This window comes from Hippoglossus stenolepis, chromosome 8, assembly GCF_022539355.2.
Source record: "Hippoglossus stenolepis isolate QCI-W04-F060 chromosome 8, HSTE1.2, whole genome shotgun sequence".
In the NCBI taxonomy this organism is placed as follows: Eukaryota; Metazoa; Chordata; class Actinopteri; order Pleuronectiformes; family Pleuronectidae; genus Hippoglossus; species Hippoglossus stenolepis.
In genome coordinates this window covers 3,329,339-3,401,427 of record NC_061490.1, presented here as the reverse complement: position 1 = coordinate 3,401,427, position 72,089 = coordinate 3,329,339, and the positions used below count along the sequence as shown (strand labels likewise).

The following is a 72,089-nucleotide window of genomic DNA, read 5'->3' as shown; positions in this document are numbered from 1 at the left end:
ACGTACGTATTGCACAACTGCCACTGACCCCTGTCCACCATGTTCATGCTCAGAATACCCACAGCTAATTTGAAGCCTGTTGAAAGGTATGGTGCAGATCAAGTGCAATTGGGGCCACAGGACAAAAAGTAAATGAGGAGGAAAAAGACATAGATTTGCTCTGGGTGGCACGAAATCAAACATCAAACTTGCCAAGTTAGATGAAAAGATGAATGCCATTGATGTGGGTCTTTTCACATTTTCACCTGAAAAGATTGATACCACCACTGTAGGCAAACGAGGGACCAAAAAATACCAGAGGGGAGGGGTTTCCAAACACACTGGAGATCATGGAGATGCCATAGGTTTGAATACACTTGTTTATGGCACAAAGTTAAATTAAAGCTTACTAACTTACTGATAAATTCTATCTAATTTACCTAAACCATACAGACACCAAAGTGTAATAATGACACGTTCTCCTGCAGAGCAAATCTGGCACATAGCCTCCTGTAAATCCACAACTTCTCATCAGACCATGGATGCATGAAGAGGAGAGGACCCTGCATTCCAAGATGGCGCCCCATTCTTTCTAATCAAAGCTGGTCTCAAATATAACAAAATTGTTCTTTTAGCTTCCTCAGGCGGCTGAATTTTTGGTCCAGTGAGCCTGTGCATACAAGTCCTTTCCTGGCTGTGCGAGAACACTTTCTGATGATATATCTATCTCTATATTTATCCTCTTGAAGCTGTGTCTTCTTTAAAGCTTGTGCATAAGAAAAACATCTGTTGGAGCCATTGAGAATAGGTGCTCAATAACGACCAATACTATGTTGACTTGTTGTCTTTATGTCAGTATCAATAGGTTGACAATATTTGGCATCATTCAAAAATGTCTGTTACATTGTAAAAGCTTGCTGTTGTTAATAGGACCCACCAACAATATTCATGGTAATCACATCTGTTGCTTTTCTTTTTGGCCACTTTTGTATAATGATCCCATTTAAGTTTGTTGTTGTTGTTGCATTTTTAGGCAGCGATGCTTTGTGGTGTGGTTTATCCTAATAGGCTTCATGATGCAGTGAATCCATTGACTCTGAAGATGCCTTTTTGCAAAGTGAGAGCAGACTTTACAATGTTAATTAATATGTTACTGTACCATACATACCACACACATCTACCAGTGACAATCACCTTTGCCCACAGTTGGCCAGCATTGGTACAATACTGCTTATGAGGGCGTCAATAGTGGCCCAGTAGTTATTGTCATTCTCAGACATAAAAAAGCGATGCTGCTTCAGGGGTATTTTCTCCCACGTTTGTGTGCTAACTTTCTTTTCTTACTGCTTATTATTGTTACCGCAATAACTTTCATACACTCCATTAGCATCCTTGCAAGCCCCAACTCTAGCCACAACAAGCTAGCCAAGATCCAGATGCTCCCACAGAGAAGCATTTAATGTGAAAAACGTTGCATATTGTAGCTGTTATGCTGGTGTAATAGGACGTAGACTGACAGTTGACGCCAATATTGCATCCCTTAGTGGTTTGGCGTGTGTCCATGAGTCCCTGTGCTTCGTGTTCCACACAGGAGGCCCGCTCTTCAAGCCAAATGTCATTCCAAAAAGGCTTGGGGGAGTGGGCTTAATGGGGCCCCCAGGAGCAGAACCATAATGGGGGATCCTGATGGGCCCCGATCTCTGTGGAAAGATCAGTTCCCCTGCTTAATGAGGCTCCGGGCCCCTCCACACCGCTGGCCTACCTCTCATCACCGTTTCTCACGTCCGCCAGATCAGATTCACTTCCTTCTCACCGTAAATCTGGGGAGCAGCGGCCCTGATCGACGTTAATTACCTGCACTCCTCGAGGAAGTTCACTCCCTCAGATGACTGGAGGGGCCGTTATTGTGAGCCAAGCTTGTGCGTGTGCATGCGTGTGTGAAACGGGAAATTGAGTTACGATAACAGGAGATGAGCAAATTGAATTCTCACACCATACATCCATGCAGTGGGACAGGCCACCCCTCCCTCCCTCCTCCTCACCACCTGCCCCCTCGCTACCCCCCTCCCTCCTGCTGCTCCAGAGTCCCCTGCTCTCTGTTTATAAGTGCCTGAGCCCCCAGAATTTAAAATAATAAGATCAGGTTTCCAGGCAGGTAAGTGCATCCAGACTTGTTATCTGTGATATCACCGGTGCTTTAGCCTTCATCCTCTTGCTCCCTCCTTCTCGCCGTGATCCCCTCTCTTTCTCCCTCTCCCTCTATCCATCCCTCGCTCTTTCTAGAGTATCTCCTGCTCTTCTAAAACTGTACAGTGAAACACAATACTTTGCATTATATACTTTGTGAAAAGCGGTTTCTGCAGCATCTTGTCATCGTTTGGGTGACCGGCTGCTGTTTGAAGTGCTCTCGGGTTCAGGGCCCGGCGTATAACAGTGACGGCTCCTCTGCAGAACAGCGTATTATTTACCCAGATGGGGTTAATTGCTGGATAAAAGAATGGTTCTTTTCAGTTGACCATTGTAAAGCTTTGCCCACCCCTCCACCAAGCCTTCCTCCACACGCACACACACACACGCACACACCCACACACACACACACCCACACACACTGCCAGGCTGCAGAAATGCAAGTGCACATTCAGAAAGCACACACACAGGGCATATACGTGGCCTCAGACACTCACATATGTACAAGGACAACACACACACTTACCCCTACATCGATTTGCACAGACAAACACACACCCATATTTGTAAATGCATTTAAACAAACACACAAACTGTTCATGACTTGTTCCTTAATCTTCAGTTGCAGCTTTAGCTTAACACAAAAACATGGATTTCTAGTGTGTGTGTGTGTGTGTGTGTGTGTGTGTGTGTGTGTGTGTGTGTGTGTGTGTGTGTGTGTGTGTGTGTGTGTGTGTGTGTGTGTGTTTGTGTGTGTGTGTGTTTGTGTGTGCCTGCGTGCCTACGTGCCTGCGTGCGTGTGTGGTTGGAGTAAGAGCAATGAGATCGTGGTGGGGGAGGCTTTCCCCATCAGATCAGTACCATAGGAGGTGGCATCATTCCACAAAAATGCAAGCCTCTGATCATACTGTAATGTTTCCTTCGTAATCAGATGACATATGATGGCATGCTATAAGTATGAGAAGGGAAAAAATGTGTAAAGTGTGTAAGAAGAAACAGTTAATGCAGGGGGGTGGGGGGGCAAGTGAGAGAATGTGAGAAAGAAAGAGGAGGAGAGGTTAAATAGCTCCCACACTTCAGGGCAGGATGGCAGGTTGGACAGGGCTTGACAAGTTCCAGAACAGTAGCCTCTCCTGATCCCCATTAGCAGCAGCCTGACAGTATTTCTCCTTTGAAGAACAGAAAGTCAACACTCCATTTGTGGAGATAAGGTGCAGGTGAAAGAGTGAGCATGGGGCCAGAAAAAACGCTTTGGCTAAGAAAAAAAGGAAAAGTTAAATCATTTGAGCTGCTGTGCAGCTTCATTGAAACAATGTGTATGTTACCTCCACCTTTCTTCTAAAACTCCTTATCTCCTTAGTCTTTAATGCTGCACGTTCCACATAGGTTAGTTGCGGCCGACCCATTGTTGCAAACATCACTTGGAGGGAAACAGATGCGGTGACATCACACACACTTGAACAAAGTTTGGCGGTGAAGGCCATCAGAGTTCCCACTCTGTCTCAGTGACCTGCATGCCTCTTAAAAAGCTCACACTCTCTAACCAAGACCCCCCCTCCTTATGGAAACCCTGATGTCTCATCTTAGCCCTGCTCTTCAAACAGTCCTGCATTGATTAACTCAGGGGGCTTTCTCTACCATCCACCTATTAATTATATGGCCTTCATTAACACTAGGCTGATGAATGGTCTCTGCTGGAAAGGAGAGTTAAGAGGAGGTGTTAACACAGCACCTGCCTGCACTCATGTGGCCACTTATTAACCAACAATGACCTTCCACATCATAAACCCACTGGCCGGCTATTTGCTGTCTAATAAACGGAGCCCCTCTACCTCAATCCCGCCTTCCCCACTCGGCCCCCTTTACTTTAGCCCTTCAGAGTTTATTGTTCTGGAGGAAAAAAATAGATGCCTATAAACTTCGGACACCTGGAATCAACTAAAATACAGATCCGTGGGACCAAAAAGGAGTTAAGTAGTGTAGGTGGTTAATGGATTGATGAAGAGCCTCTCCACAAGCCCTCTGAAGAGAAGATAGAAGCAGCTATATGTAAGTGTCAAAGCTTTTCTCTCTTCACAGTGAAACTAATGGTAGCGGCTGGACTGCACTTTGATGCTAATCATTATAGCAGGTCAATATACACCCTGGGTACACAGGGTCGACATAGAAACAATTCTTAGAAATGGAATACATAATAGTAAATAATTTTAAGCCATTCTATGTGAATGCGTAATTCTTGGTTGAAAAGATCTTAAAAAACAGAGGTAAAAAGCAAAAGCAGGGAAAACATTTTGTCCTAGTGAACGCTGCTACCTGGTAAGATAAGCTAAAGCTACTTTACCCACCTTTTAATCAAAAGGTCAGTTTTTTTAAACTAGCTGATTAGTTGACCTGAATGAGATAGTTGGCAAAGACAAACAAGCATGCTATATTGGATTTATGATTAATATTCATCCTAAAAAGGTACAAATGAATTTCTTATGGCAGATAATGAACAAGCAAGGCTAAGAAGGAAAGGACTCACGGAGCTTGGCACAAGACCTTCTGCGGCGCAAAGGTAGTTAGCCTCTATCAATGCCTTCTTACATTTTACCCCTTCATTTATTTAACATTAGATACGGATGGAGCCCTACTGTATGTCTGTACTCTTCGTTCATTTTGTCCATAGTTGTGCACATCTTCTAAACGTTATTTATACGGATGAGAAAATCAAAAGGAGCAGTACCACCGGAGATCGTGGGGGGTAGTGTAGCTAAAAGTTCAATGGAGACAACCGCAGGACGCAAGGAATACGTTTCAACAATGAAAGAACTTTTTGAAGGGGAACTTTGCAAGTTGGGAATTTGGACCAATTACCAGTGCGGCTGCTTTTGCCTCTTTTTTAAGCGGTATATGATCTCAACCTCCTCCATGAATAACCAATAGGTGAGCCTTCAGCTGGCTCACTAACTTCAGCTGCATTCAGGGACCAACTACATTTCAGAGTTGGCATCAGGTTTACTACTTCTGAAGTGCTATGTGCAGTCATGGACTAACAGTTGATGATGAAAAACTATAAAATATAGACGGGTTGCTTGTTAAACCATAATGTTTTCTATTTTCTAATATTTCAAATGACCATGTAACAAGTCGGAGAGGATTGGATGAATTCACTGAATAAATGGTATATTCTCATCCACCCAATTTTTCCTGCACTGATCTCACACAAGTGACAGAGTTTCAGAGTTTCTTTCAAACTGGTTTTACTTTCTTGAGATGCTAGAGACAACAGCAATCAGTCCGTGCAAGTGTTGAGGAAAAGATGCTAGGTTTGACTGTAAGATTGTGGCTGTGACTTTGACATAAAAGTGCTTTGGGTGCTCATTCCGACAATGGACAACCATCACATTTATGTAACAGGGTGAAGCCGGTACAAGATCATAGCAAATATATATGAGTTTAGGGAATGAATCAAGAAATTTGTTGGGATTAAACTGAGGCATGTGATGCCAAGACAAAGAGAAAAGGGATATATTTCTGTCAGTGTCAGAGTGAGTGCTTTCAGCTATTTGCCCATAGTTAGAGTGCTCTATAGTGGCCGTGTGGATGGAGACCTCTCAACAGAGGGCTATAGTTTGGTAGATCTCAGACAGAAATAATGGTCCGGGGCCGAGCCACCGCTCAGTCCCTCCGCTCACCAGCGGGAGAAATGGGAGAGCACAGCCTGGTAATGGGCCCTAATGTGAGGACGTATTTATTTCATCCACTGGCCCAAGTAATTGGCTGTCTTTCAGTGTGGCCGGGGTTAAAACGCAGAGTGATGGATGGCAGTTTTGACAGAGGTTAGCTGGCTTCCGCTTTCACTGCTATTCTTCTCTCTGAGAGATGGATCCTGTCACTGGCTTTGGTGGAGTGATCCACTTCGGACCCCTTCATCCTGGACCAAAAATCTCAAGGCCAATTCTAGCAAAATCACTAACTGGACATTAAATAAAACAGGTATTAAGGGAAACAAAAGAGCTATTAGCTTTGAACAGAACCCACATTGCCCTGAACTGGAACATAAGTCTCTCAGTTTGGGTTATAATGTCACATTGAAATTCGTTTACGCGGAACCAAAGTCACTATGGGAGTATGAGATAAATGGGCATGTCAAATCTTTTAGCGGCTAATCCTAATGAATACAATGATGAGAAATGAATTTAGAGGAAAAGCACAAACTGAACCAATTATAAAAGCCACTGCTATGCTGGCATGAGAATATTTTCCTGTCTATTAGTAGGAATGTATTGTACAATAAACTCAACTAATTCCCCAGCCTATAAGGAAAAACGTTGTGGTCTCTGCATACGGTTCTGCTCAAGTTTCAGTTGTTTATAACTGTTACAGACTGAAGAGCGGATTCTTTTGGATTTGGTTGAGAGACCATTCGATGAAATGCTTTTAATTGAACATTTCATCCATTCCAAGTAATGTGTGGATTTAATTCTACAAACAGAGTCAAAAATGTTACATTCAAGATCAGTTTCCTTTGTCTTGAGGACAACTCTGCAGGTGAGTCTCAGAGCCATAAAAACCTACAGAGGAGGTTCCTGAAAAATAAGGAAAAAATACAGTGTAATGCCAAGAAAACAAATGAATGGGAGATGAGCAGGTATGTCCACAGCCCAGCCCCAACATCTACCTATTCTTAGGTCTTGGCAAACTCTCTGACCTGGCAGGTGGATCCAGCCATGATCACAGGAGGGGTGGGGCCGGCACGTCAAATTACAACCGGGAGACGGGTTCTTTCACAGCTGCCAGGCCCCGTAACTCTTCCAGCTAAATAAAAGCAGTTTAATGCATTCCATAAATTGAATCAAACAAGCCCCCTCTCATTGCTCCATCTGATTCATCGCGCATCATCATGCCATGTACAGCGTGTCATGCCAGGACAGCTGGAAAATCAGGAACTGAAATCCAGAAACAGTGAAGAGGACTTTCAGGGATCCAGACATAGACAAGCGTGCATGTTTTGTTTTGAGCTCTGAGGAGACTCGAAGAATTATGTTCTCTGTTATCCTTCAGTTGATCCCTTGATTATAGTCATACAGGTTATGCTGAAATTCTTAAGCAAGCTGGGAAAGGGGCTTTGAGCATGCAAACATACTGCTTTATGGGAATGAATCAACCATGTGACAGCTTTTAAATTCCTCAGAGTCTCCCAAACAAATGTTACTCCTGATGCTCGGGAAGGAAGTCCTTGCCGCATCCAAAAGTAAATCAAATGCATATTTATGTCTCTATTTTGTGTCTTGCACTCTTTTCCCCTTCTCCCTCCCCTTCCTTCTGTGAAGCAGAGATCTTTCCCTGCTTCAGCGGACTAGACCGTGGGGATATTAGTCGAGACAGGCAATAGTGTTGATTACTCATTGGCCATTAGATTGCTTTCACTGCAGTGGCTAAGCCTCCTGCATCATGAGATCGCTTGGCTGAGTGCAAGATTAGAGAGCGTGCTTTGCTCAAATCCCCCTGCTCACCCCCACCCACTGACCCGCCAGCCCCTCACCCCTCCAAGCCACCCTTCCCTTTCCCCACCCTGAAAAAAATAGTTCATCTGGCTCCCCTCAGGTCAGCGAGGCACTGCAGCAGCAAGACAGGTTGACTAGCTGTGCAGTCCTTATTACCTCATTTCCTGTGACCACAGTTTTACCCCCTTTTCTTTTCCTAGTGCAGCAACATGTTTTATGATGGTTATACATAGTAAATGGTCCCTATGACTTAATTGTTTTTAGGGTCAATTTGGAGTGCCAAATTCAAGTGAACCCAATTGTTTTGTTGGCCTCCTGGAACATGTTTGGCAAGTGAGGAGGGAGCAGGTTCTGTTTATGATTTTAGTGAGTTCTGTCATACACGCCATTACACACATACAAAACACAGGGAAAACTCCCTATATGCATAAAACACATGGATAAACATACTGCCACACATACTTGTGCTTATGACACCCATGTGAACAGAATGAGGGATGGTAAGAACTCAACATTATATAAAAGTAACGTGACCTGAGTTTTATCCCTCTTTTTTAAATGTTGGCTTCTTTAGCTTAGATGAGATTCACAAAAAACACCAGAAGAAATCACATGCAGCACTTTGTGTCCATAGGTTCTCTCAGAGTCGCTTGGCAAAATAAACCCCAGAACTTACTATGCGGGTTTATGGGTCTGAGCCTCCTCTTCAAAATGAGCTTGGACTTGAAAGGTGGCGAAGCAAAGGAAGGGAGAGGCATAGCAGTGCAGCTTAAAGCTCATTACCCTCTCTCCCCGGCACCTTGCTGAGTTGAAAAGGCTTGGCTGCCTCTCGTAGACACATCCACCGGCTGCTAATCAGGTCAACAGCGGAATTAACCAATCTTTTAGATTTGGTCACTGATGCTTGCAGGTTGTAAAAATACTTGCTTTTGAGTGTCATTGTGGTTTACTGTGATATAGTTCTTGTCTGTCATTTAGAACAAAGAGGAATACTTTGAGAGAGTTGAAAGACAAGGCTGAACTTCTGGGCAGACAAGAGCACATGAAAGCTCAAATTATGAATCTGATGGTGAGCTTGGTCGTGGTGGAAAGTGAATGAATGGCTTTAATCGAGTACAGCAGCACCAGTGCTTTCATTTGAAACTACTTAGATTTTGGAGGCATGTATTGTACTTTTATACACTACATGTGTTTGACTGCACACGTTATTATTTAACATGGGAACATGAAATTATCCAACAATGTAATGATTTACTTATGCTTATTTAAAACATGAGTGACAAAATTGATCCATCTCAATCAGCTCCAACATTAATTGTTGACTAAATGCTACTGCATCAGTAATAGGCCTAAAATAAAATACTTTATAATGTACCACTTTCAAGTAAGCCACTCTGCACAGTGCGTAGTTGTCAAAAGTAACATTTGATGCAAATACTGTATTTAAAGCTGCTCTACTATGCAGTTTTATATCTACACTTATTAACTTTAATGTGGTCATTATAAGTAACAAATCCACTGAGATCTGTGATCCACCTCTGTAGTTTCTGAGCTCTACTGAGTAGTTTAGCATTGTTCAGCTCATTGATTTCATTCTATGGCACAACTGCAGTGTGTTGGTCCTGCTGCAAAAACGTTGTCAACCTTTTTACCTATTTAAGCAGTCTGACAACAGGCTAACATGTTCACACACAACTATCTTATAGGTGATTACATGTATGGAACATTTTTGCACTGGTATTTTCTATTTCTCCCTCAGTTAATGGTGAGCATGAGTAATGAGTATTTACAAAATGGAATTGTGCATTTCCCATTGGCCTCTATAGTACGCAGTTCACTGTGTGGCGGACAGACACACACACATTGGGGCAGCTGGTGTGCACAAGCAACCCTCCCTGACACAGACAGCCATACAGCACATTGTCCTTGCTGAGAGGTACATCAATCTCTCTCATGCAGCACAGCACTAAAGCCAGGCAATAAAACTGCTAAAACACAGAGTGACATGTGTGTGTTTTCCCCAGAGGAATTTTTACTGAGCTCTCCTTCTAAAACACCACATCCCTGCCTTCAGCCTCTTTTCCTCGCCACCTCCTTAACACACACTTTTCCCCCCTCGGCACACTTGACACACACACCTACGGACACACGTCACCTGTCAGAAGGTAATGTGCTGCGTTCCATTGGCTGTTTTATCTGCTCGTTCTGCATTATGACAAACTGGCACCAGAAAATATTGAAGTTGAAATATGAGGTCACAGAGCGCTCACAGTTTCCACATAAAAAGGTTATTGATCTCTCTTAAGGGACAGATGTAAATCTGAATGGGGTGAACCTCTGCAGCCCCCCTCCGCCCCACCCCAACACAGCCACTGTGCTGTTTCACCCCTGGGGGGACAGATCATGGAGAAGCATGGGAGGGAGAGGGGTGGGACGAGGGGTGTTGCACCAGTGGCAGAGACCTGGGGTGAGCGCCGCTGAACTGTGGGAATGTGGGACATGCCCCCTGACATCTCTGTGTGGATTACACATCCCGAGCCATCACTCCCAGCTGGCCTGTCTCTACATCACCATCCACCTGGACCTATTAGGGTCTGGCCTGGCTTGGCCTGGTCTGGTCTGGGACCTTCACCACCAGAGGAGGGAGTGGGCTGCCTGAAAATGAAGTTACAAGAAAATGTTAACATGAGCCTCCAGAAAGATGAGGTGATAGAGAATGTATAGGACCAGAGAGTGAAGAGGCTACGCAGTAGAGGTGAGAGGGGTCTCAGGGGAAAACAGGATAATCTCCCTAAAGCTGTTTTCACATATGAACTCCGGATTATGTCATTGACATTGTCATGAGTTGCCTTTACACACGTGCAGCACACAAGGAGATTGAGAGATACGTTCACACCTACTGGCGCCTGGGTCCAGGCTGCAAGAAGCATGATAGAAATTATACAAACTTGTTATTTTGTAATGAACTGATTCAGACACATGCAGTTCCACCGTGTAGAAATCCTCATGGTTGCAATGTGTGTGTGAGAAAACACCTTACAAATATAAACCATTAAAAGCTCAAAAGGCAACATTTTTTCTTCCTTTTATAAATATAGATATCCATCCATCCATCCATTGACTCCTGCTTATCTGGGGTCGGGTCAGAGTGGCAGCAGGTCAAGCAAAGAAGCTCAAACATCCCTCTCCCCAGTAACTTTTTATAGCTAATCCTGTGATTTCCAGGTCAAATGAGGTATATAATTTCTCCATTTTGTATCCTTGGTAAAACTTGAACATGCCTAAATAGAAGGTAGAAGATGGAAGGTGTCAAAATGGCCTCGTAATCAGATGCCGGAACCATCTTTCCTGGTTCCTTTCAGAGAAGGAGAAGTAGCAGCTCTACTCCAACTTATTTGAATTTGCATTTTCTCTTTCCATTATGTGCCTCTCAGACAAGGAACCTTAAGACACATATTGCATGTGATTGCAACATTTTTCAGCTGTTCTACATCCCTTACATTTTAATATGCAAAGTAATCACATGCATGTTTATTGCATGTTTAGTGCTGACAAAAAAATTCTTGGTGAATATCTCTCTGAGGGCGTTTTCATACCTTAACGTCCAGACCAAGGCCCAAACCAAGCTTCATGTCTTTGTTTCATTGTTTACATTTGTTTCACGTTGAAATTTAGTGAGCGCACTCAAGACTTTTGTATGACATATCTTAGTCCTGGCATCATATCTACGTGGGCTGTGTCTACCTATACTTGACATGGATTGACAATGCTGATTTTTAGATGGTAAGATTTTGTAACTGTCCAGGTTTGCAAGTTATAATACTAACATTTTCTAGTCTGCAAAAAAGTATGACCAGATCATGATTCTACATGAGAAGTTGGGTTCTTACAACTCGTCAAAAGGGGAATCAGAATGTCTTCATCATGCCACTAGCATGGCAACATCCTGGCAAAATGTGCCGTCTCTGAAGGGGGGCAAACAGGTGAAAATAAAGCCCCCGTGTATTATATGACATTGGATTATCTTCTAACTCTACTAATTTAGAATAAGAATAACAAAAGCTAGTCTGGACTCACCATAACTTTGTTTGGAAGGCATAAGGACTTGGAAATCATCAAGGTACAACAAGTAAGAAATAAGTATCATGTGGAATATTTATTTTTATGAAGAACAGAGAGAAGGGGAGATATCTGAGCTAAGAGATGAAAGGTTTTTGCTTTGATTCCAGAGAATATACTTCACCCAGCGAGTTCATTCCTCAAATTCCAATGCGAAGCAGGAGCGAGTCGCACCAGCGGCTCGTTTGGCATGATTGACATTATTTGCTACCATTAGCCACTAGTATGCAGTTGCCCTCTGACCCTGCAGCAACCATGTTGTTTGAAACTACTTTAAGCCGTACGGTTTAATGTGCATGGGAAAGAAAAGGTTGAGGAACGCACCTGTCTTGGGCCTCTTAGATCAATCAACAATTAGAGGTGAGATACTGGTGGCCGTATCTCCAGGGTCATTGAGCATAAACTCTCCGAGCAGCCCAGCCTGACTTAATCGAGCCCCTCCTCAGCCCGTTACCCCAGCCAAAACGATGACGGTGGAGGTTATAAATTCAGGTGTACGGGGTGTGTTTCTTTAACCACAGCGGTTCGACGTTAAGGAAAGCAGAAACTCTTTTCTCTGAGAGACAGACAGACGCTTCATCCCACTTTCCTGCCTTTGCCTCATCAGATTGACGTAAGTGTGATTCAGGCAGTGCAGAGCAGGCTTACGTTATGAGCTAGCTGCATGAGCAGTTTGATTGACAATATGATCTTGGGAGTTGAAAACTCTTATCATCAACTATGCAAGGGCTGTGGCAGTGCTGAGACATTTATGTTCAATAAAATACGCTACGGTGAGGTGATAACAGTCAGATGAAGGATACCCCAGTGACTGTGACAGATTTGTTCATTTCAGAAAAGTTTGAGTTTTTTTAAATTTATTTAATGCATTATATAAGTTTTAACTACTTGTACAGCGTTTCTTCCAACAGTAACACACTGTGTTGTGTGACCCCATCTACTTCCTGCTTCCCTGCTATAACAAAATGCCATAACAGAAACCTGTGCACAGTGTGGCCAGTGTATGCCCATGTAAAAGGGGCCGGTGGAGTGAAAAAATTAAGAACACCTGAGGTATATTAAGTTTGCAACAGGCTGAACTGTGACCCTCCTGTATTGAGCAGCTGGTGTGAAACAAGGGTTAACAATATCTCGATTCCCCTGCACCCCTCCCTCAAAAAAGCCCCATCTTCACCACGCCTCCCGAAAGAGAAAAAAGAAATCCTGCAGAGGTGGTGAGGGGCTACGGCCCACATGAGGCGAGGAAAGGGGAACTAGGAGGGGGGCAAAGAGGACCAAGGGAGGTTCTTGGTTAAAATAAAACAATAGCTGCATGTTCCGTGTTGCAGTGTAATCAGTGCACGCATAATTAGAAGTTCTCGCAATATAAGTGTATGTAAGTGTTTTAACTCCGGGAGAAACCATTCAGGTGAATGCTTCTCAGAAGACTTTTTCTGACATGTGATATCGATTTTCTCTTGTCTGTCAGTAAAGTGAGTCATTGTTTAACTTCCTCTCCAACACCCAAAACCCTCGACTCTCTCCACGGGATGAGGAATGTTTGGATGTTGAAGGATGAGAGTTCTACTGTTGGTAATAATCCTCCTCGCTGTGTTGGGCTGCACAAACACTCTGGATTTACACATGCATCATCACAGTGATGACAGCTCGAAGCCGCATTGCAAATAAGCATGATTTTGGTCAAAAACTATTTACGAGTATATTTTTGAATGGCGAGTGTGACCAGAGCAGCTGTGGAGATTTCTTTTTTAAGGTAAATATGGTACTTTTATGTTCTATAATCATATTTCACAGCTTTAATGTTTGTGATTAAACTAACATGGTGGTTTTAGCACTTTCACATGTGTAAAGTTAGTGAATACTTGTGTATAGTTTACAGTACTGAAGTACAGTTTTGCATGTACATATATAATCCTAATGCTTTGTTTGTGTATGTATTGTACATGCAGCATCAGATCTCTAAATTTAAAAGATATGTAAGGCAGTGGTTATTATCTTTAATACTTGTAGTGTCCCACTGTATCAGAGAGTAATGAAATAGCACCTTTGTGAAATTCTCAAATACGCTGTTAAAAATAATTAAGCTGATAAGTGAATAAGTGAATTTTTATCGGTTTCAGCTAAATCTGATGTCAGTTATCTGCAATATTGTAAACAAATATACAGTTAATTTTAAAACCCAAAAAATACTACAATGTATTCAAGATTTCAGATATTTTGCAGTTGACACATGGAAACATTTTGTTCGCAACCTTTTGTTGTGTAAAATGTTTTTAGCGGTGTCTTATATTTCACGCATGAGGGACTGAGGTGGGGCATCCTCTGAATGTGCACAAACACAGAACACAAAAAAACACAACAATTCGGAGTTGCGGCAAGCTTTACCAAAACACGACAGGCAACACTCCAGAGCTCAGAAAAGGGGACTGCAGTCACCTCAGTGTTATCAAACAAACACCAAACAGTTATTGCGGTGAGGAATTGTAAGCCTGAGGTTGTTGTTTACTCAACAGGTTACTTCCTGGAATAATCAGTGTACGTGCTGCAGCTTTATGCAAAATTGTCTTGCGGTAGCCTGTTAATTGTTTAAGCCTTTTTTTCTCCACTGGGATATGTGTGTGTGTGTGTGTGTGTGTGTGTGTGTGTGTGTGTGTGTGTGTGTGTGTGTGTGTGTGTGTGTGTGTGTGTGTGTGTGTGTGCGTGTGTGTGTGTGTGTGTGTGTGTGTGTGTGTCTTTTATGTGTACTGTAAGAGGGTTAATAAAATAGCACTTCCTTACTTCAGGGAACATTCCCAGTCAAAGGAAGTGTTAATAAAACCACTTAAAACCTGCAGAGCATTTCCCAATTTATACCAGGAAAATGCTCAGCATTCAGGAGACCTTCCACAACAGTTCAACACTTTGTGCTACAAAATATTTGAGGTTAATGATTCTCCTATGTTAAGCGATCTAGGTGTTGTGTACAGTAGTGGGTAGTGAACATGCACATGTGTCCTCCTGACTCAGACCTGTTTGTCTCCTCTCGCTGCTGTGCCAGATGCTGCACTGGTGTGTTCGTCCATATGGAACCACTCGGCTAAGCAAACAGAGAGGAGGCTGGATCACCACAGTGGGAAGGGAGCCGTCCCTCGGTGTAATAATAATGGAAAGTAGGTTAACCATACGTCAACTATCCCTCATTTACAGCAGACTCCCTCCCTCCTTCTCTCCTCTCTCTCTGCTCTTTACCTGCTGATAATACAAAACAGGTTCACAACAAGTGCAGTGACCAGCAAGGGTTGGACTTGTTTGGCTCTTGTGACATTATTGATTAATTGTGGTTGCTAATACTGATATATAACAGCTATTATCCATTTTATATTACAGTTTTGCTGGACAATTCGACATAGAAATTTGGTAAATACACAAAGAGTGGTGTATAGAAGATGAGTTGTGCAATGTAAGTTTAAAAGCTGCCCATGGACAGCCAGTAAAATATTGAACCATATTCCCAGAAATATATATTATAAACTGCATATATTCATTCTGTGATTTCTCAATCAATCAAGTCTATGTTGATTTGGTTAACACACTATAAGAGTTGAAGTAATACAATAGGACAACACACTTAGTTAGTGTCTAGAAAGATAGTGCATCTGTCACTGACAGATGATATTCAGGGCGGCTTTGGCTCGGGGGGTAGAGCGGTCGTCCTCCAACTAGAAAGTTGGCGGTTCCATCACATTCCACATGCCTTGGGCAAGATACTCAACCCCAAATTGCCCCTGAATTGAAATAGAAAAAGTGCTGCCAATAGATGCACTGTATGTGTGAATGGGTGAATGGCAAAATAAACTGTACTGTAAAGTGGTTTGAGTGGTCACCAAGACCAGAAGGGCAATATAAATACAGACATTTTGCCAACAAGTCCTTATATCAAAACATCCAGGGGGTTTTGTCATTAGACGACCAATGGGACCATTGGAAAATCAATTCAAATCACAGATATCTGATCCAAGCGATGGATTGAGAAAATGATCATTTGCTGCCAGTGGTACTGTGAGGCAGCACGTAGGCTCAGCCAAGTTTTGAGCTAAATGCTAATGTCGCTGTGCTAACATGCTGAGGATTCAATATCTTGGGACCATGAAACCACATTTCGTGCCAAACCTGTGCACCATGAATGTCTGAGCAAATTTTATGGTGACATTTCAATAGTTGTTGACATATCTCAGTGTGGACCACCCAGTAAAACCTTGTCAGTAGTGTGGTTTAAACCCAACAACACTGAAATGAAGAGACTGGATGCTTTGGCATGGACTTGTGTCAAACTCTTAGTATGACAATTACCATCCACCCCAATTAGTTAATGTAACAAGATCACAGAGCTTTCATCTGTACCTAGGAGGATGGTGATTATATTGGATGTTTTAAGCATTTTACCTTATTTTGCTCAGTAATATATTTAAAGGGTTGCATAAGCCAATGTAAATCTTTCCCTCAACCAACAGGGGAACCTTTACTTCTTCTACTGATATTAAAACCTAAAAATCCCCATAATCTGAGCTTTGATATTTTCACTTTACAAAAACACACACCCCACACAGGCACGCGCACACACACACACACATGCATGCATACATGAACACACACACCACTGACGGTACTGTAATGTCTCAAATGTCCAACTTACAAATGATGATACAATAAAACACCCTCAATTCCCCCATGGCAGCAGCTCTTTGATCAGAGGATTGGCTTCTTTCAGCCCCTGATGACACATGTGTGTGTGTGTGTGTGTGTGTGTGTGTGTGTGTGTGTGTGTGTGTGTGTGTGTGTGTGTGTGTGTGTGTGTGTGTGTCTGGGGGGTGTGGGCTCTCACTCAGTCTGCTCTGGGTTCCCCTGGGGTGAAAACGAGATGTCTTCATATCAAGACACACACACCACTGCACTCCTCGCCAATGGTCCCCCTCCGCCTATATTACAAAATATGATTTGTAGCCCCTAAATACAGACATGAGCTGGTTTAATAAGACAAGGAGCTTATAAAAAGGGACATGTGATTAAGAGCAGATCCCTGATCCTCGAGGGTCGATGAGGAGCATATAATGTGGTTTGGGGGCCGGGGGTTGAGGTGATGGGACAGTTGTACAGAGGTTCCTGAACAGACGGCCATGAGATCTAATGGGCTGTCGGACACAATCCAGCCTGATCTGGAGCCCTGCAGTCATCCTCCTCTGTGGGAGAAGATATCACAAAGCAGACAAGGAATTCTCTCTTCTCATATTAGTCATACAATTAGGGTGGTTGTATTTATCTCCTTGTGTAATGAGCGGAGACGTAGAATAATGCACAGGGTCGGGGATTTCAACAACACCTCTGAGAAATAACTGAATCCTCTCTGCACGGCCCCACCTGACTGAGCTGCTTAGAAAGCAAGGCTGCATTACTCCACAACAATTACAAACACTTAGTGGGATGTGACCCAGGCTGAACTTGAACTAATTGTGGTATTTTAGGCAAAGGGTAGGGTCTCTGGGATGCTCTGTAAGGCTAGAAACACACACGCATCGACAGTATTTCTCCCCATGCAGTGTACCTACAGGGAACAGAGTCAAGCTCTGGCTTCAGTCATGTGACAGAAAGTCTGGCGCTCACAGACTGTCCAACCTGTGCTGTATGTTAACAAAGTGCATGGAGGGTAAGACCTAAACTGAGATTGCTGACAGCATCAGGGACAGTTTGCCAAAGGTTACATCACATTATTTCTGTAGTATTACAACGATTGGTTGAAAATTTCCTGAAGAAAGACATAAGATCTAGAATTGTGTTGCCAAAAATGTAAACTGTATGATGAATGACTATATGTGTCTTAATATTTAGTGTAAATACCAACAGTCCTCCAGCTTTAACAACTATATAGGTTGTTTTCCCTTCAGGTGTACCAGACCTTTGTCATTGTGGTAACAATAGTAGAAATATGGTTATGTTGTTGAACACATCATTAGGTTGGTTTGGGTCAGGAAGATGTCGAGGTTTGGGTCAACATAAGCATTTCCTTAAAGCTAGGGTTGATAATCCTGGAAAATACGTCCCACCTCCCATCAGCCCTCTTGTCAAAGTTACGACCCCAAAACACATGAATGAGCACTGCCTGGCCACAGCCGACTTTTCCATGACACGCTCACTAACTACTGGCTATCGTCTCTATAGCACCGTATGCCTCCCTGGCTGGAGACTCTGGTCTTGCGTAGTGAGAGCACAAGCAGGGTGCATGCAGGCAGGCAGGTCGGTTAGTGACAGACACAGTGACAGGTACATTTGGTCTGAATAAAATGATTGGTCATGTTTATTACAGTCCTGCCAGGGCCACAGTCACTGGTTTCTTTTCTTTTTCAGCAATTTTATTTATCGATGGCTATTGTGAAGAGGACTGCAACTAATAAGAACAAATTTAAACAACTTACTAACCCTACCTTTTAGGTTAGAGGATATACGTGATTATGGCAATGGAATGCTCATAGATAAAGAAGAATGTGGACTAGTTGCCCCAGTAAATGAAAACATTAATTGTGGAGGTATAGCCAAAATCAATGGTGACTATGTTGAGTGGGCTAGCATGGTGAGGGATATGAAGCTGATAGACCTGGAAGGCCAAGTCATTACAAAACATTTATACAATACAGGAAGAAAATAATGCCCTTGCAAAGGACTTATATCACACTGTGTAAATAAATGTAAATGGATCATTCCTTATCACATCTGGCATGGCTGTGGAGAATGGAATATTTATGGAACCTGTTGGGCCTTTGCCCTCCAGTGAGGAGCTTTTAGAGAAAGGTTATTTTACATCTGTCTTCTATTTTGAATGTGAAAATACAAGTAGCTATTTTTTCAGGAAAACTTAATAATATGATGAATTGGTAATTACAAATCAAATTGTTTAAGTATTGATAATTTACTAAAAGATTTACAACCATGGACACGGTGAATTTTGGATCATCATAAGATCTTATTTGGAAAAATAGGTTGTATTAAAGTAAAGTAAAGTAAATTGTATTGTTACTAATCTGTACCCCCCACCACCCCTCACCCCCGATTGGTTTGTTTTGGTATTGGACATGTTGTTGTACATTACTGTTGTATATTTGGCTGTCAGTCAGTATGTGTGTAGTTTGTCAGTGTTTTGTCCCTCTCATATCTGTACACAAAAATCTATAAATAAAAAAGAATACAGGATCAAGAGGAACATAATTTCACCCTGATTTACATATTTTGTTATGATTGTATTGATTTATGATTACAAATCAATTTTCTTACTTTTCACTATCAGTCCTTTAATCGTTTTAATAACATTTTTCTTACTCACTCAATCACTGAGAGATGATGGAATATGTTTGACAGCATGAGAAGCTCAACTTGCCAGATGAATACAATAAAATATAACCGAAGCTGTGCAGGCATCCATCGTAATTCACAGGCTGACTGCTAAAATAAAAGACAGAAGTAACACTGATGCTGATGCATGTATACAAGATTAGTCTTATATCCCAGCAATATGGCTTGTCACACTTTTAAGTATGAATAAATGTTTTCTACTTTGACTTCTTTGAGTGTTTCTCTTTATTTTGTCCCATGTGGTATAAGTGGGTATTGAGCAAATCAGAACCATATGTGATCAGCAGTGACAAAGAAAACCACAACAAACTGGATGCTCTGCCCTGGTTCAACTGACTGTCCCTGCGGCTCACTGACGAAACTGGGGGAAGCCATTAGCATCAGTCAGACTTTAACAGGGACGTCAGTGCAGCTCTGAGGGCCACTGCTGTCCAGGCTCGGATCTGAAGTCGACTGAGGCGTGTAGATAGCAAGCAAGGTCTCATCATCACCACCCTTCCTGCAGCCTCTCTGTGTGTCTCTCTCACTGTGCGGTCCACCATCTGGGAGAGATGGAACAGGAGGACAGGCTCCCAATCCAACCAACTCTATCAGAGGCTCTATGCATTTCCCCCCAGTCAGTCTGCGCAAAAAGACAGAGAGAGAGAGAGAGAGACAGCCTGTCCTCGCTTCGACTAGTGTCTGCTTACTGCTATCCTCCCCAGGTCCTGCATTGCCTCATCCTATATGAGCTCAAAATGGGCTGGGACCCATGTGTCAAGGGTCGCACTGTGGGGACTAGGCTTGGCCTGAAAGCCTGGGAAACGTGTAGATATTTGGCCACATACATTGTAGCTGCCAAGAGCAAGGCCGAATGCATGCATGCTCAAGAGCAAACACGGAAATAGACATACACACACATTTCAAACACATGGCTAAGAAAGTGGGTGTAAAACTGTGAAGGGGAAAAAAAGACGAAGGAGGGCCCCTTTGTAGGTAAACAGGTTTGGAGCATTGTGGCTGTGCGGACGGGAAAATCCCCCTGCAGGCTCCCATCCCCCTGTTGTCTTTCCACCACACACACCTCACAAATCATAGCAGCTTCTCACCAAAGTCCACATTCCTCAAGATTCAACTTCATGAGAAACATATGGCTGACATGAATCACATTATTCCTGATTAAGTGAGTATTGGGGTAAAGCATCCATAATAAACATTTTGCGTATTAGACGTGAATTCCTTAGATTGCTATGTGTGCCCCGCCACAGGTAATGTACAGTAATGGGGGTTAAAGTTTCTTCATGGCGTCACTACAGTCACCCGAAGATGGCGAGAGAAATGCAAACACAACTCCAATGTGGTACAGTTTTTCTTCTTGTGTTCAGGTGATTTGTTCCCAGAGTAAGTTACAGGATCAAAGAGCAGAGGAAAGAGAGCTTCTGTCACTCACAATAAACGGAGAGCTTTTATGAAAATAACACAAATGATAGAACCCGAGGAGTAAGAGAGAGTCCTGAACCATACATACAGTGTCCGAGACAGTGATGCTGAAAGGAGGGAAAGAAGAAGGAGAAAGGTTCAATAAGAAATAATCCTTTACAAGGTGATGTGCGATGGAAACATAGAAAAGCACCTGTTGTGAAGCATTCATGTTTCTATTAGTGTTGTGACGTTCGTGAGCAAATCTTTTTTATCAGTGTTACCAAATTTCATCCCAAAAAAATCCATGCCAGTGACGCTTTCATGAACAGTGGCCCTGTACACACCTGGTATCAAAATGTGGCCCCACATGCGTCACGTGATCGGATCTCTGATCGGATCTCACCTCCCCGCTCGTAACAAACAAACATGTGCATCATTTCTTTTCATGAAGACCAAGTTATGTTGTTTTTACGCAGTCTGAGTACCCAAGTGTGTTCGATGTCAATGTGTGTGTGTGTGTGTGTGAGTGTGTGTGTGTGTCTTTGTGTGTGTGTGCACGAGTGAGCGAAAGAGAGGAAGAAAGACTTGTCAGGGGAGACTGAATGGAAGTATCGATCATTGTGTGGTGATCAGTGTTGATATTGTGGTGGTGGTTACAAACATATTTATGGTGGATCAGAGGACGTCAGCTGAGTAGAAGGTCCTTCATATGTGGCCCAGGATGGATTTGCGTTCACACTGCTAAAATAATGAGGACACATGTGGCCCAGACCCCCTCTGAATATGGTTTCTATATCCCATCTGAGCGCGTTCACACCTGTACTTAGAGCTGTCCGATCGGATCACAAAGACCACATGTTTATAGCAGGTGTGTTCAGGGCCAGTGAGAACATTCCCCTCTTCAAGAAGGACAGGGGGGAGGGGGCTCTTCTCACCCTTTATGCACTACATTGATTTTATTAGCATACATTTTCATGCAGAGGGTAAATTTAAAGCATAGTAAATTCACTGACAAAGCAGAGGGATATGGAGTCCACTTGTGTATTGTTTACAATGCAGAATATTAACATTAGGTCTGGCAATACCAGTAACTTAGTGCTGCTTAACCGTACATGAATCTGATCCAAACCTATTATATCGTCATTATCCTAGTGATTATTTTGCAGATAAACTGAGTGACCCCCATCCCCTTGAAAAAAAAAAAGAGTAATGAGCCTGTTCAGAAAGAAACGGAACCATAATATTGGGCTCCCTTCAAGGAGCCATTATTCCCAACCGTAGTTTCCATATACTAATTACGTCAACAAAAACATCTTTACATTCAAAGCACTATTTCTATCTACTATCTTTTTTTTCCGTAGCTCACAATATGATATGAAAGTGTCTTTCACACACTTGCTTTCATTAAATGACCTGGTTTAGAAATGACCTACAAAACTTTCATAGTGTGTTATGTTGTGTTTCCATCGTAGTCTATATCAGGGTTTAATCCTGGTCCTAGGATGAAGAGTGCCTGTCCACATACTTGGAAAGTATATGTTCTTTCCAGTATAGTATCTTGGATTCAGGGCAGATAGTTGATAAAGGTCACACCTTAACAATGAGCGATCAGTCTTCACTCATTGGGAGATTAGACACAAAATGATCATGAACAGTGGCTGTAAAAAGTTTCTCGTTCTGTTCATCACAGACAAAATAACACAGTAAGGACAAAGTGTTCCAGACACTTTTTATGTTTTTTTATAATAACCTGTTAACCTATTATGGGACCAAATTTTCCACCACAAAATGCACATGAAACATTAATACAAATTCCTTCATGCTGTGTATTAATGATGAAAAGAACAGAACTCTAAGATCATATTGTGCATCAGAATTGTACGGGCGTCATGTGCCAGTGTTCACAGCCAACATATTCTTTCTGTTATTCCAAGCAAATAAATGGAAGCCCCCTTCGGGATACAATCCATGAAAAACACGTCATCTGAAGAACATTGTTACATTGTCACATTTTCTTTTAAGGTGTCACCAGAAATAGTTTCTATTTAAATAGCAACAAGTTTACACCATTGACTGTGATTATTTGTTTTGTCTGCCTGTCTGTAGGCTTACACAAAAACTGCTGGAGAGGTTATCAGGAAACTTGTTGGAAGGATGTAGTATGGGTCAGGATGGAACCCTTTGGATCCAGGAATTTTCTTAGGGTGTTTTGCAATGTTTTTGTTGATTTTTTCAGAGAGTAATTCATGGATCTTGATGAAAAAAAATCTGGCATGTTTAGGGGACTACTATTTTTGAGTGTGTGGAAATTGGTGTAGATCAAGTGGATTTAAAATTCATTCCACAGGACTGTTGGGCCTTGGTGGAGGTATCCACTCTTTCATTCTAGTTGCAAATGTATTGTAATCTTTCACTGCTCCTGCTGCTACAAGTAATAATATTCTGTATTACAACACAGCCCTCAACACTTAGTGTTCACTCCACAGTAACGTCTTCTTTTGTTAAATAAAGGTGATTGTATGCTTTGACCTTTGTCAAATATGAATCACAGATTTAATAGTGTTACAGGGCGAGGGGACGTGGCTGAAGGCTTCATTACATAAAGAAGAGAGTGGTGTGTAAGTGATGGCGTGCCACTTGGTCACTGAACGCACTCCACCCTCCAATTCACACCATACCACAATCAGCTGAAGACACAGATGAAAGGAGCGAGACAGTGACAACACAGCGGAGAGAGAAAAAAAAATGTATAGAAAGAAAAACCAGACAGGAGAAGGAAAAAAACTGCAGCAAGTGGAGGATAATTAGAGGGCAGGATCCTGTCATGCCATACGATTACTCAATTCCTGTGATATCCCTGAGAAGCTCCAGCCAGCCTGCTCTATAATCTAACGCTCGGCCAAAAGGCGCAGCAGAGGAAGAAGAGGTCTAGGAGACAGACTGATTCAGCAAGAGGAGGGCTGTGAGTTCACAAAGTCACCAGTCAGTCATGAGCGTTTCAGGAGGTTCGACATACGCCCTGTGTTCAGCACCTCCGAAATAAAACAATTACTGCCTCCATCTTCAAAAAGAGAATTAAGCCGACATATCACTGAATGATACAAACCAAACACGCATTCAAAACATGAGTCATATTGCCTGAGGGAGTCTGGGAGTATGAAACTTCATTAAGAGCCCTGTAAACCCAGGGCATCTATGTTACACCTTTGATTATTAATTACTCAAAAAGACACCATCTATTACTGGAGGCACGTCATCCTGCTGCTGGCGGAGAAGCCAGCCAGTGATTCAGAACAGTGAAGCACAGGAAACCACTCTGGTAAATTACACAGAGGGCAGGAAGAGTGTGAAGCATGTACTATGGAGGGAAACACTGAACAGCCTGCAGGAGTCTGGGTGAAGCTGGAGTGGATATTCATTTTCATTGCAAAGAAAAACACAAATGGAGTGTTTGTCTCACAATGTTCAGGAGATAGAGCGGGTCGTCCACTAACCTGAAGGATGGTGGTTCAATCCCCAACCCCATTCCGTATGTCGAAGTGTCCATGGGCTTTGCCGGCAGTGTATGATTGGTGTATGATAGAGAAAGTGCTGCACATAGATGCACAGTATGTGTGTGTGAGTTGTCATCAAGACTTGAAAAGCACTATATGAATACAGACTTTTTACCATTTACCATTAAAGTGGATCAATCTGTAGGTGAGGGACACGAATTTGGGGCCGGAAGCCTTCTGGTTTCTGTTTCTAGTTTGACCAATCATGTTTTAGCAGGCTTTGGTTGATCGTAGGTAAACTGTCCATGTGGAGAGCAAAAGAGGCGCAACATATTGACCAAAATGCACAATGGTTATCTGCTATTTCATTTATCTGCATTCGTATGGAGATAAATGAAATAGCAGATGGCACAGATTAGCCAAAATGTTGTCTGGACATTCAACACGTACAAAATGTATCGTTGTTTGTGTTCTCCACGGAGAAAAGTTGTTATAAAAGAAACTAGTCGGACTGAAAACATCTGGCAAATGCACGATGGAGTCTTGGCCTGGAAATCCACTGTCTATACCAGAAGCCCCATAATATTGGCCGTTGCCTCCAACTGAATATTTATCCGTTTTAGCAAGGTGCATCTATATATCCTGCCAAGTACATTTTTTATTCTAAATTTTGCAGCTAAAATTCTTATTTTCCACTTTATAGTCATAAGATTAGCCACACAACATTTCACACTACATTATTGTGACAAATCATTTTTGGTAACAATGTCTCTGTGTGCACAAAAGAGTGGCAACTATGGTACATCATGAGATGTCCCCGTAATGGCGGTGCTCATTGCCTATAGTTTGAGCCTTTGCTCACCAGAATCTTTTCTGCTGGTGTTTATTGACCCATACAACTTCTATTTAGCGCCACTTCCACACTAGAGAGGAAAGTTACAACTTAATCAGCACCCAGACTCTAATAAATGTAAATGCAGGCCAGATTTATAGTAATTATTTAAAAACTGTAAAAACTAATTGGGTGTTCAATGTCAAAATTAAATCAAATATTTCAGGATGTCCATGTCATGAAAACAGACACCATACTGTATATTTTTCTTACAAAGGATATGTCAGCAACCTGATTTATCAGTAAAGCTCTTGTGTAGTCTTGTATGAGAGAACAAATAGAAAAAAACTGTTGACATCAAACAGCACCTCAGCTGCTGACAGCATCTTATATAAATCTGCTGCTTTGGTCCAAAACTTTTTGTCCTCAGTCGATTAATTTGCACTTTCCCTGAGTAGCTGCATCCGCTCCGTCTGCACAGAGATTTATGCCTGAGAGAAGGGAAGACAGAAAGAGAAACACTCTCTGATTTCAACCTTCTCTTTTTTCTTTCTTCCTTTCTTCTTCCTCTTCTTAGACCGACCGACCTCTTCTACAGCCTCCGACCGCCTCCCATAACAGCACTGATCTAAGAAAACATACAAACATGACACTGAGCCTATGATAAACACCAGGTCTGTATTTGGGAGGAGAGGAAATCAACTCCAGTTCAGGATGTGACCACTACCTCTGCCCAGATCAATCATACTCCAGCAGACCTGCATGTGGGGGGCAACCATATCAGCACCAGTGGGGGTGGCCGGCACATAAGAACGCACATACAAACAAAACCCCAAGTATACAAGTCTCTGTGCAGCACAATGCACTCATGGACACAGTACACACAAAGTTAACAAGTCTCCCAGGCAGCCAGGTAAAGAATGAGCCCGCTGCAACTGGATTCCAAGGCTGCGGTGCTGGGTTTACACTTTCAACTCCCCCTTCCTTATCTCCCAGATTAGCCCGATAAGGGAATTATGAAGCCAGACGGACATCTAAAGCTTCCTGGGGGGTCAACGCCGTGATGAGAGACAGCCCGGGAGGGGAGACCGCCGCCTCTGAAACGCTTAACCCTCCCACAACATACATGCACACACACATGTGCGCTCATATGCACAGACCCCCACCCTGGGGCCCTATACTTATTCCTTTTGCTCCATCATCCCTTCTCTCCTTTATCAGGAAGAGAAGGAGCGGGAAACAAAAGAGGTGGGAAGTAGAGGAAGGGGGCAAGTACAGATAGCCTTGCTTCTGTGACTTCCTTCCTGTGCATTCCTGGTTTTGTGACCCTCTTTCAAGGACAAAGAGCTGAAACACACTTCGCTCCTTCTTTGCAAAAATTTAGGGGAAAGGGGTAAAAAATAAGCTTTGACAGTAAATAATGGTGTTCAGGAAATCACCTGGTCACAGGAGCGAGTCAGCACCGTGCAGCTACATACATCTTGACATATTTGCAACACTGAGTGTAAAATATCGTTGTTGTACAACAGTGAGGAAGAAGAGTAACAGCCTAAGAGCATGACAAAAAAATGGTAACATTTTTCTTTTTACAACATGAGTGTTTAACAAAACAACTCTCCAATGCCTTTCATCAGCCAATATGTCAGACGCTAGGATGTCAGAGGTTCCACCAAGGACAGTTCTTCAAGGTGGCTCTGCTTTCCAGCTGCATTACCATTCAGTGATATAGAAAACCTTGAGAAAGAAAAAAAGTTCGAAACTGCATGTGCAAACACTGTAAACGGGTTAAAATATCAGGTTCTGTTCTATGTATGTGTATGTACGTATGTTCTCTATGCATGTGATATACTACATATAATTAGCAATTAAAGTTGAAGTACTAAAAGTGATTAAAGTGTAAGTTGCAGTTGGTGCATTGTTGTACTGAAAGTAGTTAAACTCATTTGACCATAATGTCAGAATCTAACCAGTTAAACGTTACCAAAATGCAATTTTTTTATGAAAGCACTTAAATCAGTTTAAGTGTCGGATGAAAAGTAGGAAAGACTTGAACTGTAAAGAATGAAAGGTGATTAAATTTAATGTTCACAAGTCTGTAGGCTGTAAATACTTGAAGTTTGGAAGACAGCTTCAATGCAGAGTGAATTGCGATTGGTTACTTCATAAGCCATTACAAGTTATTTGTAATGGCTTAAATTTAAATGTATCAAAGAGTCATTGTCTTGAAAGTAGACATTTTAACTAAAGTTAGGGTTGGTATTCCTGGAGAAGCTACCAAGGGGAGCAAGCAGGCTACACTTGGAAAATATGCAACTGATACATCTGACCCCTCTGGGCGAAGCTAAGCATCCAACACACGGCCGAAGCCGACACCATTTTTTATTGTTGTTTTTTTTCAAAATACTTTATTTATTGATGCTATTAGGAGATGAGGAGAAGAAGAGGTGAAGAAGATTTCAACAAATAAGATGAAAACTGTTTCAGAACCAGATAACCCTAACCCCCGTCTACTTTTTCCTTATGAAGCCTCAAATTCATCCTGACCAACCTAACCCTAACCCTAACCCTAACCCTTATCATGGTATTGTGTGTTACTGTAGAGAATTTGGTGCATGTAAAGAAGTGTTTTCTCTACCACACAACACTAAAACTCATCTCCTGCAGGCTTTACTGTTGGCAGTAGGACTGAGTAGGAACCTCACCCATCACACATCCTCCCTTTTGGCGAACACCTACTTGATGCCAGACCGTAAGACTTTTAAAGAGGCTTTAAAGGGACAACATGTACGTTCCCACCCATACCCTTACTAACCCTAACCATGTTTCCCCCTGCACCTCACAACCAGCAAGTCTCGGCGTCCGGCCATCCCATGATTCATCCTCCGGCTCTGTCATCTGTGACGGTGACGCACCCTGTTTTGCCCGGGGCAAAATTAAACCACTCACAGAGATTGCAGCTGCACCTACACCTCCATCATCCGAGCCCCGGCTCTGGTGTCATCTTTACCTATTGACTGGGCAAAGGTAACCATGTGGACCCCTTAACTCCAAACTTCTTTGCACTTGTGCCCTCACCCCTATAGGCCAGACCAGCCAACCTCTCATGCCATGTTAATTTAATCCAAAAACACTTCCTATAGCAGCCTGTTAATGTCAAAGTAGATTTCCTCTGCGTTCTCTGTGACCCAGAAAAGAGCACCACCCTGCCACTTTGCCAGGAACCTTCCTCGGTTTAGTGTTTCCCAACAAACGGCAAATATGCTTCAAAACCAATAAACCTACCTCTGATATTTATTAGGCTGTTATTCAAGTATTCCCTCCCCGCTCAGCCAAATGCAGACACGCACGCATGCACGTAACTGTATGCACACATTTATACACACACGTAGACAGTCACACACCTTTCGTCAGCCGCAGACATATTAGAAATTCTAATGAGCAGCAGAAGATTAAAGAGCTGTGTTGTCTTGGGTGTTACAGTACACGTCTCGCTTTACCGCGAGGACCAGAGGTCAAGAAGAGGAACACGGAGGGAGGAAATTGAAAACATTTCTTGATTAAAGGCCTCTGGAATATCTAACCTTTGACTGCACACTGCTCTGACAGGCATGTGCTGCCTGGCCCGGGTCTTCTCAGCTTGGTTGGGACTTCCAATAGCACCTGGAAAGAAAAGAGGACTTACATCGACATCTGGGGACAAACTGGTAAAAGCAGCAGCCAGCTTGGCAGCAGTGGTTATTGCTTGGCCCATGTAACAGTGGAGAATGACATTGGCATCTAATGGCTGCTGTGTTTCTTTATGGAAATAACAGGCGCACATTGAACATTACCTTCTCCTCCACACTTTCCAGTTGACACTCAGGTGTTTTTAATCAGAATACAGTCAAGTATTTTTAAAGTCTGATTAATATGAAGAGTAGCACATCATAATTGCGTTGCATAAATTATAACAAAATGCGAACACATTATCTTTTTAATGCTAGATCTCAGGCTTGCTTTTAGCTGACCAAGGAGTGAAAAACAAACAATTTCCACAAACTTTATGGTGCACATCTCTTTCCTCTCATTCAGTACAGCCACTGTTTCCTGATGTCCTCTGACCCCACAACCCATAAACCCCCCCACCCACCCACCCAGTTTGCTTATCAACCCTCGGTCAGCTCTGTCATCAATCTCTCAGTTAAAATCTCCTTGTTTCTGCCAGTTGTTTCCTCGACTGCCAGCTTGTTTGCTGAGACCCTGCAATAGCTCCCCCCTTTCCTGCCAGGTTGGTCGGAGGCCAATAAAACTGTCGTGGTCAGTCATAAGAAACCCTGAGAGAGTGGGAGAAAGGGGAGTTGGGGGGGTTGAACGAAGATGGGGAGGGGTAGCCTGGTCACAGCTCAAAACAGGCTCAGCTGGACCTGACTGGCTCGGCTGAGGGGAGGGTTTCGCTTTTTGGACCTCCAAAAAACTTGGAGGATAATAAATGGCATTTAAAGGAGACAGTAAAACACAACTATTGCATAAAGTCATCAGTTAAAGTTAATTACAGAATATATTGGGGTTCAATTGAATGGGTCTCTGGGGTGTGATCAGGAGGAGAAGCTGCAGGCCAGTCGTAGAGAGTCGTCCGATGAGCAGCAGTGACTCACGCACATTCCTTAAACTGGGACCTGGTCTGTGTAAAAAGGACTTCAGTTAGTGGGGATGATTCATCCTGGGCCGCCATGAAAGCACAATTCGAGAGCGAACGTTGGTCACTACCGTACTCGAGTCTGGAAACAGCCAGCGATCCATTTAGAGTCATGCTGTTAAACATTTAAAGCTGCTATAGGCAAGATTTGTAGGCGAATTACAAAAGTGATATTCTACACTTATTCCTCAACACAGGTTCAACGTGTTAGGGTCTTTCTTCAGTACGTTTTCCAGTAAGTACATTTTTCCAATTGCCACTATAGAGAGACAATGAAATACTGTAGCTATATGTTTCAATGCAATACAGACTCAGTCAAATCCCTTGGCTTATACTGAAGAAAACTGTTTGTCACAAGTATCAGTTTCCTTTACATTTTTTTTGGTACCTTTTGTAACACATGGAGCAAACGGGCAAAGAATTCTGCTCCAAAACTCACAAGTCTTTACTTACAAACAGTTAGGTAAAGGATTTTGTACTAAAATAGAGATTTTGGTGCCTGAGCTCCGTACTGAAATAGTTGCCCTGCTAACAAGCAACATAAACATGCATGTGCCTAGTAAACATTACACTAACTCGGGTGGCAACTCACTCTTTACACGGTCCTGGCAACATTTAACGTTAACTAACAGTTAGCTAGTAGCTACCTCAAACTCGATTCGACACAACAGCAAAATGCCTAAAGCTAAATGGTTGAAAGTGTGGCTGTATCTAACGAAAAGGATTTCGGCACTGGGACATGCAGCAAATGATTGGAAACACTCAAGTAAATATAAGGCTACACAACCATTAGCCAATCTTAGCTTAGCACAAGGACTGGAAAAAGGGGGAAACAGCCAACTTTGCTAACAACAAAGGAAGCGATATGCACCCACCATAAAAGACTTTAAATGTGCAAATGAAAAATTGCAGTTTCAGATTCAATTAACCAGCAGAATTATCTGTCAAAAAGTTTAGGAAAATATCTCACATTTCATGGAACTATAACATTTGTTTCGGTAAGTTTAGGTGAAGAGTGTATGTTTAGTAATAAGGATAATGCTATTTGCAGGTATGTGAGGGCATGAAAACTGCTGCCTGAAACTCAGAGGGGCTAGATGCCGATCATTACTGACCTTTACTACGTAATGGGCTTTCTACCTCTGGCATTGAACTTTAGCAACGGAACGTGAATCAGGTTAAGTAGAATTGTCCATTACAGTAGAGACTTAATCCAAGGGGACATTTTTATTGTTCTTAACTGGACTTTTGAGTCCTGAGACAAAAACATACTTTACATCCTGTAAAATTGTTTGTGTCAATTTGGCATGAATGAAACCAATTTATAACATTTTCTAATGCTGCTTATTATTATTATGAGTGAAAATCTAAATGAAGGAGTAAATGACTTTTTCCTTATTGCAGGTGGTCAAAAGCATGTTTCCTTTCCTTCCTTTCCTTGATGGAAAACTGCTGTATGGATTGTCAGTCCGTTTATCACAGTAGATCATAAGCATCTTGTTAGCCCATGATGAACTGTGGATAACCAAACTTTTATTGACTGACTCACCCAACAAACACCTATAGGAACCATTGTAACAATGGTGTGGAGGTTTGCATGCAGGCCTGTGAAAGTGCTCATGTTATTGTTTGTGTGTGTGTGTGTGTGTGTGTGTGTGTGTGTGTGTGTGTGTGTGTGTGTGTGTGTGTGTGTGTGTGTGTGTGTGTGTGTGTGTGTGTGTGTGTGTGTGTGTGTGTGTGTGTGTGTGTGTGTGTGTGTGTGTGTGTGTGTGTGTGTGTGTGTGTGTGCGCGCATTTAGAGGGTTCTGTTACGTTTCAGACAGAGGCCTTTGTTACTGCTTGTGAGTGTTGGGGTGCAGCCGTGCATGCAATCAGTCTGTGTTCCTTTATAATTTTCAATAACTCCGTTTTTTGCTCTTAAAACTCAGCGCCAACTCACCAACACAATCACACATTCTCCCACACACACACACACACACACACAGATACAGAGAAACACATCTACCAAAAAAACCTCCAAGCCAAATGATTTAAGCCAGTTCCTTATTCAACCAGCAGACGACATGTGTTTCTCATGTTGCTCTGACAGTCCCTTTACATGAGATTTTCATGTTTTATATCAGAGTAAAAGGGACAGAAAGTCTAATCTGTGTGTATCATGTTATAAAGTACAAATCGCATTGAGGGAAAATGCCAGAAAGAGAAGAATGAAAGGTTTGGGGGGATGTGGGGGCAGGAGCGGTGGTGTATAAATCTTCATGGGGTTTGCAGGGAAGGAAACTCTAATGCTGAGGAACAAGAAGCACATGTAGCGAGCAAGCTACCAGGAAATTGGTATAGTCTTGTATGATTTTATAGGGATCTTGGGCATGCCCTTCACATTAATTAGGATGTGGAGTGCGGAGGTATTTTTTACAGGAAACTAAGTATAGAACCCCTGCTGTCTGCCTCGGGGCTCCGGCTCCTGAGTCAAAAAAAAAACCTTAGAAGACTCTGTAACCAAAGTAAAGCAGGATAATGCAGGTCATATGCACACAAACACGCTGACACACACCAAGTGGCATGAAGGCACGCATAAGCAGACACACTGTATTCACATCTGAAGGAGAGGTTACATGTTGAGGACAAACAAATGAGAAAAAGAGCTTGCGGAGGTCTGAGTGCAGGTACTTAGTTTATGTGGACTTTTAGCTTGATAATGTTTTTGCCGCTTTTCATTTTAGGAGTGATGTTTGGCAACAACTCCTCCTTTGTAACAAAAGAAAACCTTAAATTAGATGAAGGCTCCATCCATACTACTACATTTTCATTTGAAATCTCTGCTGGCCCTGTTTTGGTTTGAAAACTAAAGGGCAGCGTTTTAGTCTGGACGGGTAGAAACTGAGATGTTTGGATACGATGACACTTAAAAGCGCTTGCTTGTTAGGTCTTTTCAGGCACAACGTAGTATTCGCTGATTCATCTGGCTCCTATCATATGACCCTCCTCTTAAAGAAGAACTACCAGCATCAGCCTCAGCTACCAGTGTAGAAGACAACATGGATGATCAATCACATGCGTTGTGCACCCTGTTGTATTTGCTAACAACTGTTGTGCTGTTAAATTCTGCATTTTAAAATGATACAACTGTTTACAGTCGTAGGAGATAAACAATCATTCGAGTAATCTGCAAAAATTCCATGAACATGATCCCCACAAGCTAAACATGGTTTGTAAAGCCGAAAAACTTGCATTCTTACCTCAGAGAAGCGTTTCCCGCTTTAGTCCTCATTTCTTCTTTTAACCCCATGTGTCCGTGAGTGTGTGTGTGTATGTATGTGTGTGTGTGTGTGTGTGTGTGTGTGTGTGTGTGTGTGTGTGTGTGTGTGTGTGTGTGTGTGTGTGTGTGTTTGTATGTGTGTGTGTGTGTTTGTATGTGTGGGTGAATGTTAACTGCTCATTTGCAAACTCCTCTCCTTTCTGCCCACCCAGGTAGTTCTTCAAAAGTACACGGCGGTAACTTCATCCTCTGTCTACTTAAATATGGCACTGCTGAAATGCCTGTGTTCAGTCCCCAAACTTAATGGAGACCAAAACAAACCCCAAAAAGTTAAAGAACAATGCCACAAAGCGAAGTCAACATCACACACCAGTAGGAATACATGTGTGAATTTCTGTGTGTACCCTAGTGAAAAATCTTTTAATTCAGTGTTTAATTTCTGTAACTATAGCCTTTACTATTACATTTTTTTTCATGAAATCAACCCCTCTTTTGGCTACTATTTATGTCCAATGGCCAATTAATGAATTTTCATTTCTTAATTAGTTTTTGGCAGTATAGTAGCTTTCATTGTTAGCGGTGGAGCCGGCCATTCCATGTAGGTAATCCAGCGTTACTGTTTGTAATTTTATCTTGCTGGTATCAGCCTGAACTGTTCAGCTCTGTTCACTCTCTTTGCAATATAACATTTCCTTCTGCTGGAAAAAGTGTTCAAATGACAAAACATAGATTTATTGTGAAGCAGCAATAAAAAAAAATAATACATTGTTGTTGTGAATAATGTTATTTGGGACACCTCCAATTTATAGCAAGGAAACAAACTTGTTGGTCCTTTGTTGTATGAGACAAAAAACATGTGTCGTGTGCAGCATAAATTGTCAATTACAAAAATCATTTGTCTTCATTAAAACAATGTGAGTTTGCTTGAGTGCACTGTAATTAAATAACCCAGCGACTATTTGCTGTTTTTTTAAACCACAAACAAAAAAACATAAAAACAAGTACAAATATTATAGTGGGATTATTTGTAACTGAAATCAACTTTTGACAAGTATTGTCTTAAATAAAGCGTCATATTTCTTGATTTTAATGCAGCAACCTGTAGTAACGTTTCATATTTCAAGAAACAGACCATATTTTTTCAAGATTTCTGAAAAAAAAAGTAGATTCCAACTGTAAATATAGCAAAAATATTTTGTATATTTTAAGAATAAAAAGCTTGACATTTCTGTTTAAATTGAGTTGCAGTAGCTCCCAACTGCAGAGAACATGGAACAATATATTTTAGTATTAAATATTCATTGACATATATTCTTTGTCATTAGGGTGCCCTCCTCAAACTACAAAATACTGTCACTGTTTTAGCTTTATGTAAACAGTCTATGGTGCAGAAAGGAAAGATTACAACTTTTCAAAAATAAAAGCTGTAATTCTGCTTACTTATAAAGCAACAGCTACAAAACAAACATTCCACATTTACTTTGAAGACAAACTGCCAAACAGGAAGTGACTCTGTGAATGTTGATGCCATGAAGAAGATCAGCCCCCATCATGTGTCTGTGTCAGTCCAAAATGGTGCAATTAAAAAATCTAACCATCATAATGGTCTGGCTGCGATTTTGACCCGGGGTTGGATCCAGTTGCCGTCTACTGCTGTAGTTTATTAGAGGACGTAGAAGAACTCGGTCCACAGACTGAGGGAACACTGCCCCACTGACTGCTACTGGGTGCTGGTCGCCTGATTATTACCTTTGTATAAATATTGAATATATTGTGTGTCCTAATCCCACTGCACTACCTCAAGCAATTTACATTGGATATGTCAAGTTTGAAGCTGATAAGATAAATGGTTTGTAAGATATATTTTCTTCACAAAGAAAGAAAGACAGACGTTTGTGGAATTAGTAGGTATGTACAGGTGGTAAGAGGTCAAAATGCTTATTCTCCTGAATTTCAGCTCATTTTTAAACCTTTTTTTTTTTTGTGAAGCAATAACAAAAATCCCTTTTGGGATGAAATGATCAAACCTACATAATTGTGCAATCAGTGACAAGTCTGCGTTTTTATTTTATTCCTGAACCTTTGTGGCCCCGCACAGAGAAACCTGAGGGACGATCTGCCGTTGCTGAGGAGGAAGAGTCATCGGAGTGTGTAGCACAGTGTCAGGACAAGCTGTGTCTAAACGTCTCTATGTATGTTTACACAATCTAATGCACAAGTTCAAAGGTGAAGGGGAAAAGGGCTTTTAATGTTTCCGGGTTTATTTATTCAGCCTAGTGTCTGGCTAAGAACTAACTCCCACCCGCCCCATCCCTCACCAACCCTCCCCACCCTGCCTCAGTTCAGGCCCTCCTACAGAGGTTCCCACCTCAAATGACATCGCAAAGCCTGCACTGTGATTGGTGAAGAGCACAATGTGGTCTATGTGAAGGGGGGGGCGCTGTAACCTCTATCCACATGTTTTCCGAGGCGAGTTAAGTACACACAGTAGTATATAAGGGCAATAAATCAGCAAACAGTCGACCACAACAGTCCCGCTCATTTCTGTGGAGGGGGCGGGAGGGGCTCTGTTATCGATTTCAAATAGCTCATGTAATTTTCTTTACAAGCGCAGATCTCGACTGTTTTAATGATAAGTTAAGAGAACAGAAGTGAAATCTAAATTATGTGTGGAAACTTGTGGCATCTGTGTTGCATATGTAATAAAAAATAAATCTGTGTTGCTCTCATTCTGAGCAGATGTTCAAAAAATGTGAATGTGCGCACGCACAAACACACACACACACTATAAAATTTGCTTTAGGTAGGCAGGCACAATATGCCAAACTTTAACTGTTGTTCCTGTGAGCACAGTCAATCATAAAGAGTTGAGCCATTTTATGTGGCCAACTTGCTGTTAGTGGATAGTGTTGGCACTTCGGCCAGAGACTCGTAAAATTGACATGTCTGTAAATTCATGCATTTATTGACACAGATGAATGGATGCAAAGTCTGTCTCTGCTATTTCATTCTGTTCTTTTCTCTACATTCTCAACCAGTGTGAGGGTTTTCCCCCGGTCTAAAGGAAGTGATTTTCTTTCTATCTTTCTTTCTTTCTTTCTTTCCTTCTTTCTTTCCTTCTTTCTTTCTTTCTTTCTTTCTTTCTTTCTTTCTTTCTTTCTTTCTTTCAAGAGGTAACTTTAAAAAAAAGCAGAATTTCATAGGCCAGACTAAACAGAAAACAGAAAAGTTTACAGTTCACAGATGCACTCATGTTCAGTTTGGGTCCAGGAACTCAAGCCAGAGAGTCATGGCTGACTGTATATTATGGCTATCAGGGGGGCTCTCGTCTTCAGACAAGGACAAACCATTACATTATGCAGTGGAGAGAATATTTTTGAAGGGACAAAAAACACAGTGCTGCTCCATTCTGTGTGGAGTCTCCACGTTTGTGTAGGTTTGTGATCCGGTTTCTTCCCACAGTCCAGACACACGCTGCTTAGGTGCAGTCAGTAGGTGTAAGTCTGTGAGTCAATGAGTGTTCCATTGACTCGTTTTCATTCATCCCGTCTGTTGGCTGGAGTAGTAATAAGCTGGGCAAGGAAATAGATAGATTGAAAATAAGATATAAATCATTTAGTCATAGAACATTGTGTATCTGCTGTATATTCACGTTCCAAAAATATCTAACAAAAAGCCTGTTGAGTAAATGTTGTGTTTGGGGTTCTTTGTGTTTCTGTCTTGAACTGCTCAAAAACAAACTAAACCTTGAATCGTATAATTTTTTCCTAATTTTATGGTAATTGTTTACAGCAGCAATGATTTGAAGGTCATGACATGTTTCAAAAGTCAATAAAGGAAACAGCGTGCATTACATCTGTTCGGAGTCTGAGAAACCTCAGTTGTAAAACATGGTTAAACAGGATGGGTTTTCATATGTTCTATATCAGTGACTGGTGTAGAAAGTATTTTTATGTTGCACTTACCCTCCCTAAAACTCACAAAAGTCTATAGAGTTCTGCTATTGGAGTTATAGCAGATGTCTGTCTATCTATCTATCTATCTATCTATCTATCTATCTATCTATCTATCTATCTATCTATCTATCACCCATTAACATCTGTTTTTTGGGGTTTTTTGCAATGGGAGTGGATACAATCAGCATTCCACTCCCAGGTTTTTATCTGCAGCGCTGACACTGCATCTTCTCCGGCTAGACGTGATGACGCATGTTGAACTTCAGGCGTTGGCGTGTTTTACATCTTGAGACCAACATACAACAACAATTTTTTGTTCATATCAGGCAAGATGAAACATTGCCACCATTTCCGAGACATTGGTTTTCATGCCGTAGGTTTTTGGCACGTTTGAGACATCAAGCATGACTCACCAGGAAGAAAAAAACAGAAAGGCAAACTCCTCTACTGGCTACTCGTGTTTAAAAAAGCTGCATATACCCATGTTGGTACTAATCGTGGTGTAAAAGAGGAATTTCCAAAGAAAGTGTCGTCACTTTTGTTTGGTTTACTCAGCTGTCCAGGAACACAGCAAAGACCTTCAGCTTTCTGATCCGCCAGTGATCCATCGGTGATCCCACACAGCTACAGGATGCACTGTACATCTGTACATTATGGGTTAAATGTGCCATGAATTATGGATCGGGTTTTTACTCCAGTAGAATCTTTTCATGTCCCAAATTTCTGGGCATTGAGGGAAGGAACAGCCTTTGTTGATGAGTTATGGTTATTTAGTCATGTTGCTTCGTTAGATGCATCAAAATTTTTTTAACTAATTTCAACAAAAGCAAACCGGCTGCAGGCTTGACAGCAAAGTACCTCTGCTTTCCCAGTCTCATTTTTTCAATTTCACCCTCACCCTCCCTGTGCTAACGAGATGTGCCAGTCACCGGACACCCTGCTGGCTGCAGAGAGCATTGCCTCTGTGGGACAGATGAGGAGCAGGCTTTTGCCGATCAGCCTGGCTGGAAATCAGGAATGCCCTCCTTCTCCACCTCCTCATCCTCTGCCACCTCCTCCTCCTCCTTCCTTTCCTAATGGCTCATACCAAACTCACCAGGAGATCTGTGACCGCACCATCCTCAAACCATGAGAAGGCTGCCACCAGCTTCCCCAGGGGAGGAGGATTATGAGCACAAATGCTTTGCATCTGTGTCCTTTCTATCTGTGCATGCCAGAGTCCTATTTCTACACAAGCTACATGTAATGGGAGGCGGACTCATGTCCCCGGAGGATAAAGTTTCAAGCACGGAGCATCAATAAGAAAAGACACTCAGTGAGTTTATTAATGTCTCTTATCACTGCAGAAGATTTCTTTCATAAGCTATTGATTACAGCCTGTGGGGAGCCAGCGGTGCAATTTAAATGTAGTCATGGACAAGTGAATGTCATGAAACTGTTTCCATCGATACTCGTGCTTGTTAAGAGATTTTATTAAACAAAAATGCTGAAAAGATGTTTCACTACTGTTCTGGTATTTTTATTATTTTATTTTTATGAGAACATAATTTTTTTCCCTCTCTTTCCGTTTTATTTCTCTGCCTGAGTTTACATTCTCTTTACTGCCCCTTCTCCGGAGTTCAGCTGGAAGTGCTCTGTTTTCTCCACAAGAATTTTACGACACTCTAACAGAGTGTTGAGACACAAAACACTTAAGCGGCGCTGGAAAAGACGGCGGGACAGGACGGACAAACACGGACACAAAGCCTTGGAGGAATGAGGAGGGAGATGGAGACCGACAGGACGAGAGATGGAGAGAGAAAGATAGAAAGCGTCCAACATATTTCAGCGTGATGACCAGGCATTTCTTTTCCTTATTTAAAGCAATTTCCAAATCTCACAGGAAGTGTATGTTTGGCTTCCAGAGGACATATGGTGTTGAATGTACCTGCTCTGCCCACTTCTGCTCTGATTTGACGGTGATGAGCTGCATCTCACATGCTTTACGGTTCACAGCAGCCCTGCAGCATCTGTTCAATGTCTGTCCGAGGGTGGATATGCATTTATAGAGCCAATAAGTGCACAAGTGACAGGGGTGGGTGGAATAGTTTGCCCCAGATTAATCAGATTCAGTGCAATAACCCTGCAATCCTAGAAGTCTGAGACGAAACCCTAGGATCTTAATTTAGACTTGCGTTTCTAACCCCTCTGAAGTAGACAAAGAGGTAATTTGCAAAAGCATCTGGATCCGGTGGCGAAGCGGGCCAAGCGGTATAAGAGTACATTCCCATCCGCAGCCCCACTCCCAAAACCCCCTCCACCCAGCCCCCTTTCCCCTCCAACCACCACCCTCGTCTGTTTATCATAGGATCTCCAACACACAATCAAACATGAAAGGATGAGTGCTCGCAAGAGCCTTTTTAGATTTTGTGGAAATGTGACATCTCTGGAAACATTTAGCCTGTCATAGCTGCTGCTGCTCTTCAAAGAGTGCCGAGAGGAATAGATTAATGTTGCTTCTGTAACGAACCTTCTTCCTGTCTGTCCTCTTTTCCTACTGAACACACTGGCTCCCTATATCTACTGTAACCATACGCAGAGATTACTGACGGTATGGTAATAGGGCAGCAAATTATTTTAAGATGTGAATGTGTATCAACGTTGCAGTGGCCATGATTTCTGACTAATAAGACATTTGTGCCCAAGTTTAAAATCTCAAAAATCTTTCTTTATCTCATTATGCAATCTAGATTTAAACTAATTTATATGTCTTTGAGTTATACTGACGAAATAGGAAGGCGTGTGAATGCAAAGGAAGGTACTGTGCATCATACTGTATGTTTTCAACATCAACACAGGTTAATACAGATGAGCTATTCTAAGTGTATGCTCAGACAGGACATGAGGAGAGTTTTAAACGGAACACAATTCTGTATGAAGTCAGTGGAAAGACATGAGAGGGCATAGATAGACTTGTCTCAGCACAAACTGAGGCGAAAACATCTTGGAACAGTGTCTGAGATCAAAGGCAATGCGAATAATGCTAGTTAGCTACTGTAGCTAAGTGACTCTACAGTCAATATATTGGCTGCAGTCTGCAGGTGAGGTTGAAACGTACTTTGCAGACTGTCTGAAGACAGCTTTAGATCATATTATGGGATAAGATTCAAGAAATTGCAAAAATACTGAGTGATAATCTGCCCAATTAATAAACTGGGCTTCGTGAGTAACATATATGGAGTGTGTGAGTTTAAGAGTAATGACAACAAGTTGAACTTGTGACTTAAACCAAAACCTTCATTCTAAGATGTGTGATGCTGAAGTGTTTTGAGCAAGGCACTGACTCCCTACAAGATCAAGAGCCGGTGTTGCAGCTGTCCCTATTTGACCTGTCTGGATATAAGGTAAACGTATGAGACTTCCCTTGGAATGATCAATAAAATGAAGATATCACATTATTATGCAGATGACACATTCTTGTTTTATACCCTTTTGGGCAAACTGGTGTATGGGCTGAGTACTTTACACTTCATTTCAAATCATAGATTGCGTCTGTAACATTGCTCCTCTTTCATATGGTTTGATTCCACTGTGAATGCTGGTGAATGTGTGTCTGTGGAGCTGTGTTGCATCAAACACTTTAAGCTGGCGTGGATAGCCACAACTGTTGGGGCACTTTCACCTCATTAGGGAGAGATACTGTCCCACCTGGAGTCTCTCCCCCATACCCAATCAATGGCAATAAATAAAAGAGCTTAGAGGTTCCAAGCCTTTCCAGTTTGAACCTCAGCTTTGTTCATGCCTCATTCATCTGAGGCCAGGGCTGGACTTGTAGGCACAGAGTCCACAGAGGTCCAGCAGAGGACTGGAGATGGCAGGGTTCAGAAGGTCTCAGGTGCTTTGTCACTTTTGAGAGAGGACCATAGAAATCTGCTCAACAGACCTTTCAGTTTTGAGCAACAATTTCTTATTAACATAGAACATAAGTGTATTCACATAATAAGTGTATAAACACAGGAATCTATGTGATGATGTGTATAGTGCAATAAAGGCTCTCAACTTAATTTGTATGAATACACATATTTTCCTTAAAATGGGTTGACTATAAATGATTTAAGTTGATTCAAGTCAAAATTCAGTCGGAAATAAAAAACTTATGTTAAATTAATGCTCCTTTATGTAAGTTGGATATTTGCTATTGTTACTAAAGTCAGCAGTAGCAGCTGTTTAGTTACAGGTCCTGAGGAAACGTTATGAGTTCAACATTAAATCATCCCTTTACCCACCAAGAGCTGCCTTAATGGTGGAAAGCAAAACCAGTGAACTTAACCACTTTTTTTTTTTATCTCTTTGTCGTTGAACAGGGTTTCTTACCCTTTAGGCAGTGATACTTCTTCAACCTCTAATTTTAGACTGAGGGCAGACTGGACTCAGGAGAAACTCACTATCACCTCTTGGTTTGGGCTAGCTGGTTAGCATGCTAACTTCAGTAGAAATCATTAGGTCTGTTTGACTTGGACTTGGACTCACTGTGTCTGACAACGTGATCAGCCAGCGGCTGCAGGGCTGGAGTAAAAGAACACAGACATCAAGTCGGACACTTTTACTTCTCGTAGCGTCAGTCGGATGAAAACAATGACCGATCTCACAGTGTTTGCTTTTTTCGTTGAAGATTAAATGGACGTTTAGGAAATGCTTTTGTTTTTGAAAAAAGAATACAATGAACAACGAAGTTGACATAGAACTTTCTTTCAGCTGAAAATTAAAACTGTAGCGTATAGTGACCATGTCAGAAGGAGATGAAAATGTATCACATCATGTTTGGAGATAAATAGTGAGAGCTTTTTGTTTTTTTCTTAACCAGCACATTAGAAATACAAAATAAGGCACACATGAAATAACATAACAGAGACAAAGAGAAACCAACAGATATGCACTACCAGTGGTTATATATTAAGTGAATATTATATATTCACATAAACATATATGTTTATATAATTACATATAATATATATAGTTTTTATATATAAAATCGCTCTCATGATCTTTTAAGGTCACATGACCTGGTGACGTTTTGCAGCGCTGGATGAAGTTAGACAAAAAATTTAACCAGCAATTGTGTTAGGACCAGCATGCATCACATTAAGTCAGCGCTGCACAAGTCAAACGCACCAATTGACTGTAAATAGAGATGGATGAGTCTGCAAAGTAGCGATAGTGAGGTACCGCCAATACACACTCGATCAATTACTAGTTAGTCTCAGCTGTCAGTCATGATCCTGTTGTTTTAACATTAAATAACGAATTCAAACCAAACTTACCAGAAAAAATTAGCACATGAACATACATCAGTGCTATAAGAACTATCTAAAATTATTCAACTTGCAATTTAGTTTGATCCAGCTCTCATCCATTGATATGGAGAAGGTGAGATTTATAACCAGGTGGCGATGGAGACAATTTGGCTTCATTTTTGGGGAACAGTCATGTCATCCATCTTTATGTACAGTCTATGGTAGAAATCTCTGGACCACAACACATGGTTGTCCTTGTAACGTCTAACCTTCTTCTCATTCTGTTCATAATTTTTGTTTATTTTTCGAAAGTTTTAAAATACATACATATGGCACCTTTAACTTGAAATCTCCCAAAAATATATAGATTTGTATGAAGATAATAATAATTAGAGAAAGGTAAATTTCACTGAATAGCCCTATTGTGTTTTTCTTTTCTTCCGCTGTCTTATGGTCGGATAGAGGTCAGATGAAAAGTGTCTCTAGAGCTCATCAGACAGCATTAACAAACTATAGGAGGCAAAGTGTTTTACTAGTACAGACAGACTATAAGACAGACGAGAAAAGAAAGACCGAAATAGAGAGACAGAGCGGGTCAGACAGGGGGAGAGGAATGCTGTTTACTTATTGCACTCATCCATAAGAGGGCTCCATCTCAACAGTCAGTTGGCCGGACGCTGCCTTGAGTTCAGCACTGCATCCAGCCAACAGCAGCCCCCCTCTTCTCCTCCCCCAAACCCCCCGACCCTAAACTGCCACCACTTTACCAACACAAAAAGATGCAGCACGGCACTTTCCTTTTCACCCTAGCATGCAACACCCCCCCCCACACACACACACACACCAACCCATCCACACACCCTTCTGACAAACACACACACACACACACACACACACACACACACACACACACACACACACACACACACACACACACACACACACACCCCTGGCCTCCCCCTTTCCCACCTTTGTATCAGTTGAAAGGCATATGGTTACAGCCATCCGATTCCCCCTGGCTGAAAGTGCCTTTCACTTTACCGCAGTTCACAAAGAGGTCAGACTACGGCAAACAGGAATATTGTGTGAGAGCTCACTTTTTTTTGTGCCTGAGCTAAGAGATGTTAGAATAGCAGCGGTAGAGAGAGTCCCTGATAAAGTTACATCTGGTCAAACAAACCTCACTCCATTCCTCATGCCAGAGCGGGACAATTTATGTTGCAGTGAATAAAGAGCAGCATTTGGGAGAATTGACAGAAACTAACCTCAGACATGGTCAGCGAAAAACATCATTCATTCAAGCCCACATCCATGTACCAACTTTTCAAAAGCAGGTTTCCTGACGAAGTTCAAACAGCTGCAGAAGAAACTTTACTGTTTGGATTCGAAATGGTCAGTGAAGTCGAGCTGCAACGAGTTCAGGAAGAAGACAAGGGGTGGGCTGTCTGAGGTGAACGCCACAATGAGAAAATCAATCAACGGCAGGCAGGTAGGGTTGATAGGAGCGAGGTGTCAGAAATATCACAGAGGCCGGTGTGTGTAACACGATGAGGCAGTGTCTCGGTCACAAGCCCCTGGGTCCCTGGGCTATCTAGTCTCTCTCCCTGTCTTTGTGCTACTCTGGTAAATGATTAATAATGAGTGTTCCTCTGTTGACCTTGTTTGTTAAGAGACTTGTACCTGACAACTTTCCACAGTTTGTGCACCAAAGGAAAGACATTTCTGACACGGACAAGGACCTACTCCAATTTCTGAACGTCTCCCTGCGCCACTTAAACGACTCATAAAATAAGTTGAGCCCTTTGAAGCTTTGCGAACGCTACCCCAGTGTCCCTATTGTTAACCTAATAACTGTAGCTGTGAGTTTCGGGGTAAATTTTCAGTCTGTGGCCCTGTAATTAGACTGACTATTCAGGCACCAATTTATGACCATTATTTTTCTTGGCATAAGAGCTAGTGAGCTGAAGATTTGATTTCCAAACGGGAACTCTGGGGAACCACACCAAAACAGCCTCTGGAAAGAAACCGCGCAGCCAAACAGTCTTCAGCACTTCAAACACTTCACTGCGAGCTAAAAGAGATTAATTCTGAAAAGCTAACTGCTGTTTGCTTTGCCCTTTATGATGGTTCCTTTTAGTAGGATAACATTTGGTGAGAAAGTGTCAGACTTGGTTTAACTCGAGGCCGGCTGCTTCCCAATGGACCAGGGAGTCTTCGAGGAGGTCTTCCCCTAGAAACCTCCCTCCAAACCCGCCACCCAACCCCACCCCTGAGGAACGGAGTGACGACCGGCCTGGAAGTGTGCCCTGTTCCACGGGGCCATCAAACATTTATTCATCTCATAAGATGCTGCCAACAGCCTCACTTGCAGCCTTGGGCACAGCAGAGAGCTGGGTGAAGCGAAGGCAGGTCAGGCCCTAAGTTATGACAGTCATAAAAAACAAAGATAATGCAGTGAATTTATATGTATTTCTGTTTTGGTGTGTGGAAACGCTAGCAAGTGTGTGTGTTTGCATATTAGGGAATGCTGTGGTGAGGGGATTTTATCCCTGAACGCAAGACTGCCTCGCACCATAAATCCATCCCTCATTGGGATGACAAAATGAAAATGGCCCCATCATAAAACATCTGTAATGGCTCCATCTACCACCAACACATAATGGGGCAATTACCAAGACGGGGGCTGGGACGGCATAAAGCCTTTAGCTCTCTTTGGTACACCACACAATGCTTTGGTGTATGCGTTTGTGTCTCACATGTATGCAGTATGTCTGTGTGCATGCATATGTTTGTGACTCCTCTCAGCTTAGGACGTCACATATGTGAAGACCTTGAGAGAGTGAACAATATGACAAAGAACTCTCATCATTACCTGTTCATTGACCCTGTTCCCAGAGAAACCATTCTGTCAATTCCACAGATTGACAGACCGGCACATCTAATCTGAAATTGCATTATTGATGCCTGATCTTTTGCACGGCCCCGGCCTGGGTGCTGCGTCTTCCACACCTCGTAATCAAGCATAATTGAGGTTAACTGTACGGCACGGCTGAAACGCTAGACAGGTAGGCCGCAGCCTCTCATGATTAATGTAGTGTGTTAGTGTTCTGGGCTCTGACCTTTTGAGATAGGCCAGGCACCATTTTTAAGTGAAAGCTCTGCCTCTGCCGAGTTGTGGAGTTGTCCATCAAGTCCTCCTGCACCCCGCCACCCTCCTCCTTCCACCTACCACCACCCCCACTCCTCCAAAGTCAGATCCTTGTCTTGCTGCCTCATTGCCCCTGACCCATGTTTGTTTGCCTACATGTCTCGTTTTACAATGCAGAACCAAAACCTCTTGCTTTTACCACCCAGGTCTTTTTTTTATTCGGGTGTGTCTTGTGTAGAGAAGAGAAAAAGTTAATGGACATTGATTGAGCATGGATGAGGAGAGAAGGAATTGTGGGCTGAAGTTCTGGGTTTTTCCTAAATTTTTTGCGGTGAAACATATTCCAGTCTACTCTTGAGCAGCTTTGCAGTCTAATTCCTGTCTTTTCCTTTGACATTACGAGTCAAAGCATGAATTTAAGACCTAATTTGTCCTTCAGCGGGTCAACTGTCCAGACCAGTGAATGCCATTGTCCGGCCACAATTGGTCAACGACCCTCCCTCTCCTCTCCACAAGCCGCGGCGGATGTGAATTGGCAGCGAGGTCATGTCCTTGCCTTGCTCCCAAACATGAGCATTGTCAGAGTTAACTGAGTAAATTTACTTTTGACTCGAGCTCATTCAGACCCTCGCACAAACACACAGATACACTCGAAAAAAACAAAAAACGATGGACTGCAGGAATACAAAAAAGACATTCTTCCTTTGTGCAGAGGTTTGCAGGAGAATTTGAAGGTGTGCTTGTTAATCAGGGATGGCGAGGACCCGGGTCACCGTCTGTAACATAGACCAGGGGCAGTAAATGGATGAGGAGGGGGTGAAAGGGCACCCTCAGACATTCCTTTAGAAAATAAACAGAAGAAAAACGGGCTTCTATGGACAGGTATTCCTGAGCGGATATATGAAGTTGACTTTAGTTTATTGCTTTTTTCCCGAGTTTCTAAATGAATTTGTTTCTAAGATACAAAAACCGTGAATGATTCTCTGGGGCAAAACATTTGGAGGCGTGTTTGCTACCTCTGTCGGAATAAGCCAATCATCCTCACGTTTCAAAAGTGCACTTGGGAGTGAGTTTAATGCAATTAGCAGGTTATCTGTGGTGAAGTGGAGGTGTCTGCTGTCCTCCTGTTACCGTATGGTCTGACAGGAGGGAGGGATGGCTCTCTGTCGGGCCACAGAGGAAGAAGCAGAGGAATCGACAGGCAGATGCCCCCTCAGAGGAAAACACCCTGCTCTTTTGTTACACTACCTCTGCTCTGTCTGAGGTTTATTATCCGTCTGTGCATCGACACCAGCACCAAGTGAAACCCCCGTTTTTAGAAATTGTGCTTCTCGCTTGGCAAGTGATTTAAATAGGTTCTCCTTTTTGTGCTTTCCTTGACAGACTTCAAGCAAATGAATTCCGGGGGCGAGAGAAAAAGGTAGTGACCTCTGGCATTAAGGCACAAGCAAGTGTATTTAATGTTTGGGGCCGCCTCTGCCTTTGTGTCGAAGCCAGTGGTTCAATGAAAGGCAGCAGTAGGGGTCACTTCAGGCATCTGCTGCTCTCCTGCACCGATCATCTGTCCATCTGTGTGTGCTGCTGCCCTTCTGTCCACTGATAACACACTCACAGACACACAAATGCATACAGCAACACACACTCTCTGTATAACGTTGCATGCAAATGCACTCATTGCACGCTTTATATTCTGGACAAGTGTTTTTACTCTGTGTCTGCTTCAGCGTTGAGAAGCACCACCTTGCCCTGGCCCGTGTTCTTGGCTGCAGAAAGGTGTCAAGCTTTATTGTGGAGGGAATCACAATATCTGCAATGCATAACGGTGGGAACTCAAAGAAACCAGAGAAGGTGGGAACCCCTCTAGAGGCAAAACAAAATCTGTGAGTCGAGAAAGGCTCATTGACAAATGGATAATAAGTTCTTGCTGGATTTTATCAGTATAGGCTCGCAGTTTAAAAGGCAGACCTTGGCAGTGACCAGGCTCCCCCTTTTTCTTTTCCCCTCTCTACATTTAAATTGCATCCATTCAACAGCTCAATGCACGAGATCTAAGTCCTCAAGATACATTTTCTAATGCTCTGTAACAAATTTCTGCTTTCTCAGAAGTCTCTGCTGTCTGAAAGATCAGTGTAATTTATGCCTTTCCTGTCACTGATGAGGACACAGCCGATAACAGAGAGGTTAAGTATGAGGAACATTTATGTCTCCATGCGAGTCAGGAGTTTTTTTTGTTTTTTTTTTTATCTTGGAGACGCTCCCGGGCTTTCCACTCACAGAATCACGTTGTAGATCTTCACTTTTTCAGCCTTTTTCGAATCTCTAAAGAGGAGCCTCCACACACAGATGTGGGGTGTCAAGACTATTTGTGTTATACATTCTCCACATTTCTGATGAAAAGGACCCGTCTCTTTGCCATTTTCAGTTTGCTTAGACTAATATATTAGGACCAAGTTTCAAATAAACACAACTCGGTTTTTTCTCTCTCTCCTGGTCTCTCTGCCTCGGTGTGGAGTGGAGGGACAATAAGGTGGTTGTGATGAAGAAGTTTATTGGAACATTTAACTTAAGAATGAGGGATTGGAGCGGGTAAACAAAGCATTCCTTTCCCTTTCATCACCGTTTAACTGTTCCCTTAACAGTCAGTCTCACCTCTAGGCCTGTGCCTACCAGACCGGGGGAACTTGTCAAATAAATATAAATCAAAAAGTAAAGCTTTATCTCACGAGGTACCGTTCGTTCGCTCTTCTAATCCGTAATCAGCTGCAAAGCCCTCATCTCTGGCACTGAATAGAGACTTAGGGTGGTGTCACAGTATCTCCCAAGGTGCACTTGTGAGCAGGATATAGCGCGGCTCGTATAGTAGCACCCCGGCGATGGTGTTCCAGACGTATAGCCTGGAGGGCCATTTGGTTATACTCAAGGGAATGGTTGTTGTGTCAGTCATTTGCAGCGACTGCTAAAGAGTGCACTTAGCATCCTCTGTTTCCCCCTAGCAAACATGTGGGGAGTGACATGATACTGTACAAGAGCCTGGACAACATATAACATTTCAAAGCAATTTCCTAATTGTTTCCAGGCCAAGGTCGATAGCCTATATGGAAGCAATCCCTCCTTTCAAACTTCGTCTTTTTTTCATCCACAGATTGGGAAACATTAAAGTGTTAAGTAAACTTGACCCAGGCGGGGCTAATTCATTGGGAAATAGCTGGGGTTCGTACATTCAGTGCCATATCAGTGACAGTCAGTCGGTGGATTTCCTCCTGCTTGGATGGTCACCATATGTTTATAAGGATTTTAGTGGTGCAGTCCGGAGCAGGCCAGTCACCTGATAGTGACATGTGTTGTCTATATGATCAGAGACTGTTTACATAGAGGGAGAACTAACAGATTAGCTTGAATACCTGAAGGCAAAGGTATATGTGCTCCATTTGCACTGTATGTTGTACATAAAAAACACATTTAAGTTTAGAAAGTCACTTTAAATACAGTTGTCTGTTATTGCCAAAATATAGTCTCCTATTTTTCCTTTATTTTCTTCATTCTATATAATTTTACACCAAGAGGCCACGTGTTATCCGTGGGTGTAATTTCTCTACATCTAATTCAAGATAAAGGGGGGAAACATTTTTTAATGACCACATGTTACCTATAATTAAACTATGAATGAAAATAAAAAAAAATATGAGATGCTTATTTCAGTCAGAAAAAAACGCCATACAAATGTTCCATTAGATTTTTATGTTTTTTAGAGAAATCACATGACACTTGAAAAATAATCATCAGAAGTTCCAGGCTGGTGCACTTTGTTTTGAATTTTATTTGTACAGTAATGGTGTGGAATATTATATAGGTATATAAATGATCTTATATATCATTGTAAAAGCTCTTTACACTCTAACTGAATGCACCTCAAAACTCAGATCCTATATGTAATTATGAGGTAGACATTAATTATGGTATTTTCCACCCTCTGCAAAAAAAAAAACGAATACACCTTAAATTACTCTTATCAATGTAAGAAATATATGATTATCATGAAACTCTGTACATCACAAATAATAAAATAATTATAGAATAGAAATTATACCGATTTGAGTGCATTTTGTATATTTACAAAGAAATGCCGTTTTCTCATTTCTTCATTCGTTGCACTTTGTAAAGTTTTCCACTGTACAAATATTTACAGCTCAAAAAAATAATAATGAACAGCAGTGCATTCAAAGCTAATGTGCATTTAAATATCGTCTCGTTTGCGAGTCTCTGTTTTTTCCATATCTTCGTCATCAGAGAGGACAAACTTTCTCGCTGACCGCGTGTCCTTGGCGCAGTCAGTTGTGGAAGTGCATTGCGTAAAGATGCAGACTTTTGAGCAAAAAGTTCGCCTCAGTAATTTTGAGTTATTTCTTTCATTCGTTCTTTTTTCCTTGCTTCCTTCCTTCTTTCTTTTTTTTTTACAACTGGGCCCCACTCAGGCACAACTCTGGTTTTGTGTCCTTCTCTGTGCGCAAAAAGGCGCACGACGCATCTCCAAGCGCCTCCAAACGGGTCTCCAGTATAAGGCCAAAAAAAAAAAATCTCTTGAAGGCATCACCACCTCTCATCAGACCAGTGTGTGTGTGTGTATGTGTGCGTGTTGTAGATTAGACATTCATTTATATCTTTATTATTTAACTTCTTTTTATTCTCTTATTCATTTATTTGGAGAACAGGCACTAGTTGCTCGGGTCCGTAATGGCTGACTCCAGCTGGACACTGGCAATTACAGCCTGCTGGATGCACATACCCAAAGGAATCCGGCCTGGCAGGCGGGATCACACGGCAGAGCTGCAACAAAGCGCTGACAGGCAAAGCCCACTGTCCTCTGGCCTCGGCACGAACAGGTGCAGCACGGACTCAATGGGCTCCCATCCCGCCTTCAGTCACATCACACACCATGTTCCCAGCCCCTGTGCCACATGGACACGTCGCGCTCTGGGAAAACAAAAGCCTGTTTGATGCGTGATAACTCGGTTTGCGTGGATGGGAGTGCACTGTATGTGCGTAACACTTTTTTTTAAGGCAGAGAGTGTGAATTAATGTGGCTGTTACTGCGTCTGAATAAATAGCAGATATTCGCCTCTTGTGCGCATCCCTTTTGAATAAAAGACAAAGGCGCGTCATGCGTCAAAGCATTCCAGACCTGCAGTGAGGACATCTTCAACCTGGGACCCCTCGAGACATATCTTTCCTCTGTCTTTTTAATGTTCGAACAAAAATAATGGCCGCTACCTGCACCCGCACTGCTCCACCACCATGTCCTCGTACTGTTTGTACACCACGTTGTTGCCTGAGTCTATGTACAGGATGCTGATGGGGCTGAGTTTGGTGGGGACGCAGCAGCTGGGCGGGGTGCTGTTGGGGTCCATGGAGTTCATGAGCGTCTGTATGATGGCGTGGTTGGTGGGCTCCAGGTGTGACCGGAGCGGGAAGTCGCACACCCCCTCGCAGTGGTACGCCTCGTAATCCAGGGGCGCGATGATCCAGTCGTCCCATCCCAGCTCCTTGAAATTCACGTGCAGCCCCTTTTTGCTGCAGCGGGATTTCGACTTCTTCCCGTGCCTCTTCCCGTGCCGGTTGCTCAGCGCGGTCCTGCGCCGACGCCGGGGCCCCTCTCCTCTGACGCCCCTCGGCGGCGCCCCCTCCTCCCCTGCGGCTCTCGCCGCCGCCGCCTCATCCTTCTTGCCCACTGTCCTCCGCGACTTGATCTTCTCCTTCATCTCGTTGAACAGGTTCTCCCTCTTCTTGGAGCGGGTGTAGGCCACCAGGATGGCCTTCTCCTGCTGGGACCGGCTGCTCCTGTCCAGCCCCAGCTGCCTCAGGTCCACCTCGGTGTCGGATTTGCTGAGAGTGACCCTGAGCTGGAGGCAGAGCTGGTTTCCCTGCTGGTTGTGATGGTGATGATGGTGGTGGGGATGATGATGAGGGTGGTGATAATGATGCTGGTGCGCTTTAAACGTCTCCCACACGTCCAAAACCTCCCAGCCGGCTTTGGTGGAGTCGAGCGGGTCCAGGGACCGGGAGTCCAGCAGCCTGTCCGAGCGGCAGGGGTAGACCTGGACGTCGTAGAGGCCCGTCGTCTGCAGGGAGGCCTGCAAATCCCCGGGCGCCCTCCTGAATATCCTTAATTCCGCCCCGACCAGCTCCTCTTGGTCTGAAAGGGTTGAGACATCAAACAGATACTTTTGTCTTCGCAGAGGAGAGTGCAAAAGATCGTCTGCAAGGATAAAAGAAAGAAATAATTGCAGTCAGATTCACTTAGGGTGTACAGTGTTCAGAGGGATGGAGGGAGGAGGAGGAGGAGGAGGGGGGCTACACACATTCTCCCACAGAGGCCTTCCACCCACTCCCATCCCCCAGCCCCCCGCTCTCTCTCTCTCTCTCTCTCTCTCTCTCTCTCTCTCTCTCTCTCTCTCTCGCTCTTCCTCTCTCTCTTGTTTTTCAAATGTCCACCCGGAACCTGGCTGAAACAAACCGCAGCTGACATGTCCCTCGGTTTGGATGAGAATGGAAAAAAACCCAGTAAACTCGCAGTTAACACCAGGTTTACTGCTGGTGAGAAATGTTGGTTATCCCACCTTATGAACCCATGATGACCCCTTTCCTTCCCCCTGATTCACTTTGATTGGTTTCCACTCTAACACAATTCTGTCTTTTATAACGACAACAGGAATGATGAGGGTTCCTTTTTAAAAAAAAACTGCTTTAAGGCTTCCTCCATCAAATTCCCTGCAATATATATATTTTGTTATCATAAAAATAACTTGAATTCCTTTCATGACGCAAAGCAAACCAACTTGTATGGCAGTGATATAATCTCGCACATGTGGATCTTTTACCCATCCGTCACATGGTCAGAGGTTTCCTTTTTGACACTGCAGCAACAGTAATCTAATAAATCCATGGCGATATTTTAATTCCACGCCACTTTTAATCAAATCCAGCGTGTTTTAATGAAAAGAGCCCTGCTTTCATTTTACTTGCTGACAGATTGATTCTTAATTTCCACCACTTTGGCAGAGTGGAAGTCAACTTTTTCCTCCTCTGCGGCCTCACTAAGTCTTAAATCTCAGCAGCAGAGATGTGGTTACTTTTCTTTTTCTTTTTTTGAGAGACAGAGTAGTAAGGCACAGAGAGATTTAAAAAAAAAGAAAAGACACAAAGGAGAGGTACTGTACACTCAACTGAACAATACACAATTAATGCATTATTCCCTGCTGGAGAGCCAGGAGGCCTGCAAAGATTTCATTAAGGCGAACCAATGAGGCTTGGAATATAACGCTGAGAGACAAAGCACGAAAAAGCGTCAAACACACAAGTAGTTTTAACACAGAGTAGAATGCTCTGTGTTCAGCTTAATCACGAATATCAGGCTGCAATTCACAGTATTTTAATGTTTGGATGCAAATGAGCTTTGTTCTTTTACTGCGTAAAAAGGCCTTAAAATAATTATTTTTTTTCTTGAACAAAACGAAATAATTGTGAATATAAGGGTGATATTTTTCTTTTGTTCTTGTGGTTTTCCTTTTTTTGAAAATATTCCCCAAAACTACCGTCAGTAGTATGAGTTAATGCATATTTTAACAAGAAAAGTACATTTAATTCATGAAAATTCAAGAGACAATGATATTTGCATTAGAAACAAGTAAAGTGTTTTCCTATAAATGTGGAAAATTCTACTTATGGTTAAAATAATTGAATCTTTAAAACTGAATTGAATTTCTTATTGTCAGGGATGATTTTTGGTGTTTCTTTAAAATTAAAAGCACATTGTCTCGGTTGATTGTCTCTATTTCCGTCTGATCATTTCTTTCCTCTTATTTGTCAATAAAAGTGACATTTGTATGTAAACGTCGCTGTGATAAATCTCGTAAAAACTTGTAAAAATCTCCTGAGGATATATTCTGCGTCTCGTTGTCAGTTTCCCTCCGTGAACCCTGCCCAGTAAAACAGCAGAAGCAGACTGAAACTTGTGCTCGTTGTAGAAACCTTCCGCGTATGGTCCGCATTAGGTTTCTTTTTTTAAGACCTCAAACAAATCGAATACAAGTTCACCAAATAATTAACAGTTCCCAATTCCCATCTTCCTCATTAAAGCACTTCCCCTCTTATATTTCACCTCATCCTGCCAACGACAACATTCCCCTCAAGTGCGCCTGCACGGAGCGAGCACACTGTGGATTATTACCGCGAGACACGATCCGTGTTGACAGTTAAAAATGTACAAAGTTCTTCTTAATTTCATTATTATGTAAAAGGTCTTTTTTCCATTACGCTGCGATGCTCCTCAGCGGATAATTGGCGGAAAACACAGTGAACCTTTATTTTTTTATTGCCTGGTTAATAAAGAAGCATCCTGTGCACTTTGGTTTGACCTTGTTGGTTGTGTTTGAAGAAACGCAAAACATGTTTTTGTCATCCTTGCCTCTGTTTAGAGGAGGGGGAGAGAGACACACACACAGAGAGAGAAAGAGAGAGAGAGAGAGCTTCACCATCTGCGCTTTAATGAGTTAACCCAAGTGCCAAAAGTAATTTTCGGATTCGGGTTATTCTTTTTTTTCTGATCTCGCCTTTTTTGACCTCCAGGAAACACCCCGCCTCGTTTTATAAGCAAATTGCATTCACCTACAGTGTGAAAGCACAATGGAGCCGTAGATCACGTAGATGCTCTCGGTGAATCGTGTCTCTGCGCGGGGGAGCCGTGCGTAAAAAGACGCAAAACCTGTGGCTTTACGCGCCAAACGTTGCCACCCCTGTGTGTATTTCTTTCCTGACGGAGGCGACTTAAATTATAGGAAAACTCCCAGCTGAGGCTCATTCCGCAGGTCAATGCAGTGCAGCACTAATGGGATGCTGAGAGGAATCCCGAGAGAGAGCGAAGGCGCTCGAGCTGATGGGACAACGGGAATAAAAAGTATTGTCCGTAATTAAAGTGGCGGTCGCAAAGGGAGGTTTCGCAGTAATAATAATAATAATAACAATAAATTATAATAAGAACAACAACAACAACAATAATAATATATAATAATAATAATAATAATAATAATAATAATAATAATAATAATAATAATAATAATAATAATAATAATAATAATTGGTATGATGAACCACTTCACAGCAGAGGAGGTTCTCGCAGATTTTTTTTCATCCCCCCGCCGTTTGCTGGTGATGTGCCCATCGTGGCCCGGTCGGGCCATTATGGGAGAATAGACAGTGTTTGATATGTTATGACATGAACACTCAATTAGATCATCGAGTTCAAATACTCCAATCAGCCGTTCGATGCCAAGCAGCTCTCAGAGGGTCCAGCTCGGGGTCAGAGCCAGTGACACATCACATCAAAATCACAGGAGAGAGTGAGGCGTTTTTCAAATCGGATCCGTTCACACTGCAAGAAATGGCCGCACGGATGAAGCACTCTTTTTTTAAAGTCTTTCTTTTTCGGCTGAAAACGAGTAAATGTGTGAGGGGATGTCACGTGGGTTGTTTTCAGCACAGCGCAGATGATAATTTTTCTTAAATTACACTTTATCGAATTTACATCTTTGGGGAAATGGCTGATGTGCGCTGGAGGTTTGAGGCTGCATCTCTAGAATCATTGGCCTATAACAGCAGGTTCCAACCAGCCGCACTCTGGACTAAACAACTTTTCGCCATGGGCACTTTTTGCAGCGCGCACTCATGCGTCCGAGCGCCGAGACTCGGAGTGTTTGAGACAGGAGGGGACGCAAACAAAGATAGCTTTTATTTCTCCTGCAAAGATTAACTCGGCTTGTGTCCCCCTGTGTGTGCCGAACGTGTTTGTGTTTATTAGATTGTGTTTGTCCTCGCAGGCCGGTCAAACCGCCTGGTTACACACGTTAACTGACCCAAACACCTGCTTCTCACACCGAGCAGCTCTGCCCCATGGCCCCCACAGCTCCCTTTGTCAGCACAGGCTGGATACACTGGGCACCACAACTCAAAAGATTGCACGGAGTGTCGGACCTGGCATTCAACTCCGTTTTATAGTTTTAAAAATGCACTGGCTTATTTCAGTGTTTGAGTTTAGCGACAAATAAAAGAACCGAGAAGGAAACAAGCAGCAAGTGCTTTAATATCCAGGGGGAAAAAACGTTCCTCCCCATTCACGTGGAGTTTGGGTGAACATCATCCTGCTGCCTGAGCAAATTTACAGCCTTCATTTAGAGAGAGCCTCACAACAATTAGTGTTTTACTGTCGTGTTACCCGGAGGTTAATTTAAGCGTAATATAACTTATTCGGAGACAGATTAAATGATCCGGCGACGGTGCTGCAAACAGATCCCAGTGAAACCCGAACCGTTGCACACAGCTTACTCTGCAGCATCCAAAATTCAGCTATCACCACTTACGTTATATGATTTATTGATGTGTTGTGCTCGTAAAAGTGCGTTTGCATATCTATTTTTTTCTGATTTAAAGCGTGCGTAAAAGTATCCGCGGCTATCTTAAAGCACTGTTGCAGTTTTTACGCGTCACTGTTGTCTGCGAGCATTTCTAACAATATCTAAGAGGATAATACTTGGTCAGTCAGATGAGGGGAAAATAACTTTGCTACAGAATTATGCAAGACTGAGCTGATGGGGGTGAAGCAGCGGACCAAAACCAACCTGTTCCTCTGTCCACAAAACTTGTTATGGTGTTGGCAGATTTCGAGGAGCGGAAAAAGCTTGCGTTTAGTCCGAGCTTCTCTGCAGCCGAGTATGTCCTGTATATGGAGAGCATGTATTCATGCGGCACAATAGAGTCCTTTGGGTCTTCTTTGTGGAGCTCCACGATAGGATGCGACGACGCGAAGATGTCTTTTAAGAATTTGGATGACCTCTGTCCGTCCTGATGAAGGATCCTCGCTCCCCTGTTCCTCCTTGGCGCAGAGGGGGAGATGATAGCAGCAGATTGGAAACACGGTATATTCCCAAGGAAAACAAGGAGCAGGCCCAGATATAGCGTTACCACTCGAGATGCGTCCATGGCTGGAAGAGTGAGCGGGAGATGTTGGGGGAAACTCTTCTTTCTCGTCCCCCCTTCTCGGTGAAGCTGGATACGGGGGAAGCCGCCGGGAGCCGGAGATGATGTTGCGCCTTCAGCGTCGGAGAGCTGCTACTTTTGCGCTCTCTGGTCACACCAGAAGAAGTGCGTTTTGCGCTCTGGACTCCGCACAAGAGCGGAGACTGTTGGGCCGAGAGAGAAACACGCCCACATGGTCGCTCAGTGCGCGGCTCCCCCAAACAATCCCATGTCACAGACCTGCAAACAAGACGCGCACTCGATCCAGCGGACCGCCACTGCAGGATGAAGATATGAGAGGACATGTGGAAGTTGCAGAGATTTTGCTGTTGTTGTTTATTTTAGCAGCCAGTTTCTGATTCGTCCACATTATCCACAGAAGTTGACTTTAAGGATGTCAATAAATTAATTATGTTATTATTTCCCGAATGAAGTTACAATGAAACTGCTCCATTGTCAATTTTGCTCACTCTAACTTTACGATGTGGATGTAGAAGTAGGTGCCTTTCTACACAGGTCTCTAGGTGTGTGTGTGGGGGTGGAGGGGGTGGAACTACAGAAGAGTTGTTATGCTCCTTATCAGAGCATCTGACAGCCTGAAATCTTCCAAGGACGCATCGGATCAGATTAGATTAGATTTTACGCACAGATACACCGCACTACACAAGGTGGCCATAAAGTTGTGACATAGATTTTGAAAGCAACATGATGGATTTGGAAGCTTCATTTCACACTCTGTAAAGTGGAGGTTTCAGTGAATTAAATGTGATCGATGAGAGCAAGACAGATGGAATTTCAGAGGCTGAGTGGATGACACTTAAACCCAGCTTTGACGAAGAGACTCGTAAGACAGGGAAACGTGGTTCAGTGAACTGGGGTCAGAGGTCTGGCCTTGAAATTCAACCTTAGAGGTGTGAACACAGCAAAGGTTCAACATAGTCTGGATGTGGACTTGGTCAAAAGTATCAGACCCACTTCTAAATAGCACTACTGACCTCTAGTGGCCGCCACTATTTATTACAACGTGATGTCTTGCCAAATAAATAAAAAAAGAAAGAAAGAAACGAGGACACATGCTGCGTTCAAGTCATCTGGGAAAATCAGATTTTATGGCTGTGTTTAAAAGCTCCCACTGAGCAGTATGAGCCAGTGCTTCAACCCTCGTCCAAACGTCATAACAGATTTTTGAAATGGCCCATAAGTCCAAAGGAGGGATGTAAGCAGTTATACATGTCGATACTTAAAGCTTGGATTGTAAATTCTAACAGGAAGCAATAAATGGTATTGTACTCAACAGCACAATAAATTATAGTGCAATATAGTTTGGTACTGGTCCGACCCAACCGGTCGAGGCAGATGGTCCAGTTAATTAGTTTTTTCTCTACCCTGTCACCAAAATTCTTCCTCGACTTTACCATGTAATGTGAGTTGAGATAATGCGTGTTGTGATTTAGCGCTATACAAATAAAATCCAATTGAATAGTACAATATAATACAATGGTTCAGGTCATATGGATGGTGGGGGTGTACACTGTGTCAGTACGTCATTGCTCCAGCAGAGGGCCTCAGTGACAAGAGAACAAACTGCTGCTCATGGGTCACATGCTGTTTGAGTCAGTTCCACCCAGTGTCTGCTGCTGCTGCCTCACAGCCCCGTTTGACGCACTTGTAAATGAGGAGCATGTTCGAGGCGAGGGGAGAGCAAACATTACGCACCGATATTTCGTAGATGCGCATGACGCTGTGGTTTAAATGTTTAAATGTCAGTCTGGTTTCTGCTTTTGTATCTGATCAACGAGGCGATTTATCAGTGGAAAACTGTGTTGGTAGGTTGCTTTTATAAAGAATCGGTAAATGCTAGAGTGAGAAACTGAAATTTAAAGACAATATGAATCTAAACAAATATCTACATAGGCCTAAATATGGCCAAGAGCAGCGACCTGGACATCCCCCTGATTTCAGCACCATGGAGAGCCAACTCTGCACTGACCAGAGCCATTTGACAGACATGGCTTCTTAACTGCATGCACACGCACATAGTGTCAGACCCACATGTCATGGTGTTTATTGTAGGTGCCATAAATCTGTTATGGAACCGTGACGCATCGTGGATTCGGATAGATACACTAAAATGTAAAATTGAGTGTGGGGATGAGCACCCATTTATTATGTATTATACGTGTGTCTATGAATAATAAATCAAAGCATGTGTCATGTGTGGAAAGTCAATATGGCCATGCAGCACATCATACCTTGTCATTCACATACATGAAGAACATGTGCCAGATTATCACAGTTGGTGTTTCCAAACGTGTCCAGGCGATATAGGCTGCCCTTCATGTCTGCAGCTTATATCCTTATATATATGGTGGAGATAGCTGGGGTGGGGGGTGGGGGTCTCCGTGGTTAAGTAATGCCTCACGCGTTATGTAACCCACTTGGGATGGTCGTCATATTGTGCGTGTGCTCTCGGAGGCTCGCCGCCTTTTGCCCAGTCATGTGTGCGTGTGTCCTCAGCCAGCACGCAGCTCATACACACATACACATACACACACACACACACACACACACACACACACACACACACACACACACACACACACACACACACACACACACCCCTCCTACATCCTCCACTAGCATCAGAGGCTGAGCAGAGCGGAGACTGGCACAGGCGGAGGAGCATCAGCAGCGGAGCGACCCTTTGTGCTTCACCCATAAACGCGCATCCTTCTGAGAGGACTCACCATCAGACATCCAGGTAAACATTTTTTATTTATTTTATAAAATCAATAATAACAATAATACTTCAAGCTTTGGGGTTAAAGAATTAAAATGAACTATACTCACAGGATGAGAGCAGGTGTCTGACGAGGAGCTGTTTACAAGTTGAGGAACGACTCTTTTTTTACGCACGTCATCAATGTTTTGGGTGGTGCTGGGGGGATGTTTACATCGCTGCTGGTTAAACCCTGTGTCTCCTATGTCTTTGTTGTAGAGGCATCTCCTCGTTTCAGAAAAGAAAAAAACAAACATTGCCAGTATTACTGCGGGGGTGTAGGATGAAACTAAATCCCTCTGCTGGATACAAGCACACATGGAAAATAAGCTGTTTGATAACACTCAATGGAAATGGTTTTGAAGTGAGATGGTAAACAAAGGGAGGGATGTAAACATGTGGACGCATGAGGACATCTTGGGTCCCAGAACAGCGGCTGCATTTAATGACTAAAATGAATTAAAAACAATTGATGAGAAATTCAGGCATTTATTTATTTAATCTTATAATTTCATTGAATTGTATCATAAGCAAATGTTATTTTAAATGCCCCCTGTGGTCCATACCCCCTCTAGAGCAAAAACAACAAGAAAGACATATGCCTACTCTCCCTAGGATGATTCCTGGAAGTGAAAGAGATTATCCATGCAGTAATGACATCATGCAGTGATGATGCACTTTGTTTGAGGGCCAGTGAGCTCAGAGCAAGTGCTGTGATTGACGTGCTGCTCAGAAAAATTGTTCTATTTTTGGAGGGTTATTATTTTCTGCATGGGTTTCATAGGCCTGGCACCTCATTAACAGTCATACCAAATTAGAACAAAAAGGCTGAGAGCATCGTGGAGTTAAATATGAAAACGGATTAAAGATCATGCACAGTCCGCGTGCATGATCAACATTAGAGAGCACTGTGGGATGGATTAAGGGAATCCATGCTGTTTCAAAAGTTGACCATCTGGATAAGGGGAATAGCTCAACTGGAGGCCTGAAGACTTGTTTACCAGTCATGTGCACATTCTCTCAGCCTCCCACCGACAGCGCTTTCCCCCACTGCTCTTGTTTTCTGAATCTATGCTCCCACCAGGCTCATATATGTTTGAATGGCTTTTCACAGGGACTGTGGATCACAGGCAGTTTGTAATGCTCAGGAGACCTGGAAACCCTGTGTTTGCAGCTTAGATAATGGTTAGCTGGTTGCTCAGTAGGGAGCCAATCAACATTGTCTAGAGTAAAGTGGATGAGCACATTCATGATGCTGCTTTAAAGGGTCTACAGTTCAGGACAATTAAACAAATACCGCACTGTGGTTGTTTGTCTGCACCAGTGCAGTTTCTGTCTACATAAAAATAATTCCAGATACATTTAAGTTTCATGTGACAAGCTCATTAGAGATCATTGGTCCTGCAACAAAGCAAATAACAGGAGATGAATCAGAAATGCATTGGAGGCATTTGTCTGTAGGATATTACAGTTCTATACAGATTCTATGACTCGTTACGTTCCAGGTTTTACGATCCTCCACGGCTACTTGTGGCTGAATTAATTAATTAAAGTCCCTTCCTGCTTTGTCATTAATATTGTATGTTATTTATTTAATTATTTCTCTCCCATTCATCCCCATTAGCTTCTACATCTTTTTCAGCACAATATTATTGTATATCAATCATCATGGATTCATCCTGCCTTTTGTTTTTATGATTAACACTTCGGTTCAACAATAATTTGATAAACAATAACAGCCTGGGCAACAATAGAAACACAGAGAGGAACTTAAGCAATAAAATAAGGAAATGTACATAAATACACGTACACGATATACGTAAACTCACATTAAATGAAACAGAGAAAATAAATTGATGAATAAATATAGGATTCATTGTGGCTTTATGACATTATACCCTTGCTGGTACCATTAGGTTGTACTCTTTGTAAGAACATGTTTTTCTAAGAAGAAAATGATTATAAAGTGCCAAATATACCACAGCCCTGCTAGAAACGACTGAAATATAAGTCAGTAGTACACAGATGTTCCTGAAGGCCACACGCGCCTGCACAGGGACAGAACGTTCAGTCACTCTGAGAAAAACACTCACACATCACATCACATCACCTCGGCACACTCTAGATATTCTCTCAGTGATGGACAGAATCTCAGGAGGAAGCTACTCTCCAGAGTTTCACATAATTGGTTCCATCTTGCTGGAGTTATCCGTACAGCGCTTCCTCCCCATGGTTGCTAAGACTGTTGCTAGGGTACAGCTTTTGATGCCTATATAATCTGATTTTGCCATGCCAGTGCACCAGGCAGCTGTGTATTGCTACAGTAAAGTGATGCTGTGGGAACGCATGAGCTCTAAATAAAAATTGAAACAGTAAGAAAGGTGGTGCAGACCACCTGGAGCTCCGATCTAATTTGGTCTCTGACGACAGGAGGTGGAGTTTGATTCCTCTCTGTTCTATTTTTGCAAACCTCTGTGGTCCTGTGCTCCTCTGTGGTTTGAATAAAGAGGATTTTTGCACAAGTCGGAACTGCTAAAACAGGGACGTGGCTTACATTAGGTCATGAATTGGGGATTTAATTCTCATTATGATGGACGATTTGGAGGGGAATCTAGGTCATCAAGGTTGAGACTGACACGTTTTTTAAAAATCTGGATGAAGCTACAGGGAAGACCGGTTCAGACTCACGACAGCAGTTCACAGGCCTCGGGGTCAATTACATCATTCCTGAGAAAAAAATAGAAAAACACATTATGCTCTTATGCAACTGAACCTCTTAGGCGATGATGCTTGGTGGCAATCAGCAGGAGAAGGGAAGTGAAGTGATTGTATCAAGTTTATTCAAGCATGAGAGGGAATCTGCATTATTTAGCATTAAGGCATCAATAAGAAATGTCTTTTTCCTGTTTAGATGTGGGAATGAAAATGAAAAGTTGGAAAAGTGGATTTAAGATTGCTCCATATCTCACTGATAGAAGCACTTTGTAGCTTTTGGGAGGCAAAGTTTTGACTGGAGGTTTAGAATAACAGAGGGAGGTTAAGACACCGCTCTTCTATTACTGTGCTTCATATCTGATCGTCTCAATCAGGAATAACTTTAATGAAAAGCCAAAGTATGAAAATAATATTTCTGTCCTCTTCAGAGCTGTGTCTCAGCAGACTTTGGGTCATTTAAAAAGATCTTTTCAGACTGGAGATTTGCTTTTGTCTACTGTTTTTAGTTACGGTAGCAGCATGTCTCTTACTGTGGTAATTTCAATCTGGAGGTCAGTCCGTCACTTTGGTCCAGACTGAAGAATTTCAACAGCAGGGGCGGATACAGGGGGGCACTGATCCCCTAACCCTTTTTTAAAATATATATTCAATGATGTGCTGCTTTGCTCAAAGCTATAGACAGTGTAACAGTAAACAAGGAATGACTTGAATGTGCACCTTACTGAATCAGGAATTGTGCGGATCATATAATTGCCCCCTCTGTGTAAATTGTGGATTCTTTATGGTCCCTGATTTTGAAAAATCCTAGATCAACTACTGCTCAACAGCTCACATAGCTCCTCTACCGCCACCATGAGGTTGGCATTTGTGATTCAGGGTCAAATATCTCAAACAACTATTTGATGGATTGTCATTAAATTCAGTAAAGGCATTCAAGATAGGGCATCCCAGAGGATCCCAAGTCATTTTGCATATATCATTGCATACGTAAAGTATGCAATGATATATCTCAGTATTTTTTTTATGAATTGCCATGACATTTTAGATCAATTTCCCCTGAGGACGTACACTAATGACTTTGATGATTTAAGTGGCAATTTTTAATTGGCCTATTTAACAAATTCTGACTTCAAATAAATGTAAATGGTTGTTTATTTTCAGCTGTGACACATATAATTAGTTTCATAAGGTCTTAAAGACAGTGTGTGCTGGTTTTGGGCTTGTGCCATCTGCATCAGGTGTGTGTGTGTGTGTGTGTGTGTGTGTGTGTGTGTGTGTGTGTGTGTGTGTGTGTGTGTGTGTGTGTGTGTGTGTGTGTGTGTGTGTGTGTGTGTGTGTGTGTTTGTGTGGCAGTGGGTGGGATTTAGTGGCGTAACACAGTTCAGACCCTTGTTTCTTAAAGGGTTCAAGGGCAGCGTCAAAATGCTGCCACATACTCAGTCCACAGAAAAATGACAGCTGATTTTTCTCCTTTTTTCTCTTCATCAGAGGAAAACGCTTCGTGAAGCACAATGGGACCGTTCCAAGAATATGAGGTGAGTCTTATTATTGCTACTGTGTGTTGAATCTAAAAAGTAATTTCACATGATTAAGAAAAAGATGGAAATAAAACTAAGTGGGGGTGTGCTTCCTGAAAACAGTATGTCCCTGCCTGTAGCTCTGACAGATGTTACTCTGAACAGGAAAAGAAGTCGCCAGAGAAGGGCAGCCCTCGCAGTCGCATCCCACGCTTGGTCCTCCATCCTTTTCGCCCAAAGGACAAAGGATCACCTCAGTCCGATTCACCGTTTTCAGAGGAGGATGGCAAGGAGTGTGACATCAGCTCCGACCACTCCAAGAGAACCATCAGCAACAATAGCTTTTGCTCTGGTAAGACATTCAAGTCCAGTTCAAGGACAGCTAAGTTCATACCTGATCAGAAAAAAACAGGAGCCATTTATTTACAGGTTCCCTTACAGGCCGTTAGGTGCAGGATTGTATTGCAGTGCTCTAGGTTGAAACATAGAACTCTATTCACTAGCAAGGACCACACCACAACAATATGTGATTTAAAGGTTTGAATGGAAATTGTTATATTGCTTGTTGTAGGAGCTATTTCATTAGTTTGATATATTGCCATTATTATTATTTGTTGTTTTTGCATTTATATTTTTAGAAACTAGGGGGCACTAGGGACTAGACCAGGTAGGATTCACGATAAAGGTAGCAGGTGTGTTAATGAGGGGAAGCACCAGGAAGGGAAATGTTTTTTTACCAGAGCTTGAGGAAAAGCACATGTATATATTTTCTTTTGAACGGGAAAATGAATCTACCCAACCGTGAATTCAGCGTGGACAATGGGCTTCTTTAAAGAGTACAACCCAACTAGGCTGGTGCCTCAGTGGCTTTTTGATAGGTTTATTTTGACAGAAACATCCTTTGGACAAATAGCCACTACACATGTTGAGGAAAAGTGAATAGACATTGTGTGAAGGGGTTGAGCTGCAGATGCGTAGAACAAGATATGCACGATATGCACCAAACTGAATAATAAGGGATGAGGGAGGGAAGAGAGGGAAGAGAGGATAAATGGATGAGGGTAAGGATAAAGGAGAAGGATAAAGGGAGGAGGGACGGAGGATGAGGGGATGAGGGAAGGAGGATGACAGGATGGTGAAAGGATGAAAAGGGGATGTTGGTAAGGATGAGCAGAAGTATAGGGATGAGGTACAACAGTGAATGGATGAAGGGAAGGGAAAAGGTGGGTTGAAGAATCTGAGACAAATCGAGCGTGATTTGTTAACTGGGTAAATGTCGGCTTGACAGGTGACTAGAGTTGTTGTTGAGGTGTGGCCCTGCTCTCGAACCAAAGTTAACAAGTTAACATCATATGTGATGAAAGCAGAACCTTTGATTCATTTTTTAAAGCAAAGCATGCAGGAATAAGCTCTACCAGAAAATGTGTATATGTTTATGTTTGTTCACCCAAAAGTTACAAATAGAGCAAATATTACACTTAACAGTTTGTGTCAGTGTGTGCACAGTGCGTGTGCATGTGCATGTGTGTGTGAGTACACAGCTCAAATCACAATAAAGGCACCACTTGATAACCACTTTCTGAAAGTGACGAGCCATGGTGAAAGCCGTCGTGCTATCTGTCAGATGACACCCCGGGCTGAACCTTGAGCTCTGACTGCCTGCCTGCTTGTGTCCACTGCCTGCCCCGCACTGCCTGTTCGTGCGTTATTACTGTCTGTGTACCTGTCTACAATAGATGACACCGGCTGCCCCACTAGTCAGTCTGTGTCCCCCTCCAAAACCCCGTCAGGCTCCGAGCAGAGTGCCCACAGCTCGCCCACACTACCCGAGCGCAAGGCCAAAGTGAAACGTGTGAGGGTGATGGCCGAGGGGAGCGGTGACCCACGGAGCGCGCACAGGCACAAGAGGGAGATGAGGTCGGCCATGAAAGCCAGAGGTAAGCAAGAACACAGAGATAAAGATAAATGAGAAGACAAAGGTGAAACACATAATAAGAGAAGACAGAAAGACGATCAACAGCATTTGAAATCTTCACTTTAGTCCTTAATTCATATTGATCCTGGGAATAATCTGCATTTGTGCATTTTCTGTTTAGTTCATGAGTGCTGTTATTTCATGTGCACACTTATATACAACACACTGCATATATATACTCCTGCAAGCCAGTGTTTCCTTTAAGACCAAAGTACAATAACAGTGTACATATATCCGCAGCAGACAGATTCCCAGGCACGTTGACTCGAGCAAGCAGTGACTCTGAAGGAGAATAAATAACTGTACTGTATCTGTGCTCTGTTAACATTCATCAGAAACAGTTCACTCTGCTCCTTTACGCCAAAATGTTATCTTCTAATCTGTCTCATTCTGGGGGTCTTGAGAGAAAACTGCTTGATCCGGAGTCAAAATGAGGCCGAAAGCTGATTGGTGGAGGAAAAGGTTTGGGAGCTCAGGCAATTAGGCTGATGAGCAGGAGGTCCCTACACTGATCGTTTGTGCACAGGCCGCTCAGTTCATTCACCAAGTGGTGGAAGATCACTTAGTTTTCTTCAGTTTTTTTTTCTCACAGTTGTCACTGTACACATTACTATGGTTTTGTTTGATAAGAAGAGGTGCTGCTCAGGTATGACTTTAAATTCAACCTTCAATGACGTCAAACAAATGTTGTAATATATTAATATAATAGTTTTTCCTCTGGTTTGTACAGTTATCAGGTTCAAGGCTTGAGTACTGTGCAGAGGTCCTTTGTGTAAAAAAAGTGCTTGTGTTGCAGCATGTGAGCAGATTGTGTTGACGTATAACTACTAGATGTGATTGGCTAATTGAAGTGGTTTATTTCTACCTCAGTCTGACACAGGGGTGTAGATCAAGTGAGAGTATCTGTCTGAGAATCTAGAAAAAGGGTGTATATGTGTTCATGTCAAAGTTAATTTAGAGGTGTGGAGCTAAATTTAAATGAGAAAATAACTGTTCACAAATGAAAATGTGAATGAGGGAAACTGGTCCAAAAAAATACATTTGTTTTTTGAATTTATTAGGCAAAACAAGTGAATTTTCAAGCTTAGTCATTCTTAAATGTGGTGTTACATTTGTGCATAAGAATCATAAAGTCAACAATCCAATGTTTTCTAGCACTGTCCACCACTGAAAATGTCAAACCACACCAAGTGCAGGCTTTAGCAACAAAACCCCTGAGAGTATTGAATTGGGGAAGATTCCTTATCTGTCTAACTTCACATATTCATTCAAAGAGGAAGAATGTTAAATCCTCTTCACTTCAGACTATGAACACGTTGATGCGTTTCTCTGCAGGTAGTGAGGCAGACTTCAGCTCCTCCAGCAGCACAGGCAGCCTGAAGACCAGGGAGAGCCTCACTTCAAGTTCAGTTGGAAAGAAAGCTCTTTCACGAAGGTATGAAATTCAACATTTTTATCATCCTAATGCTTTACTGGGTCACTACTAGACTGGGGAAAAAATTGAGCTTAACTAAAATAGAAATATTAATTGTAACAGACGTTGCACTAGGCCCTCAGTGTTCCCATTTACAAGAAGGTATCAGCAGAGTAACATTTTTGTTAAATAAATACCTAAAAGTGGCTTAATTTCATCAGAATGCACAATACCTGAAACAACAATCCCTAATTTCCTGAACTTCCCTTTAAAAAATAAATATAATCAAATGACAGATTTCTAACCTAAACTCCATAAACAAGAGAAATCATTATATCCATTAAACAAAAAGGGCTTCTCACTCCTCCTACTCAGTTGATCAGCACAAGTTGCTGAGTTGAATTTATCAAGACTAATCTAACTTGCATATTCTTTTACAAATGTGACCAAACTAATCACATAATTCACAAAATCTGGGTCGTTTGTTGTGAGGGGGGAGAGAGGGAAGGAGGTTGCTGTCAACTGGAGTTTAAAATGTCTTCTATAATGGAATGGACCAATCCAGTGGCAGCAATCTTGGTAAACCAGCCAATCAAAGGGGCCCCACCTGTCTCAGCACTCACACACACTAAGGGAAGGACAGAGGGATTTGAAAGTTTACAAGGACATGGGTTCACAATTTAACCTAGGGTCAGAACATGCATATAGCCTATTTCATATTTTTGTATATTTGGAATTAACACTTGAATTCTTTTTGTGGATGTTTTGGTTTTGAATTAAATTCAATCAAGTCGTGGCGGCCACATCAGACCGCTCCCAGTGTTCAAACCACCCGGAAGCTTGACAGCCAATCGTGATGCAGAGCTGTACGCTCCCTACAGGACTCCGCCCAGAGCTGCCTCCTCAACCACCACCAACAGCAGCAGCTGCAACTCCAGCCCCACCGCCAGGTATCAAACATTGTTTTCAGTCACTGCGACCTCCTGGACGTGTCTAACCCCTCCACGTTTCTCCACTTGGATTCTTTACAAGCCCAACATTCTCTGCCTGAGGGGGAAGTTAGTAGATTTTGGAGACTGGGAGATTTTGGATAGTGGCTCAGGGAAATGTGCAGCATAATGATGAGTGAGTGGGTGGGTGGCTGGATTAGGCTCAGACTGTTATCATTTCCCCTCTTGCAGCTGGCTGGGATTATATCGGTCATGATTTGGCTGTGGCCAGGATTAATGGGGGATTGAATAAAAAAATGTCTGAATATGGTACCCAGAGAGCGACCATACTGGCTGCAGCCAACTCGTAACTGGATTAGAGTGAATGCACCTTGGTTTGGAGGAGAGAAGAGGGTCATAAATATTTCAGACTAACAAAGCCTGGAGCTTGTAAGTGTGGACCACCATGAATTTCTTACATGGTGCTCCAAGCTCCGAGTTACCAGGAGAGTTTATTTTATAGGTTTTATTTCTGTAGGCCTGCTTAGCCCTGTATATGGGTTCACCTACAAATCCTCTGTCCGTATTATAAATAACAAAGCCTTTTGAGTTGCAGAATCTGCTCCCTTCATCCTACACAGCATCCATAAATGCATCCAAAATCCTGTCACTTTAAGACATTCTGTTGTCAGGCTTCCTCTCCCTGGCCTGGCTAAGTGTCATGTGACATCTTTCAGTTTCACATGCTACCTTCTCCTGGGCTGTTTCTATTTCTGGCAGGGATGCATTGCACTCTCTCATCAAAGCCTCGAGTATTCCAGGTTGCTAGGATGCAGTGCGACAGGAAGAGAGGGGGCGCTTACATGCTGCTTTGCATATTGTCCAAATCCACCCAGTCGTCCTCTACAGATAAAAAAAAAAAGAACATAAATCCTTTCTCACTCGGAGCATAAAACCCTGATCATAGAACATGCAAAGAACATTTGAAAGCTAATGTAATTAGCCTGTAGATTAACGATTTGTTTTCAGTAAGGTGATTTCCTTCCTCGCTAACTCTGCTCTGATAAAGCAGCATTTTAGGGTTTTTTGGCCTCTAGTCTGCTTGCTAGTAATCCTATGTCAGACAGTAATTCCAGGCTTCAGAGAGCATCTGCCCAAACAGCACTCTCGGCCAGACTAATTACCCTCTGCTGGGAGCGATTTCTACTCTGAAATGTCAATTTGGTTTGTTTTCTGCTGATGGCTTCAAAATGTCTACTTGGGCATCTACTGGATATGGTCGTTCTAGAGGCCGTGAACGACACCTTTGACTAACAGTATAATTGTATATGTGCCCAACAGAAGAGCCAACCTGGGCCACTACCACTCCTGTGGAGACAACCACGGCATCAGACCCCCGAATCCTGAGCAGTACCTCACCCCTCTGCAGCAGAAGGAAGTGTCCATCAGACACCTGAAGACCAACCTGATGGAGTCTGAGAACAGAGTCCATGACAGGTCAGTTAAGATTCAGCAGCACGGTAGCTCCCATGATCGTATCTGTAGGGTTTTATGGTTTTAAGGCAGGATGATAGTGATCATATCAGGGGTAAGGGATAGCGCTCATATCAACACTAACATTAAAAACAAACAACTGCCTGATGATACTACAGGAATTTGATAAAGTAGTAGGGTTTAGTTTTCAGGGCTAGAAAAGAGAGAATAATCTGAGAAGATTGATACCAAGTACAATGTTAGTTTAGGATTAAGACTGGAAACTGGGAGAAACTGCTAGTTTAGCTAATAAATGCCACCTACTTACACTTTGCAAAGCATGCACCAAACCACAACATGCTGTCTTTAAATTTTGGCAATTGTATGGAGATTTAAAAAAAATGTTAATTAGTTATATTTAAAGACTGGATTTCTGCTAATTGCAGGGGCTGCAATGATCTGTGGTGACAACATCAACATTATAGAAATTGTAACTAGCAAAATAAAAAATCACTGTTGCCAAAGTAGATGAATGAAAAGTTCAGTCTTAACTGGGACCGGGTAAACGCACAGCTGTAAATCTGAACGATTTGATCTATAGAAGTGAATTTGGAGCAAAAAACCACAGACTGGATTTATGGTAGTTGGATGTTGTTTCCCTTGGACAGAGCCAAGCTAACACTATTCCAATATTTAAAGGCTTTGCGCCAAGCTAAGCTGGCCAGATGCTAGCTGTAGCTTCATATCGCTGATGCAGAGAAATGAGACTAGTATTGCCCTTCTCATATCTCAAAAAAATATCACTGCATTAACCCTGTACATGTTCTTCTCTTTATTAGAGAGACAGAGATTGAGGAGCTTAAGGGCCAGCTTGGCAGAATGAGGGAAGACTGGATTGAAGAGGAGTGTCACCGGGTTGAGGCTCAGCTGTCCCTCAAAGAGGCTCGCAAAGAAATCAAACAGCTACGTCAAGTGGTGGAGACCATGAAGAGCAGCCTGATGGAGAAGGACAAGGGAATACAGAAGTACTTCATTGATATCAACATTCAAAACAGGAAGCTGGAGTCTTTGCTGCAAAGCATGGAGCTGGCCCAGAGTGGTGCCAACCTTCAAGATGAGAACACCTTGGATTTCATCTGTGACAGCCCTGAGAGTGGAGGGAAGAAGATGGAAGGGGAAGAGGAGGTAGCGTTAGGGGAGCTGGGGCACCAAGGTGAGGAGGCAATGGCAGACAGCGGGCTGCTGGTTAACGATGAGATGGCGAACAGAGCGGACATTTTGGAGCAGGTTTTCATGTCCACAGCGGTGGACTTCAGTCAGGACTCTATTGAAAATCTGAGAGCTGAGGCAGAGGTTGGGCCTGGGGTGTCTACATTGATAGAACAGGAGCAGTTGTTTGATGAATCTACCGCACCTACACCAGCTCCACCAAATGCCGTTTCAACCACAATCGACATCTTTTCAATCACACCCTCCCAGCAGACCACAGAAGACAAAGGAATCCAGACCGACACAACGCCCATGTCTCCAGACCTGCAGTCTCTCCTGCTCCAGCTGCTGAAGTTCCACGGGTCCTCAGCAGGCAGCACAGCTCTATCAGCCTCAAGTGGCCTTCAGGGCCTCACACACCTTCCCAATCCCACTTCAAACACTGATCTCCCTGACTTCACTCTTCACCCACCCAGCATGCCCAGCCCTGCTCACCCAGAGAGTCCTGACACCTCCACCGATTCCGGCATGTGCTGCTCAGAGCCTGCACAGAGCCGACGGTTCATGGAGGAGCTGGACTTTGCAGTTGACGACAAGGAACCTTGCCTGTCACCGGGACTGGACGTGGTTGGCAAACGTTACTGGAGCAACAGCTTCCTGGTGGATCTGGTGGCAGTCGCAGCTCCTGTGTTACCCACGGTGGCCTGGCTGTACTCCCGGCATGGTGTAGATGGAAGTTCTCCGGTATACAACATCGCTGCTCTCATCAGGGGCTGTTGTATCATGGGATTGCACTCTCTTCGTCACGTCACTCACAGGCCCAATGCGTAATGGCTTCCAACCTGCATGCACGCGCCTAACCTTGAAGTAAAAGCACTTAAGCATCTTTTTCGAGATTATTTTTTTTACACCGGATATCAATGCAGTTATTTTGGTTCCAACACTGTTACTTTGCACTCTAAAGTTACCAAACTGGTGACATGTAAGGGATAATTTATGACAGGGGTTATATATTTATTTATTTATCATAAACATATATAAGCTCATCATCTGGGTAGATGGTTTTGTGTTATCATTGTCCTGTTGTGTCCCTAGTTTTCCTTGTGTTTTGAAAAAAAAAAAGTTTTGTGTTAAGGGATGTGAATTTTGGAAGGTGAAAGACTGAATGTTAGTTTGTGTTTGACAGGTTCTGAAATTGCAACAGTTTTGAGTTATTGTTGAAAAATAAACCTTCAGCCAAAGCTTTAATGTAAGTTCACTGTTAATGATCTGTGAAGAATAATTTTTACGCATTTTCTTTCCTCCCTGGGAGTAGAGCTTTATTCGGTACAGCCTGTGTATTGTCCATAGAAATACGTTGACGCTTCAAAGCAACTGACACTTGTTATGTGCCTGAGCTATGTGCAATACTGGTGGTTTACATCAAATGTCCTTGTATCTTTATTATTAAAGCATGATAATTCTAGCCACACGTTTGGACTCCTTATTTATTTATTTTTTTCAACCTTTCGGTTGTGTCGTGGGTTGTCAAAGTTTCACTTATGTAAGCAGCCTGTGCAAAAATATTGCAGGAGACATTTGTACAAGATGTTCACATTAATTAATTAATGAAAGGCGGGTGGGGTGGGTGGGGGGGGCATCTTGCCTGATCCCAAACGCAGCTAAGCACTGTCCTCATGATGCTCATCTTACGTAAAAGCTTTCTCGGCCAGTATTTTCAGACGTCCCTTGGGTTGTGAAGCCGACAATGTAAAATGCATTAGATCCACTTCACTGGGATCTCTCAGAAGCTGTCAAACGCCGCCTGTGCCCTTACACCAGTAGC

General features: G+C 42.7%; 2 protein-coding genes across 6 annotated transcripts; one reads left to right on the top strand and one right to left on the bottom strand.

Moving 5' to 3' along the window:
- Positions 1 to 48,917: 48,917 nt before the first annotated feature.
- On the bottom strand, positions 48,918 to 56,381 carry gdf6a (growth differentiation factor 6a). Its single transcript, XM_035162894.2, has 2 exons — positions 55,857 to 56,381; positions 48,918 to 51,442 (listed from the first exon to the last, which is right to left on the bottom strand). Exons 1-2 carry the CDS (start codon positions 56,215 to 56,217, stop codon positions 50,454 to 50,456), a joined length of 1,350 nt encoding a protein of 449 aa, XP_035018785.1. The 5' UTR covers positions 56,218 to 56,381; the 3' UTR covers positions 48,918 to 50,453.
- A 2,478-nt stretch (positions 56,382 to 58,859) lies between these two features.
- sybu (syntabulin (syntaxin-interacting)) lies at positions 58,860 to 71,729 on the top strand. 5 transcript variants are annotated; one of them, XM_035162473.2, is made up of 8 exons: positions 58,860 to 59,014; positions 63,236 to 63,282; positions 63,430 to 63,616; positions 65,055 to 65,201; positions 66,575 to 66,674; positions 67,445 to 67,603; positions 68,924 to 69,079; positions 69,895 to 71,729. In XM_035162473.2, the coding sequence occupies exons 2-8, from the start codon at positions 63,259 to 63,261 to the stop codon at positions 71,093 to 71,095; spliced, it is 1,974 nt and encodes a 657-aa protein (XP_035018364.2). In that variant the 5' UTR covers positions 58,860 to 59,014; positions 63,236 to 63,258; the 3' UTR covers positions 71,096 to 71,729. The 5 variants fall into 5 exon arrangements, with proteins under 5 accessions (XP_035018364.2, XP_035018362.2, XP_035018363.2 ...); XM_035162471.2 differs by having other exon boundaries at positions 65,001 to 65,201; XM_035162472.2 differs by lacking the exon at positions 58,860 to 59,014 and having other exon boundaries at positions 63,263 to 63,282; positions 63,405 to 63,616.
- The last annotated feature ends 360 nt before the right edge of the window (positions 71,730 to 72,089 follow it).

Excerpts from the sequence above, each read along its gene's own strand:
- gdf6a (XM_035162894.2), bottom strand. The coding sequence starts at position 56,217 with ATGGACGCATCTCGAGTGGTAACGCTATATCTGGGCCTGCTCCTTGTT. Across the intron at positions 51,443-55,856 it reads TTTTGTGGACAGAGGAACAG|ACGATCTTTTGCACTCTCCT; the intron begins GTTGGTTTTGGT and ends TTATCCTTGCAG.
- sybu (XM_035162470.2), top strand. Across the intron at positions 65,202-66,574 it reads GTCGGCCATGAAAGCCAGAG|GTAGTGAGGCAGACTTCAGC; the intron begins GTAAGCAAGAAC and ends GTTTCTCTGCAG. Across the intron at positions 67,604-68,923 it reads AACTCCAGCCCCACCGCCAG|AAGAGCCAACCTGGGCCACT; the intron begins GTATCAAACATT and ends TGTGCCCAACAG.